The 69,114-nt window shown below is 57.9% G+C and overlaps 1 protein-coding gene across 1 annotated transcript; it reads left to right on the top strand.

Annotated features, from left to right (window-relative positions):
- The first annotated feature begins 11,281 nt into the window (after positions 1-11,281).
- On the top strand, positions 11,282-67,952 carry ANKRD33B (ankyrin repeat domain 33B). The gene is made up of 4 exons (XM_056109049.1): positions 11,282-11,701; positions 50,919-51,048; positions 62,398-62,538; positions 67,105-67,952. The coding sequence occupies exons 1-4, from the start codon at positions 11,345-11,347 to the stop codon at positions 67,920-67,922; spliced, it is 1,446 nt and encodes a 481-aa protein (XP_055965024.1). The 5' UTR covers positions 11,282-11,344; the 3' UTR covers positions 67,923-67,952.
- The last annotated feature ends 1,162 nt before the right edge of the window (positions 67,953-69,114 follow it).

Raw genomic sequence — 69,114 nt, 5'->3', positions numbered from 1 at the left:
GGGGACAGCAGGCAGGAGGGCGTGGCACCCACAGAAAATCCTGCGGGTTGAGTGTCGGAGGGATTCAGCCCAGGCAAGGGCGAGGGCAGCTGTGCTACAGCCCCGCTGTCCCGCGGGAGAGAGCCCCGGGACACGGTGTGAGCACATCCGGGCGAGCGCCCTCAGGGGGAGCCTCGCACAGTGCCCCCATAGGCCGGGACCTCGTCTCTGCCAGCACCTCCCACATGCCCCTCTTTAAAAGTTTTATTTTTTGACACTTTATGCCCACCCACCCACCTCCCAGCAGTCTGCTTCTAAGAGAGGCTCTTTTCTTTCTTTCTTTCTTTTTGGGTCACACTCGTGCCTCTGCACTCAGGAATTACTCCTGGTGGTGCTTGGGGGACCATATGGGATGCTGGGAATCGAACCCCGGTCAGCCGTGTGCAAGGCAAACGCCCTACACACTGTACTATAGCTCCAGCTCCCCTCCCCCATTTTGTTCTTTTTGGGTCACACAGCAATGCACGGGGGTTACTCAGGAATTACTCCTGGTGGTGCTCGGAGGACCATATGGGATGCTGGGGATCGAACCTGGGTTGGCTGCGTGCGAGGCCAACGCCCTGCCCGCTGTGCTATCGCCCCAGCCCCGAGAGGCTCTTTCTACTATAAACATGTACATGTAGCGTCTGCACTGTGGTTTCCGGTCCTGCTGCTGATATGGTTCATACATGACTTTTCTGCCTTTCAGCAACCCCCAACCCTTCTCCTGGTTGATCTTCCCCCCACCACAGACGGTGAGCCCCTCCTTGTTCTGTCCCTCAGCCCCGTCAGGGGGCTTGTTTCCTACTGAAGACCAGTTCTCCTGTTCTTTGTTTCCGTCGCCTTTGGTATTCTTTGATTTTCTACCATTATGCATCCCGCTATCCTGCATATGAGAGAAAACATTCTGTGTCCGTCTCTTCCTCCGACTGACCTCACTCAGCATGGACCTCACTCCAGGTCCTTTCGTGTAGCTGCAAATTGCATGATTTTATCTTTTATTATGACTGCGTAATATTCCACCGTGTAGATGTACTGTAGTTTCTTTATCCAGTCATCTATTCCTGGACACTTGGGTTGTTTCCAGATTTTGGCTATTGTGGATGGTGCTGCAAGGAACATAGGGGTATAATATCTTTTCTACATTTTGTGTTTTGGCTCTTGGGGTATATTCCAAGAAGTGGGGTTGCTGGGTCAAATGGAAGCTCAATTCCTAGATTTTATTTTATTTTTTTTTTTAGGACTGTGCATATTGTTCTCCAAAAGGGCCGAACCCATCGGCATTCCCACCAGCGGTGAATGAGAGTCGCTTTCTCTCATCCATGCCAGCACTGGTTGTTCTTTTTGATGTGTGCCAGGCTCTGTGGCATGTGATGATATCTCGTTATCATTTAGATATGCATCTCCTTGATGATTAGTGATGCAGAGCCTTCTTTCGTGTGCCTTTTGGCCATGTGTGTTTCTTCTTTGAGGAAGGTTCTGATCTCTCTTCTCCCCACTTTTGATGGGGCTGGACTTTTTTCCTGTGAGGTCCTTCCAGTGCCTTCCAAATCTTGGATATTAACCTCTTATCAAACGATTCCTTTGCCCTTAACCCCGCAGACCTTGGGGCTGTTAAGGAAGACACGTGGCTGCAGGGGGAAGTTGGGAAGGGGCAGCTGACGCCACAGCATGGTTCTGGGAGGGACCGGGAGCGTCTCGTCCAGACAGTCTAGGTTTTGGTGGAAAGGGTGGTACCATTCAGCTGCTGGGACTTGGGGCATTGGACGCTGAGTAGTGATGGGTGTGGAGAGAACGGCCCAAGCACGAGCCCCAAGATCATTGACGGGGCCGGAGAGGTAATACAGTGGGGAAGGTGCTGCCTGTCCAGCAACCAACCAGCTCCTCACACGGTTCCCGAGCACTGCCAGGAGTGATCCATGAGCATAGGGCTAGGAGTAAGTCCTGAGCTCTGCCAGGTGTGGTACCAAAGCAAACAAAAAACCAAAGAGGATTGATAAGGGGGGCAGTGTAACCAAGCAGAGTCTGAGATATCAAGGAGATCAAAGTCAATGTTTTCATAAACGGATATGGTTCCAGAATCTTCTAAGAGGGCACTGTCTGAGCCCAAAGGACCAAGTCTGGGTTCCATAATTCAGTTCCTCTCCAGAGAGCGATTGGGACCAGGAGTCAGGATTGAGGAGAGTGGAGACTGACGGATGACAGAACAGAGGGCAAGAGGTCACTGTGCTGAGTCCCAAGCAGGCGTGTATGAGTGTGAGAGTCCTTAGTGTGTGTGAGGGAGCTTCAGAGTTGGGTGTGTGTGTGTATGAGAGAGAGTCCTGAGTATGTGTGAGGAAGCTTCAGAGTTGGGTGTGCGTGTGTGTGAGAGAGAGTCCTGAGTGTGTGTGAAGGAGCTTCAGCATAGGCTGTGTATGTGAGAGTCCTGGGTGTGTGTGAGAGAACTTCAGAGTTGGGTGTATGTGTGTGAGAAGTATGTTTGGGTGTGAGTGCGTAAGAAAAATGATGAGTGTGAGTGTGCTCATGTGTGACTGAACCAATGTGTGTGTGAGTGTCAGTATATGTGAACTCATGTGTGGAGTGTTTGAGAAGCATGTGTTTGAGTGATTAGGTGTACGTGGGATCATGTGGGACTATGTGAGTGTGTAAATGTTAGTATGAATATGTGCGGGTGTGAATCTGTGTGACAAGAGTGTGAGTGTGTGACTGAGTGTGTCTGAGTGTGTATGAGTACAGGTGTGTGTGTCTGTGAGAGTGATGGTGTGTGAATATATAGATATGTAGGTGAGGAACATGTGTGAGTATGTATGTGTATCCGTGTGTGAATGTGTGTCTGTATATAAAGGTGCATGTGAGTGTATAGATGTATGAGTGAGGAATGTGAGAATGTGTGTGAGGAGTATGAGAGTCTGTTTGGGTATGAGTGTATCTGAGGAGAGTATGTATGTAAGCATGTATATGTGAGTGAAGAATGTGTGTGAGAATGTGTGAGTGTGTATGTGTGTGAGAAGTATGTTTGGGTGTGAGTGCGTAAGAAAAATGATGAGTGTGAGTGTGCTCATGTGTGACTGAACCAATGTGTGTGTGAGTGTCAGTATATGTGAACTCATGTGTGGAGTGTTTGAGAAACATGTGTTTGAGTGATTAGGTGACTCCCACCTCCTCTCTTCCCGGGGCCCTCGGGGCTAGTGCCCAGGGCCTCGTATACATGAATATACGTGAACATGTATATGTGTGAGTGAGGAGAGTGCGTGTGTGTCTGAGGAGAGTGGATGTGTGAGCGTGTGTGTGAGCGAGGAGAATGAGTGTATGAGGAGAATTAGTGTGCGAGCGTGTGTGTGTTTGAGGAGAATGAGTGTGTGAGGGTGTGTGAGGAGAGTGAGTGTGTGTCTGAGGAGATGAGTGTGTGAGCGTGTGTGTGAGGAGAGTGTGTCTGAGGAGAGTGAGTGTGTGAGGGTGTGTGTATAAGTGAGGAGAGTGAGTGTGTGAAGAGAATGAGTGTGTGAGCATGTGTGTGTGAGGACAGTGAGTGTGTGAAGAGAATGAGTGTGTGAGCATATGTGCGTGAGGAGAGTGAGTATGTGAGTGTGTGTGTGAGGAGAGTGTGTCTGAGGAGATGAGTGTGTGAGCGTGTGTGTGAGGAGAGTGTGTCTGAGGAGAGTGAGTGTGTGAGGGTGTGTGTATAAGTGAGGAGAGTGAGTGTGTGAAGAGAATGAGTGTGTGAGCATGTGTGCATGAGGAGAGTGAGTGAGCGTGTGTGTATGAAGAAAGTATGTGAGGAGAGCGACTGTGTGAGTGTGTATATGTGTGAGGAGTGTGTATGTGTATGTGTATGTGAGTGTGTGGTTGTCCTGCAGCTTAGTTTGAAGCACCTTCAGGCGAGGCTGGTGAGTTCCAGCGGGGAGAGTGGGGACCCCCAGACCGGTCAGCCATCCCGATCAGACAGCACCTGGGGGTTCCCTCTCCAGCCCCCAGGAACCTGAACACCTCACCCCAGGGAGCTCCCAGGAGAGTCAAGGCACCGACTCCTGCTCTCCAGGGTCTGTGACCAACACACCCAGAGGGCAGAGGGGTCCCGTGTCCTTTGCCTCCATACGGGGCTACTCAGAGGGGACCCCCAGCGCTGCTCAAGGGCCAATCAACGCACAGGGCATCGTGTGGGGAGAGGAAGGGACTGGGGGACGCGGGTGGACTCTCGCTCTCCCGGCACCAGCTTGTCTGTGGCGTCCCAGCGATGGGCTTTATAGGGACAGAGCGGGGAAGAGGGGTGGATGGAAGGAAGACCAGGGGGGCCCCCAAATGCACCCTGGAGCCCCTCCCAGGCTGCCCCGAGCATGTGACCTACAAACCCAAAGGCAGCAGGTCTGGCCTGGGGAGGGACAAGAGACCCTCTTATCTCCGGGCCTCGGGGAAGGACACGGTGGGGACAAACTCTCCTCAGGCTCCTTCCTGCTGATGAGATGGGAGAAGTCACTGTGGGCCGGCTCTGTGTGTGTGTGTGTGTGTGTGTGTGTGTGCGCGCGCGTGTGTGTGTTGGTGGCTCACAGGCTCTGTGCTCAGAGATCACTCCTGGCAGTGCCAGGGATGGAACCCGGGCCGGCCACGTGCCAGGCGGTGCTGTAATATTTTGCTGGCCCATATGATATCATCCAACGCTTCCTCCTCCCGGAGTCTTGTCCCTGGTGACCGCTGTTGGGGACATGGACCACATCTGTCATGGTCAGCACGGGGTCCTCTGATGACCTGGACCCAAAGGAGCCTATTGGCGCTGGGGAGCAGGTGACCTCAGTGCTCCTAAACAGCCAGAGACAAGCACCCAGAGGCAGCAGGTCCCTGCGAGAGAGAGACACGGCCTGGATGCTTCCTGGAACTCCAAGGCTTGGGACTGCAGAGCCTCTGGGGACGACTCCCACCTCCTCTCTTCCCGGGGCCCTCGGGGCTAGTGCCCAGGGCCTCGGCACCTAGTCGGGGACCCTCCTCCCGCCACCTCCCAGCCCTGCACAGCATTGATGCAGTCATGTGAGCCCAGGGAGGAGTCTGGCTCCTGGTGGTGGGGGGCACTGCAGGCAGAGAAGGGGAGTCCAGACCGCTGGTGGGGTGGGGGTGGAGGGAGAAGCAGGGAAGGAAGAGGAGGGACGCTGCCTGGGACCCTCGCTGGGGGGCCGGGCTGGGAGCTGAACCCCGGACGTCCCTGCACGAAGCCTGTTCTCCAACCCCCTCAGCTCACCCTCTGCTCCCAGCAACACGCGTCTTTATTATTATTACTTTTTAAGATCTCAGAAGTTTATTCTAATACACATCTTTCAAAAAGGCTGTTGGAGCCACCCCAACAAGCCTCTTCTCAAGGAGTGAGCGGAAGGCGGAGAAAGGGTTTTGTGGAGGAGAACTTGTTTCTTCGTCTTAGGTTTCTCTTGGGGGCTTCTCCCTGCTCTGTGCTGGGGTGGTTCCGTGGCGCTTGGGGGACGATGTGGTGCATTAAACCCTTTTGCAATTGGGCCCCTTTCCCACCCCCACCCCAACTTAGCCGGACTCCGGGGTTAGAGAAGGCTGAGCAGGTGCGCCTTGCAGCTGGGAGACCCTCTCTCTGGCCCCACTGCCTTCTTCCGGCTCTGACTGAGCCGGAGCAGAACCACAGGACACTTGCACGGAAGAGGACCCCACAGCCCTGGGCAGACAGCAGCGGCCAGTGGAGACGGGTCCAGCCTCTGATCTCCTCGCTCTTCGGCGCTGTACCAAAATCCACAGCCTGTCGCCATTCTTTGGTAGAATTCTCTGTGCATGCTACATACGTGCTCTTTGCATGCTCCTCAGGTATATGTTTGTCGGCTTGAAAAACAACTTCACTCTCCCTCTGCAGGCTCCCGACCGTGCTCTGAGCTGACGCCCAGCCCTGCTCCAGTCGTTCCCGTTCCCAGGTGCCTGTGCTCTTTCTAGAAGAACAGGTGAACTGGGCCTCCCGCATACTGAGCCAGCATGCGGCACCCAGCCCGCTGAGCCTGCAGCCCGATTCAGGGTCAAGGTTCCTCATCCAAATTGGTGACCCCAGAGTTACAGTGCTTTTTGGGTTGTCGTTATTTGGTTTTGTTTCTTGGCTTTGGTTTGGGGAGTACACCTGGTAACCCCCAAACCAAAGCGAGGGGTTACTCGTGGCTCAGCAATGGGGTCGGCCCTGGGTAGCGCCCCTTGGTGGTACTTCTTTGGCCCAGGCTTGCTTCTCTCCCTGTCCGTCTTCCCCGGGGCTGGCTGAAAGCCATGGGGAGGAAAAGACAGCAATGCGAAGAATATTTTTTCCTACAACAAATGCTTTTTTTTTTTAACCGGATTTTTGTTTGCTAAATATATATGGGCTGGAGCGATAGCACAGCGGTAGGGCGTTTGCCTTGCGTGCGGCAGACCCGACCAATCTGGGTTTGATTCCTCCATCCCTCTCAGAGAGCCTAGCAAGCTACTGAGAGTATCTCGCCCGCATGGCAGAGCCTGGCAAGCTACCCGTGACATATTCGATATGCCAAACACAGTAACAAGAAATCTCACAATGGAGACATTACTGGGCCCGCTCGAGCAAATCGATGAACAACAGGAGGACAGTGATAGTGACAGTGAAATATATATATGTATATATTCTGAATTAAGGTCCTTTCGGGACAAGTATGTGAACAGCTCTGGCAAGTTGGGTACCAGCATCAGCAGAGATGCTAAGAGGCTGCACATCTCACGGGATCCCCACGCCTTCCCACCCTGCTCCCAAAGCTCAGTGATGTGGACAGGGTGTTTCTAAGCCAGAGGACACAGGATCTTCCCAGCAAGTTTAAGGTCCACGCCCCCTGCCCCCTGCCCCGAGGACAGTGCTCCTCCTCCTCTTCAGTTTCACTCCCCAAAGTCTAGCTCTGGGTCACCACCTCGAATTCAGAGTCAGTGATGGGGGGGCTGGAGCGATAGCACAGTGGGTAGGGAGTTTGCCATGCATGCGGCCAAACCGGGTTCAATTCCCAGCAACCCATATGGTCCCCTGAGCACCGCCAGGAGTTATTTCTGAGTGCAGAGCCAGGAGTAACCGCTGAGCATCGACGAGTGTGACCCAAAAATCCAAAACAAAAACAAAAACAAAAACATATAATTGAAACCCAAGCACAAAAATTTGTAAGTCTACAACTGTACCTCATGGTGTCTCACTAATAAAAATTAAAACAAAACAAAACAAAAAAACAAAAAACACAGTCAGTGATGGGTACCAGGAAGAGGATCTTTTCCTTCTTTTTAATTTTTTTTTTAATTGAACCATCGTGAGATACACCCTTACAAAGCTGTTCATGATCAGGTTTCACTCATACAGTGTTCCAAGACCCATCCCTCCACCAGTGTGCATTTCCCCGCACGAGTGTCCCCAGCATCCCTCCCATCACCCCCCACCCCCAGCCTGCTTCTATGACAGGCACTTCCCCCCCGCCTCTGATCTTTATGTCTGAGATGGACCAAGTCACTTCACAGGGGAGGGCTTGGCAAGGAAGCTCTTGGACAAGGAGCAGTTCTGCGTAGAAGAAATGCTGATGGGTGGTACTGGAGCACTGTCTAACTGAGACCTGATCATGAGCAGCTTTGTAAGGGTCTGCCGCACAGTGATTCAACAATAAAGGCTTTTAGAAAAAAAAGAAATGCTGTGAATATCCACACACCCAGGGCAGGCGATTGCCGGCCCACGAGTCGGCCCTGCAATAACACCCAGAGAACCGAGAGCTGCTAAGGTCCCATCGCTGGGAATCTGGATGCTGCCACCACCCCGTCCTCTCGGAGGAGTGCGACCCGTCCTGCGCTACTGAGAAGAGTGGGGTGATTTGCCCTGCGGAAATTTGGGGTGCAGGGAGCCGCTGCAGGCGCATTCGGTTCTCTTCCTACCTCTTTTCAGTTAAATATACTTCTCAGGCTTTAAATACACTGTGATGTTGAAAGGGCGCCTCTCGCAGTGATGGGTCTGGGGAGAGGCCTGCCCCAGAAATGAAACCACACGTGCTTTTTCTTTTCTTTTCTTGTTTTGGGCCACACCCAGTGGTGCTCAGGAATCACTCCTGGCAGTGCTCAGGGGGACTCTAGGCGGTCCCAGAGATCAAGCTCAGGCCGGTTGACTGCAAGACAAGCATGTCCTTCCCCTGTACTATTGGCTTTGGCCTCATCTTCTCCTGCTCTGGGGTCATACCCGGTGATCCTTGGGGGCTGCTTCTGGCTCTGGGACCCCAGGGGAGCTGAGGGGTGATGCTGTACTGGGAAGCAAACCTGGATATGAATCACGTGCTCAGTCCCCCGAGCTCTCTCACCCCCAGAATTTCTTTCAGGGGTCCAACAACAAACGATTCAAGTGGGAAATGGCACAATTGCTCTATTTTAGGTTTTTACTTATTTATTTTTTTGGGGGGTCACACCCCATAATGCTCAGGAGTTACTCCTGGCTCTGCTCTCAGGAATCACTCCTGGCGGTGCTCAGGGGACCATATGGGATGCTGAGAATTGAACCCTGGTTGGTCGCGTGCAAGGCAAACGCCAACCCGCTGTGCTATCTCTCCAGCCCCCCAAATCATTGTTTCCAATGACACACAGAAATGGGACATTCCTGGAAAAATACAATTTCTCGCAATGTCACCATGTTTGAAGCCAGACTACTCAGCCAGGGAAGGGAATTTCCTGGCCGAGGCAAGGCTTCTGGAAGGGGGTTTCATAACTCACCCTAGCCCTTCAATTGTTTTCTTCTGGTTTTGAGTCACACCCATGGTGCTCAGGGATCATTCCTGGTGGGGCTCGGGGGGGGGGTCATATGGGGTGCTGGGGATCAAGCCTGGGTCTCACGCACGCAAAGCTAGTGCCCCACTCACGATACTATTCCTCCAGCGCTGCCCCCCCATTACCCCTAAAGGGTAAATGAATGCTGTGCTGAGTCCGCGGGTCATTTGCCTCGCTCCTTCCTATGTTGACTTGACATGCAGGATGTGTGGACTTTCCTACGTTGAGAGCATATGTCAGTATCATCTGTTGACACCAATTTGCCTGATTTTGAGTTTTTAAAAATCCATCGTTTAAATCCAGCTTTTCAGAAACGTGGTGAATGTATTAAATGTCTTACTGCCTTGGTGGCAAACAAAAGTGTGCGTGGAAAAGATGGAGAAACGGCGGGCTGGGGGCTGGACTGTCCCCCCCCTCCTCCACGGTTCTGGTTGGCAGCAGGCACCCGGACTCCTCTTCCCGGAGACCCTCCCGGGCTAGGGAAGGAGGAAGTGGCAAGATTAAAGGTGCTTGGGCAAAGCAGGGATGGCACCCACAGGGATCCTGATGCATCTCCCCCCCCCCCCCAGAGGCGGGCGGGGGGGGGGGGGGGGCAGGCAGCAAACTCACTCAGGCTTGTTGGGCCTCAGGGCGTTATGGATACCAGGGATGGAACCCAGATGGGCTGTGTGCAAGGTAGTGTCCTACTGGCTATTTGGTCCTCCCTTCCTCCCTTCCTTCCCTCCCTCCCTCCCTCCCTCCCTCCCTCCCTTCCTTCCTTCCTTCCTTCCTTCCTTCCTTCCTTCTTTCCTTCCTTCCTTCCTTCCCCCTTCCCTCCCTCTCTTTCTCCTTTCCCTCCTTCCCTTCCTCCCTCCCTCCCTCCTTTCCCACCCTCCTTCCTTTCTTCCTTCTTTCCTCTATTCCTTCCCTCCCTCCCTCCTTCCTTCCTCCCTCCCTCCCTCTCTTCCTCCCTCTCTTCCTTCTGGGGCCCAACACAGGGCTTCCCACCCAGAGCTGCCCCCTGGACCTTGAACAGGACACGCGCTGTTGGAGCTGCCTCCTGTCCCCTGTTGGAGCAAGGCCTCCGGTGTGCCGGGGTGGGGGTGGGGGGTGGGGGGCAGGCACTTGAAAAGCCCCCGCGGCGGGGCCGGGGACAGGTCTCTGCAGCCGCCTTCACCCTCGAGGGGGAAATTCCCGCTGGGAATTGATGTAAATATGTGACTGCAGAAAAAGGCGAAGAGCAAACCGCCGCCGCGTGGGTTATTTTGGGCTCCAGAAGAAAGTCCGGCGGGCGGGCGCAGCGGGCAGCCTGGGGTCCCAGCTGGGCCCGCGCCTCCCCGAACCTCCTCCTCCCCCACCCCGCCACCCCACCCTCACCCGGGACCCCAGAGCCGGCTAGGGCCGCCCGGAGCTCTGCGCCCACCCCTGCGCGTCCACCCCCAGCGCTGCCGGCTGGAACGCCAGCCCCGTCCCGGGTCCGGCTCCGGCCACGCGCTGAGGTTCGCCGGCCCCGGGGTCCTCGCAGCGGCCGGCGCCCAGAGCAGGGGGCCCCGGCCGGTCCCCGCGGCCAGGGGTGTGACCCCAGACCCCCCCCCCAAAGCGGGCAGGAGTGTGCGCGGTGGTGGTGGAGGGAGGGGTTCCCCAGTCTCCGATCGCCCCTCGGGCCGCGAGACTGGCCGGACACACGCGATTCCCGCGGCGGCCCGGAGCGGCCAGGCCGGGAGCGAGTGTGGCCGCCGCCGCGGGTCAGCGCCGGGTCCTCGCGCTCCCCGGGCAACCGCACGGACCCCGCGAGGCTCCTGGGGGGAAGCCCGGGCCGGGGCCAGGAACCGCCCCTCGCGCCCAAAGGGCCGTTCAGGAGACCCGGAGGGCCGTGGCCGCCTCGCAAGGAGCCAGGGGTCAGCGACCCCGGCCACCCAGAGCGCCGCGACCGGCCCCCCCACCCCCACCGTCTCCCCCGGGTCTCCGCCCGCGCCCAGCTCCCCGTGGAGGCGAGAACTCCGGGTCCAGACACCCCCAGCCCAGCAGCTGCCCCCCACGCTCACCCCCAGGGGCTGGCAGGTTCCCCCCACGGGGTAACGGGCTGAAGGCAGGAGTCCCTGGGGACTCACGAAGGGCGCACGAGAGTCGCGGGGTCCCGGGGTGCAGGGGAGGCGCGGGGGGGCAGGAGTACCGGGAGGCGCGGGGGGCGCAGGGGAGCCGCGGGGGGGCGCGCAGGGGAGTCGCGGGGGGCGCCGGAGCGGCGGGACAAGGGGGGGCGCACAAGAGTTGCGGGGGGCGCACGGGAGTCGCGGGGGGCGCGGGGAGGCGCGGGGGCGCCGGAGCGGCGGGGCGCGCGGGGGGTGGCGGGCGCGTGTCCCAGCGGAGCCGGGGCGGGGCGGGGACCCCGGGGCGCGCCTCCCGCCCGCCCCCCGGCGCCCCGCCCCGCCCGCGCCCGGAAAGCCCCCGCGGCTCCTCCCACCCGGGGGCTCGGCCACCCCCAGCGCCGTCACCGCCGAGCTCAGACGCCGGGGCCGTTCCCGCGCCCGCCGCGCGCCCAGCCGGGCCCTGGGGTGTCCCCGCGGCCGCGACCCCCCGCATGGTGCTGCTGGCCGGGCCCGGGCCCGAGGGCGGCGGGGCGCGCTGCGTGTCCCCGCCGCCGCCGTCGCCGCCCCGGGACGCGCAGGCCGGGGAGGACCCCGAGGACTCGGAGGAGTACGAGGACTTCTCGCGCCTGCCCGACACCCGCAGCCTCGCCTCCGACGACTCCTTCTACCCTCCCGGCGCCCACGAGGAGCTGGGCGCGCCAGGCGCGCCGGAGCCCGTCCCGGAGGGCGTCCCGGAGGCGGCGACCCTTCTGCGCGCGGCCGGCGCCAACGACGTGGGGCTGCTGCGGGCGCTGATCCGGCGGGGCCCGCGCGAGGAGGAGGTGCGGGAGACGGACCGCAACGGCCGGGTAAGCGCGCGCTCCGCGGCGCCCCGGACTCCCCGGCCGGTGCTCTCGGGCCCGCCCGCGGGGACGCTCCCGGGTCGGTGCCCCCGCAGGTCCCGCGCCGAGCCCCGGGTCGGGCTGGGACACCGCCCGCGGCTTCCCCGCGCCCCCGGGGCCCTGACCCGCTTTCCTGACGCGTCCCTCCCGCCGCCGCGCGCAGACTTGCCTCGGTCCACACCGCCCGCTCCGCGCTGCCGGTGCTGCGGGGGAGAGCCGGGTGCCGCCGCTGCTGTCACACACACACTCGCACACACACACACACACACACACACGCTCGCACACACACACACACACACTCGCACACACACACACGCACACACACACACACTCGCACACACACACACACACTCGCACACACACACACACTCGCACACACACACACACACTCGCACACACACGCGCGCGCACACGCACACACACGCGCCGGGCACGGAGAAAATGAAAGAAAAAGTTGGCTCGGGGCGGGCTGTGTGGGGCCAGCGGCGGCAGAGGGACGCGGACAGCGCCCCAGTGTCCGGGCGCGGGGCCCAGCTCCGGGCCCGCCGCTGTCCGACTTCGCGCCCACCCCGGGACCGGGGGCGGTGCGGGGTGCTGCTGTCATACTCGGTGGCCCCCAGCCCGGGCGTGTCCGGACACACCCCCCTCCCCACACCCCGCCTGGCTTTGAGGTGGCCGCCCTGCAGATGGCCCGCCGCTGGACTCGCGTCCCGGGCAGCTGCCGGCATCCAAGGCCGCTCCCCGAGGCGGTGCGTGCGCGCGCGTGGGCGCCCCGGCAAGGGTCTGGGGGAACCCGGAGTGCTGTCCCTCCTCCCGTGTCCTGGCCGCCCCGGGACCTCCCGCTTAGCTCAGCTTTGGTCTCCATGGAGGGGGGGGGACCAAATACCCAAGAAAGTTCGAAAGCGGCTGCAACTTGGCCAAATGAGGCTCTGAGCTGTGCGGGGAGGGGTCCTGGCTGCATGCGGGTGCCTCTGAAAAGCCCCCTGCTGGGATGGATACCTGCGGGGTGCTTCTGAGCAGCCCTGCTCCCCGGGCCTGCATAGGGTGCTTCAGAAAGGACCCCCTCTGCCGGGCTGCTGGAAGGGCACTGGAACCAGAGACCGACTCCGCGCCTCAGTTTCCTGGTTTCACCGCAGGATCTGGGCAGTGTGTCCTTCCAGGTGGTGGGCACCAGATGTCGACTGACCGGCCTGGTTTGCCATCCTGTCCTGCTCCCACAGGCTCGTCCCGGGTCTTAAGCCTCTTTCTCCCCCGGGATTACGCAGCCTCCCTGAGTTCTCTGCTGAGTCTCCTCGGAGCGCTCCCTGCCCCCGCGAAAGCCAGATGGAGAGGTGACACAGGCCCACCCCCAGGCGACTTGCTATTTTAGCTTCTGATGGGATGGAGCGAGTCTCCTGGGACGCGGGGAGCTTTCCTGCTTCCCAGCCTTCCAGTCCAGCGCCTCCGCATTCCCGAGAAAACCGAGAAAGGACCAGGTGTTGGGAGGCGTCCGTCCGCATTGACCTCTGAGGGGCCAGCTTTTCCTCCCAGGGTCAGCATTCCTTCCAGAGGGTGTCATGAGGCCCTCGGGGTCAGCATTCCTTCCAAGGGCAGGTCACGTGTACGTTTATTGCAGACCTACTGTGTGCACTGCCTGGACTGGGTGTGGAGATTTGAGGAGCCACCAGCCTCCTGGGACTCTGAGAGGGTCTCAATGGAGAGAACTCGGTGATATTCCCAGTGCTTGGAGAGGAGTGTTTAGGGAAGAGCAGTACCCATTGCTCAGGGAGGAGCAGTACCTGGTGCTCAGGGAGGCACGGTACCCGGGTCCCAGGGAGGAACAGTGCCCAGTGTTCAGGGAGGAACAGTACCAGGTGCTCAGGGAGGAACATTACCCGGTGCTCAGGGAGGAACATTACCCGGTGCTCAGGGAGGAACATTACCCGGTGCTCAGGGAGGAACATTACCCGGTGCTCAGGGAGGAACATTACCCGGTGCTCAGGGAGGAACATTACCCGGTGCTCAGGGAGGAACATTACCCGGTGCTCAGGGAGGAACATTACCCGGTGCTCAGGGAGGAACATTACCTGGTGCTCAGGGAGGAACAGTGAGGAGCAGTATCTGCTACTTTGGGAGGAACAGTACCCGGTGCGTAGGCATGAATCATGAATAGTACCTAGTACTTAGGAATGGAACCTGGTACTTAGAAACATTGCTGGGCGCTCGGAGAGGAGTGGTTCCCAGTGCTCCCGCCAGAGGCAGGAGACAGGGGTCTGAAGTCAGCTGCTCTCAGCTGAAGACTGTCAGTTCTCAGCTGCAGGCACTGAGGCCTGAGGCTTTGGAGGGGGAGGGGCGCATAGCCTTGGGGTGGGTGCTCTGGGTGAGTCATGCACAGGGAGAGAGACCCAGCCTGGCACTGAGGCATTAGCACCAGGTCCCTCTGGAGGCTTCTCTGCACCCCGTGTCCTCACTGGCCACCACACTGCCTTTGGGCTATTCGCTTGCCCGCTTTGAGTGGGACTTGGTAGCAAAGGTGTGGGGCCAGTTTCTGTGGCGTCCCTGCCTGTGCAAAGGCCCTGGGGCCAGAGCCTTGCTCTAGCCTGGACTCCAGGCTGATCCAGATCAGGAAGGATAAAACCTTTACCTAATGCTGCGCTCTGGGGGTAGTTACGGGCTGAGTAAGGAGCTGGGGGGTGGCGGGCAGGTGGGAGCTGCGGGCAGCCATGGGAAGGGCGCTTTGTGCGCACGGACGGATGTTTCCTCGGGTTTGGAGTGAGGGTCAGGGCGGCTGTGAGGAAGAGGCACTGTGGGCTGCCGGCGTTGGTTAGCAGAGGCTGCGTCTGCGCCGTTGCCTGCGGGGTCAGTGCCCAGGAGGGCCACGTGTGGCATGGGCAGAGACACCCCCGCCCCCCAGCGCCTGCCCGCACTCGAGGCCTCTCAGGTTGACGGCTGGGCTTCCTCCCTTGGCCGCGTGCTCTCCCTCGCCTCCCCCATCCTCCCGTTATCTCCCAGCGCGCACCCTTCCGGCCTGCCAGCTTGGGAGCCAGGAAGGAGCAACGGAAGTGCCATGTGTCCCCACTGTGGGCGGGCGGGTGGCAGGACGCTCTGGAGCACGGCCAGGCCAGGAGACTGGGCCGACCGCATCCAGCCCAAGCCCTGCGGCTCCCCGGCCTGCCCAGGTCCTAGGGTCTGGGGATGCCTGTTTCGGTAGGCTCCACGGGCCCCCCAGTGTTTGCCGGGTTTGCAGGGGGGACCTGCTCTTGCCTTTCGCACAGACCAGGCCGCGCTGCCGAGTGACCTTCTGTGGAAAGTGCTGCGTTTAGCTTTGCTTTGTCTCTTCAGAGAGTGTGTTTTGGGCCACATTCCGTGATGCTCGGAAGCTCCCCATGTTTGGGGGGATCATGCGGTGCTGGGGATGGACCCTGGGCTCTCACGGGCGGAGTCTGAGCCCAGCCCTGAGCTGCCTCTTGGGGCCTCATTGCATCCTCTACAGAATCAAGGCCAGATTTACGCTCTGGAGTGTGAATGCGCGTGAATTCTTCCTCCCTCCCTCTCTCCCTCCCTCCTTTCTTTTTCTTCCTCCCTCCCTCTCTCCTTCTCTCTCTCCCTCTCCTCCCCCTCTCTCTCTCTCTCTCTCTTTCTCCGGTGTTTATTCACTAGTTCTAAGCAGGGATGTAGTTGCTTTAAATATATTTATTAAACGTGTTAACTTGGGGCTGGAGCGATAGCACAGTGGGTAGGGTGTTTGCCTTGCACGCAGCCAACATGGCCGGCCCGAGTTCGATTCCTCCGCCCCTCTCGGAGAGCCCGGCAAGCTACCGAGAGTATCTCGCCCGCACAGCAAAACCTGGCAAGCTCCCCGTGACGTGTTCGATATGCCAAACACAGTAACAAGTCTCATAATGTTACTGTGCCCGCTGGAGCAAAATCGATGAACAATGGGAGGACAGTGACAGTGACAGTGAAATGTGTTAACATAGGGGCTGGAATGATGGTACAGTGGGGAGGGCACTTGCCTTGCACGTGGCTGACCCGGGCTTGATGCCCAGCATTCCAGATGGTCCCTTGAGCCCTGCAGGAGTGATTCCTGAGCACAGAGCACTGAGCATCGCTGGGTGTAACCCCAAAACCAAAATAATAAACAAGTATCAGCCTAACTTAGAGACTAGGGTCTATGCGATACTATATCCTGAACATTTATTTTATTTTATTTTTATTTGGGGCCGCAACAGGCCATATTCAGGGGTTACCCCTGGCTCTGCGCTCAGGAATTATGCCTGGTGGTCCCCAGGGGACCATGAAGGTTGCCAGGGATCAAACCCAGTTGGCTACATGCAAGGCAAGCACCCCACTCGCTGGGCTGTCGTTCCAGCCCAGAAATTTTTTGAGAATGACTTTGAAGGCGGGGTGGGGGGGTGGGGGGGAACGACGACAGAAATTCTCAATGACAGCCATTCCCAGATTTCTCAGAGTTAAGTCAAAACAGTTCCATATGCAGAACAATATATAAACCCTTTTAATGAAAGGAAATGAGAAGCATGTAGCAAAGTTGTTAAAATATGTGAAGAGAGAAAACGTGAGTAATTAGAGCAGTTGGGAAGCCTTCCTGGAGGGGGTGGGGTGGGGCGTGGGCGGCTGACCGTGGGGCTGTCGCGCGTGTCCCCTTAGCTAAAGGCAGACCTTTTCTCCCTTTGTGGGTTTTAGGGCCATTCCTGGTCATGTTTGGGGGCCACTCTGAGCTCTGAACGTGGGGGTCACTCCTAGCAGGGCTCAGACTGACCAGGGTCCTGCACGTGGATCTTGTTCTTTGTGTTTGTTTGTTTGGAGTCTCACACAATGGTGCTCAGGGGCTACTCCTGGCTCTGAGCTCAGGGAATCCCTCCTGGCAGTGCTCTGGGGACCATATGGGGTTCTGGGGATTCTCCCTGGGCAGCCATATGCGAGGCAGATGCCCACTCCACTGTCCCGTGGCTCTGGGCACTGGGCCTCACTCCTTTGAACCTTCTCCCCAACCCTATAAAGTCTGGTGTTAAGAAGCATCCACAGGATGTTCCCTTGCCCTTGATGCCATCCAGATCATGGGCACATGGAAAAATGTGAAAGACTATTTTGATCTGATTTTGATGGGTTTTGTCTGGGGGCCACATGTGGCAGTACTCCGGGATACTCCTGGCTCTGTGCTCAGAGATCACTTCTGGCGGTGCTCTGGGGACCACATGGGATGCCGGGGATCAGGCTGGGTCGGCCGCATGCAAGGTGAATGCACTCCCCGCTGGACTATCCTCTGGCCTGGAGACTATTTTTATTTATTTTTTGATAATTTTTTTGGTAAATTTATTTATTGAATCACCGTGAGAACAGTTACAAAGCTTTCGGGTTTAAGTCTCGGTCGTACAATGATGAAACGCCCGTCCCTTCACCAGTGCACATTTTCTACCACCAAAACCCCCAGCATCCCCCCATCCCACCCTCTCCCCCTACCTGTGTGGCAGATGGTTTCCACACACACTCTCTCTCTCTCTCTCTACTTTGATTACATTCAATATTTTGACACCAGACCCACCATTATTGTTTGGAATTTCCCCCCAACACTCAGACCTGCCGAAAAGGCAACATTAGACCGTTTGTTTTCTCTTGCTGATCATGACTAGCATCTGATGCTAGTCAGAATTTTGGAATTCTGAAATCTTAATCATTAAATCTGGAGGGATTTCTGCCCAAAGCTGCTGGGTTCCGAGTTTTGCTTGTGTGTCTCTGGGATCATGGCCGTTAAGCGGCTTGATCAATAGCCGGCAGTGGGCGGTGGGCGGTGGGGGTCTCACTGGGGTGTGGGAGGTCCAAAGCCGGCACCACCCCTATCCCATGAGGTTCCATGTGTCTCGTCACTGCATGGCCCTGAGACTATTTTTAAACCGTGGTGCTGAATTGAAGACAGTTGAAGGTGGAGTTTAACTGATGGACGCCGAGGCGTGTGCTCCCGTGAGAGCTGGCTCGGGGGTGAAGTCGGGGTGGAGTGCTGGGACTTTGGGATGCTTTTAATTCGATTTATTTTTGGTTTGGAGGCCACACCTGCCAGTGCTCAGGACTCACCCTGGCTTGGAGTTCAGGGATCACTCCTGGTAGGGTTTGGGAAAGGATAGGGTGCCAAGGATCGAACCGGCTTGGCTGCATTTGAGGAAAGCGCCTTACCTGTGGGATTCGCCCTCGGCCCCTGAATGGGTTTTATTCCATTTTATTGAATTTTTTGTTTGTTTTTTGGGGGCTGCATCCATCAGTGCTGGTGTGTGTGTGTGTGTGTGTGTGTGTGTTGGGGGGGTGGCGCTGATCAAATCCACATGCAAAACCACACTTCAGCCCTTTGGGCTGTCTTGGAAGGGAATTTTAAGGAGCAGAAGGACAAATGTGATTCCCGCCTTCACATTCCTCTGACTCCCCACTAAGCATACAGCCAGCGTCTCTCTCCCTCTCCCTCTCTATGTCTCTCTTCCTCCCTCCCTCTCTCCCTCTCTCTCTCTCTCCCCTGTCCTCTCTCTCTGTGCTATGATGGGAGCCAGGCCCGGAAGACACACAGGCAGTGCCCATGGGAGGTTCCAGATTAGTGGCACATTTTCTGAGACAAGGGCAGGCACCTGCTGTTCAGTTAAGAATGATGCAGAGGGTCGAAGAGTAACACCTACTTCTATGTGGCCAACCTGGGCTAGATCCAGACCTCTGCCAGGAGTGAGCCCCGAGCACAGAGCCGGGAGTGAGCCCTGAGCACAGAGCCAGGAGTGAGCCCTGAGCACAGCTGGGAGTGCCCCTGAGCACAAAGCCGGGAGCACAGAGCCAGGAGCACAGAGCCAGGAGTGAGCCCTGAGCACAGAACTGGGAGTGAGATCTGAGCACAGAGCCAGGAGCGAGCCCTGAGCACAGAGCTGGGAGTGAGCCCTGAGCACTGAGCCAGGAGTGAGCCCTGAGCACTGAACTGGGAGTGAGCCCTGAGCACAGAACCAGGAGTGAGATCTGAGCACAGAGTCAGGAGTGAGCCCTGAGCACAGAGCCAGGAGCGAACCCTGAGCACAGAGCCGGAAGTGAGCCCTGAGCATCGAGCCGGGAGGGAGCCCTCACCACAGAGCTGGGAGTGAGCCCCAAGCACTGAGCCGGGAGTGAGCCCTAAGCACAGAGCTGGGGGTCAGCCCCTGAGCACAGAGCCAGGAGCACAGAGCTGGGAGTGAGCCCTGAGCACTGAGCCAGGAGTGAGCCCTGAGCACTGAACTGGGAGTGAGCCCTGAGCACAGAACCAGGAGTGAGATCTGAGCACAGAGCCAGGAGTGAGCCCCGAGCACAGAGCCAGGAGTGAGCCCTGAGCACAGAGCCGGAAGTGAGCCCTGAGCATCAAGCCGGGAAGGAGCCCTCAGCACAAAGCTGGGAGTGAGCCCCAAGCACTGAGCCAGGAGTGAGCCCTGAGCACAGAGCTGGGAGCACAGAGCTGGGAGCAAGCCCTGAGCACAGAGCTGGGAGTGAGCCCTGAGCACAGAGCCGGGAATGAGCCCTGAGCACAGAACCGGGAGTGAGTCCTGAGCACAGAACCGGCAGCGAGCCCTAAGCACAGAGCTGGGAGTCAGCCCTGAGCACAGAGCCAGGAGTGAGTCCTGAGCACAGAGCCAGAAGTTCCCCTGAGCACTGCCGGAAGTGTCCCCACCCCACTCTCCCCGTGCCCCTTGTAATGAAGGCAGTGAGGGCATGACCTTCAGAAGGACCCGGTGGGCCTGCAAGGGGAGGGTCGCAGGTGTGGGGTCCAGGGAGCCAGTGTCCCTTTCCCAGGAGGGCCCTGAGGCCCTGTGCGTGGCTTTCGCCTGCCTGATGGTCAGCCCTGGGGACACGTGGGTCAGAGCGCACATGCCCTGCGAGTGGGCTGAGGGTGTCTGGGTGATGCAAGATGTTGGCTGGCGGGCATCAGGCGTCAGGCGCAGTTTCCTGGGGCTGCAGTGTTTCGAAACAGTTTCCAGAGCTGTGGGGAAGGCCTGGCCGCACCCCCCCCCCCCCCCCCCCGGGGCCACCTGAGCCAGCGTCCAGAAGGTGCGGGAGCCCGGCCCACTCAGCTCCAGAACCTTCCAGGGGGCGTGCGTGGGCTGGGGATAGGGAGGTGGGGGGGGCCGGCCTGTGGGGCTGGGGAGAGTTGGGGGAGTCGGAGGTGAGGTACAGGGGGAGCCTGGGATGGGGGATGCCCCAAATCCCCGGGGAGCCTGGGGGAAGCCCGGGGGAGCCCGGGGCTGGGGGTGCCTCAAGCTTTTGCACAGGTGGGATTCCCCTTCCCCCCCCCCCCCGCAGACATGGGGTGCCGGTGCCTGGGGGCATCCGGAAGCTCCCCTCGCCCAGGGAGGCCACTGGGGGCTTCGGCTACTCCCGGACGGCCCCGTCTCACCCCCAGGCTCTGCTCCCACGCTGAGGAAGACTTGCCGAGAGGAAGGCAGCCCGCTCGGGCTCTGGGTGACGTGTGTCTGCAGCCCTCATGTTCTGGGTCAGTTCCCGCCAGGGGGAGGTGGAGACAGCAGGTGGCACGCCCACGCGGGAGGCCCCGCTGGGCCCCGTAATGGGGGGTCAGGGGTGTGGCTCAGGGGTAAAGTAGAACACGTGCGATGGCGCACACACACGCACATACATACACATAGATGTACACAGAGACACACAGACACGCACACAGATGCGCACTCAGATGCACAGAGAGAGAGAGACAGAGAGAGACAGAGACAGAGACAGAGACAGAGAGACAGAGAGAGACAGGGAGAGAGACAGAGAGACAGGGAGAGAGACAGAGAGAGAAGCGCCTGCCATAGACAGGCTGGGGTCAGGGTGTGGGGAGGGAACCCGGGGACACTGTGGGGGTGGGGGGCGCGGGGGTTGGAACCCTGTATGAGTGAGGGCCATGAGCAGCTTTGTAACTGTGTATCTCAGGGACTCAATAAAAAAAGAAATAAAAGAAATAAGTTCATTAACAGCAAAATAAAGCACTTGCCTGGTGTGCAGAGGCCTGGGTTCGCAGCATCCCCGGCCCCCTCCCGGGAAGTCGAGGACTAAGAATGGGCAAGTTGGGTGGAACCCGAGGGCGGCAGGCTCTTCCCTCTCCTCCTCCGCACTCTGAGCTGTGTCACCTGGGGAGGGGGTGGGGGAGGGAGAGAGAGAGAGAGAGAGAGAGAGAGAGAGAGAGAGAGAGAGAGAGAGAGAGAGAGAGAGTGTACAGGCTTCGGGCTACGGGCTGCAGCTGCTTCCTGGGAGCCTGGTCTGAGGCCCTGGCACTATCAGGGCCCCCTGGGCAGTCAGGGGCCTCGCCCAGCATCCCCAGATGTGCCCCGCCCCGCCCAGTTCCCTCAGCCCCTTTTTTTCCAGTTCTCTTCAGGTGATGTCACTTCTTATCAATGGCACGGGTTTGTGGGTTTGTTTCTATTTCATTGTCTGCCCATCAGTCGATTTCCTTTATGCCGCGTACAGGTGACATCATCGGTACACACAGTGACCCAGGCGCCCCCTCCCTCCCCTCCCTTCCTTCCTGGAGTTGCTACTAAGCAAACGCCCCCAGCCCTGTTTCATCTTCTTTTTATTTTCTTTTTTGGGTCACACCCGGCGCGATGCACAGGGGTGACTCCTGGGTTCATGCACTCAGGTATTACTCCTGGCGGTGCTCAGGGGACCATACGGGATGCTGGGAACCGAACCCGGGTTGGCCGCGTGCAAGGCAAACGCCCTACCCGCTGTGCTATCACTCCAGCCCCTCATCCTCTTTGCTTGGATGGGTGAGGACTCCTAGCTAGCAGTGCTCAGGGCCTAACTGTCTCTGTTCTCAGGGGCCACTCCTGGCGGGGTCAGGGGACCGTGTAGGCTGCTAGGTCAGCCACACGCCAGGCAGACACCTTCCCTGCTGTGCTGTCACTCCGTCCTGCCCCGGGACACTCGGGAAAACATTATCTTCTGGTGGTGCTCAGGGGTCTTCCCCAGCAGTGCTCAGGGGGGCTCTGTGGTGCAGTGAACAGCTCAGCATGGGCCAGCCCCTGTTTTGTCCTGCCTTCCAGCTGCCCTGTCCTTCCTGTGGCTGTATCCGCCGTCCGGGCCCGGCGTTCTCACTGCGCCTCCCTGGCTACAGTGGCCACTGGGGCCTCTCAGTCGGGCAGCAGGGCCGCCAAGTCCACACTGGCGCGTCCAGCCTGGGATTTTCAGGGACTGATGATGCTGCCGTTCCACCATGCCCGGGCGCGGCTTCTGGGGCTTCTCCCCACCCCCCAGCCCCTGGACGCCCCCGTGGCATGCCCGAGCGCCGAGCCTGCTGACTCTGCCGGAGGGTCAGTCCAGCCAAGCCCCAAAGGGTCTGGAGCCGGAACAGCTGTGGCAGCGAAGAGAGCTGTGTGCTGGGTCCACGGAGAAGGGTCTCGCATTGGTACCGGGGCAAAGGGCTGTACAGGGAGCAGTGTGCTGGGGCCTTGCACCAGGGAAGTGTTCAGGGGCCGTGTGCAAAGGGTCATGTTCTGGGGCAGTGTTCTGGAGCTGTGTGCAAAGGGCCCTGTACCAGGGCAGTGTTTGGGGGCCGTGTGCAAAGGGCCATGTGCTGGGGCAGTGATCTGGGAACCGCTTACTGTCCAGAGCTGCAGAGACAGGACGGGCGGCCCCGAAGGGGTCCTACAGAGGCCGGTTGGACACACTGGGCTCCTCCCTGAGGTGTGGCTGCTGGTCCTGGGCCTCTTCTGTCCCCAGGCTGTGCGCGTGACCCAGCCCTTCTCAGGGTGAGGTGCTCCTGGAACCGAAGCTCATTCCAGAGAGCCGGAAGCTTCTGCCATCTGCAAGGGGCACCAGAGAGCAGGGCCGGGAGCCGCCTAGAGAGCTTGTCATCACGTGTCCTGGTGAGGGGGGGCTGGGCCGGCCCATCTGGGGGTGTCAGTGCCCCCCTCCCCTTTCGCACGCTGATCCTGTGGGGGATGGGAGGGCCGTCAGAGGTCACCGTGGCACCCTAGAGGGTGACGGACCCTCTGGTTTGGACAGGCTTTGCCCATTCTACAAACTGGGGTTGGGGGGATGGGGGTCCTCAAGTCTGTGGATACGGCTCCCAACTGCGTGGATTGACTTTAGGTTTCAAAGCATGCTGCCGGCAGTGGGGGTGGGCCGCGTCTGATCAGCAGGGGGGTGGGCCACGTCCGAGCAGTCGAAGGCTTTGGGCGCAGGAAGCTGCTTCCTGGAGGAGTCCTGCGGCCTCCGGTGCTGCCTAAGTTTCCTATGGGATGCTGGGAAGTCGAACCTGGGTCGGCCACGTGCAAGACAAGCACCCTCCCTGCTGTGCTATTGCTCCGGCCCCCAGGATGAATTTTTGTTTTTGTTCTCTGGGCCACCCCCAACAGCAGTGCTCAGGGCTGACTCCTGACTCTGTGCTCAGGAATCACTCCTGGCAGGGCCCAGGGGACCATCTGGGGGGGTGGGGATTGGACCACAGTTTGTGGCCGCGGGCCAGGCCAGCACCCCACCTCTCCCCAACTCTCAGAATGATCCTCTCAACACTCTCTTCACTTTTACGGAGTTGCTGCTGTTGCCGGTTCGGCCTGGAGGCCACACCCTGCGGTACTCGGGGACCGTTCCCAGTGCAGTGCTCGGGGTCTGCCCGGTCGTGCTGGGGACCAAGCACGTTTTCCCCATGAAAGCACATGTCAGCTCGTGACCTCTCGCTGTTGCCTGGCCCCAAGCTCCTGTGACTGTGCCCCGGCCCCGTCCGGCTCCCTGACTCTGCTGATCGGAGGCCAGTGTATTCACGAGGCTGTTCCTGGTAGCCCGCGGAAGTGGTCAGCTTGGAAGAAAGGACATGAGCAGCCAGCACAAGGAAGCAGCGTAATGCGTTGTTCTTCGTGACCCTGGTCTCGTTCCTCAGCCGAGCCTTCCCGGCGCCCTTCTGGACCCTGCTTTTTTAAATTTTTTTTTTAAACTGTGAGGATTTATTTTGAATGAAGTAGAATAGTTTTAAGGAAAATTTTTTTAGAGAAAAGGGAGAGGAGAGAAAGAGAGAGAGATGCATATTCGAGAGACAACCACGGGCCTCTCCAGAGGGAAAAGGGCAAGCGAACACGTCTCACATTGGGATGTGGCCTTACTCCAGGTGGAGAGTGGACCCCAGACAGTTGACTGTGCAGTCGGGCTGCTTCCAGATCTGGAGATCTCTGAGTACAAGAAGGCAATCTGGGTGTTGTCGTGGGGAAAGGCCTAGGACTCTGCATGGCTCTTTCCTCTTCTTACCTTGACAGACTTCTTTTGAGGTTCTCCTCTTCGAGGGGCTCCATCTTTCTCTGGGATGTTGCCTCAGTTTTTGCGTCTGGCTGACGCCACAATCTTAACTTCTAAGAGCTCAGTATTTGTATCTCAAACAATGTGGTCCTCATGCCTTGGGCCACTTCAGCAATAAGCAATTTGTTTTGTTTGATTTGTTTATTTTTTGTATGGGGGCACATCCAACTGTGCTCAGGGCTTACTCCTGGCTCTATGCTCAAGGCTCACTCCTGGTAGGCTTGGGGACCTTATGAGGTGCCAGGAGTCCAACCTCGGTCAACCATATGCAAGGCAAGTACCCTTGGTTTGTTTTTAAGGCTACACCCGCTGGTGCTCGGGGCTTACTCCCGGCTCTGCATGCAGAGATCACTCCTGGTAGTGCTCGGGGGACCATCTGGGATGCCGGGGATCGCACCTGGTCGTCTGCCCTACCTGCTGCACTAACTCTGCAGCCCAATAACTGCTATTTCCCCCCCAGTTATGAACATGCTCTGAGCTCACTTCAATGTTAGAAATATTTCAGAACCTTTTTACTTTTTTGGGTGGTGGTGGTGGGGGTCGTACCTGGCGGTGCTCAGGACTTACTCCTGGCTATGAGCTCAGGGATCACTTGGTGGTACTTGGGGACTCCTGGGGACTGAACTTGGGTCAGCCGTGTGCAAGGCAGGCACCCGACCCGTTGTGCTCTCTCTCCAACCCCTCTCATTTTTATTAAAAATTACAAATTAAAAATTTAAAAGCTGGGTGTATATAGTGTGAGCTGTTTAGCACAGTAGCACAGTCCTCCCGTTGTTCATCAGCTTGCTCGAGCGGGCACCAGTAACGTCTCCATTGTGAGACTTGTTGTTACTGTGTTTGATATAGAATAGGCCCCCACGGGGAGCTTGCCAGGCTCTGCCGGGCGGGCGGGATCTCTTGGTAGCTTGCCGGGCTCTCCGAGAGGGGCGGAGGAATCGAACCCGGGTCGGCTGCATGCAAGGCAAACGCCCTACCTGCTGTGTTATGGCTTGGTATGAAAATAAAATGCCGAAGATGAAAGCCATGGGTCTGGAGATAATTTCACTGCAGTTACCGGCCTGGTTTCCTTGTGGTAAAGTGCAGCCTTGTGTGACCTGTCTTCCATCGCTGGCCCCGGGTACGTCCACTTCAGAAATAGGGCCAGAGAGACTGGTACACAGGGGACGGTGCTTGCTTCGAAAGCGGCTGACTCTGGTTTGACCCCTAGTGCCACATAGGGTCCCCTAAGACCAGGCGTGATCCCTGAGCACAGAGCCAGGAGTAAGCCCTGAGCACTGCTGGGTATGGTCCAACCACCCCCACCCCCCAAAAAAGAGGAAAGCATCTTTTCTAATAACAGTCACATTATGCAGGTAGACTTAGGGATTGTTTACTAAAAAACTCAGCCGCTGGTAGTTTTCTCACCACGTACCGCAGAGCCTTTTCCCCTCAGCACCGCACACGGCGTTTCAGTTGCGTCCGAAGGATGGGTGGCTGGATCGTGATCTGGGGCAGAAGCCCGGGGCCGTATCGCCAGCCCCTTGTCATTCTGTTCAGGATCGCAGCGACCTGTTTGTATTCTTCGTTGTCAGGGAGGAGTTCCCTGTGGACACGGCGTGACCCCTCGCCGTCACTTGGGAGCCACGTGGCTATGAGCTCAGGGATCACTTGGTGGTACTTGGGGACTCGCGTCACTCTGCACGAGTCTGTTTTCTTTGGGAGCAGTTGGTCTGGCATCTGGCTGTTGGTCAGTTCTGAGATGTTCACAGGAACACTCCCCCGTGGCCTTCCCCGTGGCCTTTCCTGTGGCCTCTCCTCATGGCATTCCCTGTGGCCTTTCCTGTGGCCTTCCCCGCGGCCTCTCCCCTCGGCCTCTCCCTGTGACTGGGAACAGCCTTCCACCAAGAACGTCACACTTGGCTGCTCACTTTGGCAAACTCCGCGCAAGAAGTGATTTGTGCATCTTTGGCTGCAAATTCTCCATTTGTCATGATTTTCTTATGACACATTTATCAGTTTTCTTGTTCTTATTTTTGGTGTTTGGGTCAGCACCAGGGGTGCTCCGGGAGCACCCTCAGCCCCGTGCTCCAGAGTCTGTCCTGGCGATGCACCGGGGCCCCGTTGGCCAAACAGCAGATAGATGCCCAACATTTGCGTGTCTCTCCGACCCTCATCGGCTACTTCTCAGTCGGTCCTGAGCTCCTGGTGGTTTCCTGCTGTGCTTTCTCCGGCTCTGTCTCCTGGTTAGTCCGTGCGAATGCTCAACGTTGCGTGCGGGAGACGGGAACGGGCTCTCTCGAATCTGCTGGCCTCTGCCCAGGGAGGGTCGAACCTGCCCCAGTGCTAGGTCGGGAGCCTGCAAAGATCCATCCATCTCTGGGCAGCCCTTTGCTCTTCCTGCGGCAAAACTTCACTCTTCATCCTTCCTGCGGCTTCGTCTCTGTGTGCTTTGTCTCGACTCTGACTTTGGTCTCCTTGTCCCTGATGGTGCTCACTGACCCTCTGCTCAGTGTTTGTTCCCTGGAAGAACTGCCCTTGTCGACAGGCGAAGGGCCGAGGGGAAACTCCTCTGGGTGTCCCCTTCTTCCCGGGAGGCTGCGCCCATGTGTCCTGCACTGGGGAGTGCCAAGTCTGAGCTTGGATGAGAAATGGGCTCGGGGCCGGGGAGGTTGGTCCCAGAGGTACTAACGCCCGGCACCACCAGAGCACAGGGCAGGGACTGAGCCCCGAGCACAGGGCAGGGGTGGCCCAAGCGGACAAAAGGATTCCGTCTTCTCCGGCTGTTCCCGTGGATGTGTGATGCATTGAGGCGCGTCTTTTCTCGTGACTGGAAACTTGCCCGTGTTTGTTCTGTGGTTTTGCTGAGAAAGCAGCGGCTGCTCCAGTCAGATCCATCGAAGCTGTTTCTGGAGTGTTTCTGGCCTGGCTGACCTGCTTCCAAATGCTCTCTGGAAGCCAAGTTTATAGAAGTTGCCGTTGGAATTTGCTGCTATATTTTCATGCTTGTCTATTTAACGATTCCTTTTGGCGTAAGACACGAGGTAGGAGATCCAACCTCACTTTCCCCGCACGGTGAGGGTGTTTGTGCAAGCCCGTTAATTGAGTAATCCCAACTTTCAGGAATGATCTGAAATAGAACCTTTTTTTGGTTGTTGTTGTCAAGTACATTCTGTACCACTAATATTTTAATTTCTGCAGCTTTGCTTACTTGCGAGGTTGTATATATTTCGCATGGTTTGACTTTTGCTCTTCTTTAACTTTTTTATTGTTCTTGAACCGTTTGAAAATTGTATTGTTGGTACAGTAACATTGGTGTTCAAACTATCCTGCGTAAATCATTAGTTGTGACTACTATTTCTCAGTCCTCCTCCTCCCTCTCCTCCTCGTCCTCCATCTCTTCCTCCTTCCTCTCCTCCTCCTCCCTCCTCCTCCTTCTCAATTTTCTCCTCCTCCTTCATCTCCCCTTCCTCTACTTCCTCCTCCTCCCTCTCCTCCTCCTTCCTCTCCTCCTCCTTCACCATCTCCCTGTCCTCCCCTTCCTCCCCCTCCCCCGCTTCCTCCTCCTCACCCTCCTCCTCCTCCCCTCCTCCACCCCGCCCCCGTGATGTTGCTGGCACTCAGATCCTGGTCCACCCACAGGTGGGCACCTGTCAGCTGTCGCTCTGACTCCTGCCACGCTTCTGTCCCTGCGGCCTTCCACCGCTTCTGCTCTAGCCAGGGGTTTCCCGGCTTCTCTTAGGGAAGGAATGCTCCAGGCTGGGACGCAGGTGTGCTGTGGGATCCCAGGTGAGTCTTGGTGTGTCGTGGTCCCCAAGGCACAGCCAGGAATGCCCCACAAAGGGGAAGGACACTTTAGCTGACCCCCCCCCCCCCACATGTCTACCCTCAGCCTGCCCTTGTTCTCTCTCTGCGGACCTGATGAACAGCATGGACTCTAATCTGGAATTATCCCTGCGGCCACTTCTCCTGCCCAGCCCTGACCCTGTCGAATCCGGTGCCATGATTCTGTTCGGACATTCCAGCTCTGGGTGAGCAGCCAGTCAGCTAATGAGGCCACAAATGTGTTGTTTTTTTATTTTTCTATGCAAAAAAAGAAAAACAAGACAAACCGTTTGAACAGGGCCGGCGGCATCACGTGCTCTTTCCTGTGCGTGTGTTCCTGTTGGTTGAAGCTTTAGATGGGTCCTTTGTGTGCTGGGACTGGGGGCTGGGGGGAGGGCTGGGCTTAGCCTCACCCCTTTCCTGCTGGAATTTCAATTTGGAGGAGAACTGTGCTTGGCTCCCGACCTGTTTTCGGGTAGCAAAGCTCAGCAGGGAGGGAAACCCTGGCCCTGTCCTGAGCCGTGCTGAGCACCGGCCGCTGCTCTCTCTCCAGAGTGGAAGTCTGTGAGGTTGATCCCACAGGACACTGGGGTGCCAGAGGCTGTGGGCGCGGCTCTGATGGCAGGAGACACCAGGAGGGGGTGAGCGCGAACAGGGCCTTGAGGCTCTGGGACTGGGGTCTGGGTTCCCAGACCCAGGCTCTGGGGTGCTAGGCAGCCTTGTGGAGCGATAGTTGTCCCTCCAGGGGCCTCTCTGCAGTCCACTGATCCCTACCATGGCTCTCGCTTTCCTGCAGGCTATTTCCTCTGCATTCAGCCACGTGGTCAGTTTTTTGTTTGTTTTTGGGCCACCCTTGGGATCCCTCCCAGGAGGCTCAGGGGACTCAGTGTGGTGACAGGGACCCAACTTGTGTCTACTTTGTTCAAGCGTCTAAGGCAAGTGCGCTGCCCCTTGTGCTATCTGGCCTCAAGAATACACCTCTGTTGGGTTAGTGTTTGGCTTTTTCTTTTTCTTAATTAGTGATACACCATGAGGTACAGTTGTGGACTTACAAACTTTCTTGTTTGGGTTTAAGTTGTACAATGATCAAGTACCCATCCCTCCACCAGTGCCCATGAACCCAGTAGCCCTCCCACCCCCCAGCCCACCCCACCTCTACGGCAGGGCATTCCCTTTCGCTCTCTCTTTCCTTTAGGGTATTGTGGTTTGCAATAGAGGCATTGAGTGGCCGTCGTGTTCGGTCTATAGTCTACTTTTAGCGTGCATCTTGCATCCTGAGGGAGTCCTCCCAACACCCTTTACTTGGTGTTCCCTTCTCTGTCTGAGCTGCTTTCCCCCCCCAGCATGTGCTGCCAGCTTCCAAGCCATGGAGCAGACCTCCTGGCGCTTATCTCAACTATTCTTGGGTGTTCGTCTCCCATCCTGTTGGCATTTTAGGCCAACTCAGCCATGCTCAGGGCTCTGAACTGTGACCGGCCACATGCAAAGCAGACTCCTTCATTTCAGCTCTATCTCCGAGGCCCCGCCAGCCACCTTGCAGGACTCCTGTGGGGAGTTGTCTTTTGATTTTGGGGGGCCACAGCCGGGGATGCTCGGGGATTCCTCCAGGCTCCTGGGTCACCCCTCGTGGCTGAGGGGAGGGGAGGTGTGTTCATATGAGCTGCCGTACCAGCCCGGGTGGGCTGTGTGCAAACCAGCACCCTGCCTACTGCACTATCGCCATGGCCCTTATGGTGACTGTTTTTTTTTTTTTTCTGTCCAGCTCCCAAATTGTTCTTGTTTGGGCGCTGAACGTGCTCAGGGTTTGGTGCTGGTTTGGTGCTCGCGGGGATCAAACCCGGGCCTCCTGGATGCAGACGCGGCCCCTCCAGTCTGCTCATGGGCTCCCATTTCCCAAATTTTTCCATTTATGCAAAGTCGAGGTCACCAGTGGCTGGAGCGGTAGAAGCAAAGCAGAAACCTGGGCGTTGGGGTGTCAGGCTGGGCCGTGCAGCTGGATTTATTTTCTGCAGATGCAAAAACAGCCTGTCACGTCTGCACCAGGTGCCGTGGACTGATGTCCCTGAGGTGGGGGCAGAGGTGACCCTGGCAAGGATGTTTAGGAGGACACAAGCTGCCCGGGGACGCTGCGTGCATACACAGCAGACTTCTCCTTATTCACTCACCCCCTTTGCTTCCTTCTGGTGCATTTTCCACACCTGTAGTAGATATCTTTTAATCATTTTCAGTGGGCCAGTTGATTGATTGATTGATTGCCTTTTTTCATTAACTCTGTATATATTTTTTTCTTTTTGGGTCACACCCAGCGATGCACAGGGGTCACTCCTGGCTCTGCACTCAGGAATTACTCCTGGCGGTGCTTGGGGGACCATATGGGATGCTGGGAATCGAACCTGGGTCGGCCGTGTGCAAGGCAAACGCCCTACCCGCTGTGCTATCTCTCCAGCCCTAACTCTGTGTATATTTTAAAATTTATTTAAATTTATTTATTTATTTATTTATTTTGCTTTTTTTTGGGTCACACCCGGCGATGCACAGGGGTTACTCCTGGCTCTGCACTCGGGAGTTACTCCTGGCAATGCTCAGGGGACCATATGGGATGCTGGGAATCGAACCCGGGTCGGCCGCGTGCAAGGCAAACACCCTACCCGCTGTGCTATCTCTCCAGCCCCCTATTTTTTATTTTAATAGCTGGAGCGATAGCACAGCTGTAGGGCATTTGCCTTGTGCACAGCCAGCCCGGCCGAGCCAGGTTTGATTCCTCCACCTCTCTCGGAGAGCCTGGCAAGCTACCGAGAGTATCCTGCCCACACGGCAAAGCCTGGCAAGCTACCCGTGATGTATTCAGTATGCCAAACACAGTAACAACAAGTCTCAAAATGGAGACGTTACTGGGCCCGCTCGAGCAAATCGATGAACAGAGGGAGGACAGTGGACACAGAGAGAGTGTTTTATTTTAATGAATCACGGTGAGATGCAGTTACAGACTTACAAATTTTCGTGATTATGTTTCAATCCACCAATGATCGAGTACCCATCCTTCCACTAGTGCCCATCGTTTATCACCAGTGTTCCCAGTATCCATCCTGCCACCACCCATCCCTTCCCCCTCCCCCTGCCTCTGTGGCAGACACATTCCCTCTTACTCTCTCTCTCCTTTTGTGTGTTATGGTTTGCAGTACACAGCCATCATGTTCGTTCTGTAGTCTACTTTCAGCATGCATCTCCCGTCCCGAGCGAGTCCTCCAAGCATCCTTTACTTGGCGTTCCCTTCTCTATCCGAGTCGCCTTTTCCCCAGCACGTGAGATTGGCTTTCAAGCCGAGGGGCCATCCTCCTGGCCCGTATCTCTACTGTCCTTAGGTGTTATTCTCTTATTACGTTACTTTATAGTCCACGATATGGAGTAGGTCCATTTATAACTTTTGTTTTGCCTTGGGGACACATCCAGGGATGCTCAGGGCTTGCTTCTGGCTCTGCGCTCAGGGGTCGCTCCCGATGGGGCTCAAGGGTCTCTTCCGGTGGGGCTCAGGGCCCCTCTGCAGTGCCAGGGATCGAAGCTGGGTGGGCTGCGTGCAAGGCAGGAGACCTGCCCGCCACCCGATTGCTCCGCTCTCAGGTCAGGGCCTGACTCCTGAGTTCTCACCTCACTGATCCATCCCACGCCCCTTCCCGCATTGACGGTGCTGCCGTGTCTGAGGTGGTGCCACACCTGGCTGGGTGCTGGGCATCTTCAGCTGCCCGCCCAAGCCTGGTGTCCACTCCCTTGGCCACATGCTCCTACGGTTTTGCTCACAGTGGGGGCCACCCGTCCTGGACTTGGCTCTTGCAGCACTGGGGTGGTTAGTTCTCATGGGGGGGGGCAGGTGAGGTCTCATGTCTTCTTCCAATGCTAACATCACCTGGCGTCTCGGGCTGGAAGAGCTGTGACGCAGAGGCCACCAAGAGTCATGCTGCCAGAGCAGTGCCCTGCACACGTGGGTCACTGGGGATTCCGACCCACGACCACATGCTTGCCAGGCAGGCTAGCCGGATGACCCACTTAGCACTCGGGGAAGAAGGAGGGTCGCTGGTGATGGACCTTATGGAAGCCTTGGCATGGCTGCCTTGAGCCCACGGCTCTTCATGGAGCTGCTTGAGCGTAGATTGAGGGCGTCTCTGTGGCCGGGTTAGAGTTGGCCTGCAGCCCGCTAGCCTGCACTGATGGCTTTCTGGAGTCCTTCCCTCCCTCCCTCCCACCTCCCTCCGTCCCTCCCTCTCTCCTTCCTTCCTTCCTTCCTTCCTTCCTTCCTTCCTTCCTTCCTTCCTCCCTCCTTCCCTCCCTCCCTTGCTCCCTCCCTCCTGCACCCAGCAGTGCTCCTGTCTCAGTGCTCAGGCATAGCCCCCAGAGTACCTGGCAGACCATGTGGGTGCAGGAATGGTACCCAGGACTCCCGTATGCAGAGCCTGTGCTCAGCCCTTTGAAGCATCTCCCCGACGTGCTGGTTTTCTGTCCCATTGTCCTGTGGCTGCCCACTGCAGGCCATCCCCGCTGACCCTTTGTGCCTGGGCCGCTGTGCCGCCCCTCCAACTCCTCCTGCCCGTGCTCGGGGTCTGCTGGCCACAGTCAGCCCCATGTCGGGGCAGCCGCCCGCGGGTCCTGGGCCTGGTTCCATTCCCGGGACTCACTGCCTGTGCCCCCGCCCGCCTGCGTGTCCCTGAGCCGGGGCTGGTGTTTCCCACGCCTGACAGCCTTATCGAGACCCAGTTCCTCCACGGGACAGTGCACTCCTCTGGAGAACAAAGCCTGTCTCTAGGACATTCCATTGTTCCCGCGTTAGTCCTCATAAAAGTCCTCTCCGCTCCGGAAACTCTCGTTCAGGCGTCTGTGTCCAGCGCCCCGCGCCTGCCAGATGCTGGGCAGGCGTCACTGACCGTTGCCCAGCCCACGCAGCGTGAGAGCAGCCCCTGCCCCCCGCCCCGGCCCCCATCCCGTGCTCTGTCCAACCCCGCACATTCCCTGCTCTCCTCACCTCGCCGCAGTGGCGGGATGGCACCTCATGTGACTGGCCTCTTCCCCCTGAGTCATGTCTGCCGGACCCAGGCCGGGGGCAGCTTGTCGGAAGGTCACGGGACGGGCGGGGGGTCCGGCTTCGCCTGGCAGTGCTGGGCTGTTCCTGTCTTTGAGGTCCAGCTGCTGCCCTCTGTTCTCTCGGAAGGCCAAGTGGGGGTGCCCGGTGTTGGCCGGCCGCCCGTGTCCACCCAATGTTGGCCGAGGGGTCCTGGACTTGTTTCTCCCTCCAGGCTGGTGTGAACAATGTGCTATCGACATGCAGGTGCGCATGCCCGACGCCTGTTTTCACTTCCTTTATGGGCCCCGGAGAAAGCGCTGCGTACAGAAGGTCCAGGCCAAGGGCAGAGAGATTAAGGGAGGTACAGGGATACGCAGGACGGCCTCGCAGGGCCTCTCCATGGCAAACTACAATGCCTGAGAGCAAGAGAGGGAGATGGGCTGGGGGAGAGAGCGAGAGGGAGAGAGAGACAGAGAGAACGAGAGGGAGAGAAAGACAGGCAGGGAGAGAGGGAGAGAGAGCGAGAGAGAGCAAGAGAGAGAGAGTGAGCGAGAGTGAGCGAGTGAGCGAGAGAGAGAGAGAGAGAAGTGCCATAAGAGGAAGAGAGAGGTGGGGGGGGTCTTTGGGTCGGGGATGGGCAGGAGGGAAACTGGGGACAGTGATGGTGGGAGATTTGCACTGGTGAAGGGACTAGTGTTGGAACATTGGATTGGAACATTATATGACTGAAACCCAACCATGAACAGCTTTGTAACTGTGTATCTCAAGGTGTCGCTGTCACTGTCACTGTCCTCCCATTGTTCATTGATTTGCTCGAGCGGGCCCAGTAACGTCTCCATTGTGACAATTGTTACTGTGTCTGGCATATCGAATACGTAACGGGGAGCTTGCCAGGCTCTGCCGTGCGGGCGAGATACTCTCGGTAGCTTGCCGGGCTCTCCGAGAGGGGCAGAGGAATCGAACTCGGGTCGCCCATGTTGGCCGCTTGCAAGGCGAACGCTCTACCTGCTGTGCTATCGCTCCAGCCCATCTCAAGGTGACTCCAAAAATAAATAAATAAATAAATAAAAAGGAGAAAAGGAAAATTGAAAGGTGCAGGTTGGACTCCTGGCAGCACTGCATCAGAGCAACAGTTCCGGAACCCGGCAGGCATGGCCCAAACACCAGAATAGAGAGAAAGTCCTCCGGGCCGTGTGCTCTCTGAGACGGCTCGTAGCTTGATGAGGAGCTGCCACTGTTTCCCTGGGGACTCCCCCCCCGACATTCCCGCAGCACCCAAGGGCCACACTTTCTCCGCATTCTTCTGTCTTATGGGTTTTGGGCAGCCACACGCAGCGCTGCTCAGAGGTGACGCCCGGTGGTACTCGGGGGACCATCTGCTATACCAGGGATCAAACCCAGGCTGGCAGGTGCCAGGCAAACGCCCTCCCCACCCTCCTTGACTCTGACCCCTCTGTTTTTTTTTTTTTTTGGAATTACCCCTGGCAGTGCTCAGGGGACCATATGGGATGCTGGGAATCGAACCCGGGTCGGCCGTGTGCAAGGCAAACACCCTAGCCGCCCTAGCCCCCTGGCCCCTCTTCTAATGAGAGCATCTTCGGGTGTGGGAGGTGCTGTCTCAGGTGGTCGGCTCACGCTCCCTCTGACTCAGCACCCAACATTTCCATGGGCTTCTGGGCAGGCTTTCTGCACTGTGGCTGAGTTTTTGAGGCAACTTCATTGAGGTATATTTTATTTTATTTTTGGAGGGTTTTATTTTGGGGAGTGGGGGGGGCTGTATTCGGAGGTGCTCGGGGCTTACTCCGGGCTCTGCACTCAGGATTACTCCTGGTGGTGCTCGGGGGCTCGTATGCAGTGCCGGGATGGACCCTGGCTGTCTGCATGCAAGGCAAGCACCTTCTCAACATGTTCGCTTTCTTGCTGCTTCTCAGTTGGTTGCAGTTTCCCGCAGATAACAGATTCCAGAAACCCCACGTTCATTTCCTTGAACACAGCTGTGCTGGGGAAAAGCCCAGAAATAACTGGATGACCAGAGTCCTTGGAGTCCACCAAGCTTTCAAGGTTTCTTGGAGTCAGGTGGCAAACAGACCTTTTCCCTTTTTCCTGGGGGGGGGGGGGGCGGAGGGGGCGTCTTCTCCGTGTCTTTTAATTGAAGTATATTTTTGGTAAAAGAAACCCAGCATGCGTGCTCTCTTCCCTCTCCTCCTGCTCCCTTTGCCGGGGTATGAGTGGCCGCTCCCAGGGCCAGGCTCTGTGCCTTTACACGGGCAGAGACAGTTCCCTGGATTCAGCGATATCAGCGCTCCATCTTTCTAGAAGGATCTCGCCGGCCCCTTTGCACTGACCCCTTCGTGGTCCGTCCTGCAGTGACTAACGTGGCCGTTGTCCCCCTGGCCGTTCTCTACGTGCCCTTTTTGGTGCCGACCAGGGTCGGTCCTGGAGCCGTGGGGATCATGCATCGAGCTGGCGTGCGTCCCAGAAGGTTCCTCCTGCTTCTCCATGGCGACCCCTGGGCTGCTTGGCGGTCTGGGTTTGTGCTGATGAGACTGCTGGTTCCCGTGGGCCCCGTTCCATGGCTTATGATTCTCGGGGAACCCCTCTGGGTGCCGTGGCCGGGTCAGCATGGGGCGGGGGGGGGGGGTGGTGGTTGGGGAAGTGCTGACATGCGTGAGAAACTGCCCGTTTTCCCCAGTCCTGCCCCACTTTTCACTCCCGCCCGCGGGAACGCGAGACTTCCGCAGCCTCACCGGCATTTGGGATTGTCAGTCTTTTTAATTTTAGCCCCGCCGGTGGGCGTGTGGTGCCAAGTGCGTGTGGGCTGCATTTGCATTTCCCTGATGACTAAGGATATCAGGAACCTTCGCTTGGGAAAAGGTTATAATTTAAATTTTTTACATTAAAAAAAAACCATCAGAAGACTTTAATGAACACCTGGGGAACAGTCGCTAGGGCCCAGAACGTTCTCCGGGATGACTCAGACAGACAGATGTCAGTGGCAGCCCCGGCCCCACCAGAGGGGGCTGCCAAGTCAATTTAGGAGGGGGCCAGGGAGGAGGGCACAGATGTAAAGAATGTTCTAGAAGAGAATGGCAAGAGTGCCCCAGCCCCTGCCCCTGTCACAGCCGGCGTTTGGAGGAAATGGGGAATCTGAGTGCTGGGGCCCCCAGCCCCCCACGGCCCAGACCCCACCCCCTGCCTCTCCACGTCCCTCTGCCTTGTCACTGGGTGCGTCCCCTCCGCTCCCAGGTGCTTTCCACTGACCGTGACCCAGCCGCGTCCCTGCGGTCCCAACGCTGCGTGTGACAGGACACGCTGGGCCTGCCCGAGCCTGGACGCCGCCTCCCACCTGCTCCCCGATGTGCGTCTCCCAGCCTGGACACCGCCCCTGCCCTGGGCCTCCCCCAAGCCTGAGCCCCCTGCCTGCTAGCCAGCACCCCGCTCCCCCCAGGCTGCTCTGCCCTCCCCCAGGTCTGTACCACCCACCAGACTGGAGCTTCCACACCCCCAGAGTCCCCAGATCCGAGCTCATCCCTGGCACCCCGCCGCCTTGCCCTGAGGAATCCCCTCCATCGAGGACGGTTGCGTTTCTGTGTCCGTCTTTCTCGGCTCCATCCGGCAGTGCTCAGGGCTGACTCCTGGCTCTGTGCTCAGGGCTGGCTCCAGGCAGGCTCAGGGGACCGTATATGATGCTGGGGATGGAACCCAGGTCAGCCGTGTGCAGGGCAGGCGCCTCCCTGCTGGGCTCGCTCCCACCCGCTCGGGGTCCCCTTTCTTAAAGCAGTGCGGGGCGTTTCACCACTCATCACCAGAGCAGCCCCTCACAGGGTCTCTTCCCGGATCTTTACACCTGCTCTCCCGTCTCCTGGCAGGGACACCCCCTTTCGGGGTCTCTCCTGTCCTGTCTGCCATTTCCAACAGGAGTCTGGGGGCACTGTTCCGAGTTTTCTTTGATCCCCCCCGGTCACAAGTCATTGATTGAGAATTTCTGTACTTGGGCCCTACCCAGCGATGCTCAGGGCTTCCTCCTACCTCTGAACCCAGGGATCCCTTTTGACAGGAGTCCAGAGGATTGCAGGAATCGAACCCAGGTCAGCCGCGTGCAAGGCAAGTGCCATTCTCCCTGGGCCATTGCTCTGACCCTAGAGAACTTTGTGTCCTCATTTAAAGCTGCTTCTCAGGACTCAGATCCTCAGGTCTCCTTTTGACTAATGCTCGATAAAGTCCGATTAGGCCGTAGCAAGAGTGGCTGGCCGGAGAGCTAGTTACAGCAGGCAGGGCTCTTCCTTGCCTTCACGTGGCTGAGCCAGGTTCGATCCCTGGCATCCCATAGGGTCCCCCGAGCATGCTAGTAGCAGTTCCTGCGTACAGAGCCAGGAGTAACCCCTGAGCATTGCTGGGCGTGGCCCCCAAACTAAAACAAGCTGTAGGAAGCTTGTTGTTCGGGGTTTCTAACTTTGCGTGTGGAAGGCTCAGCTCCACCCAGGCTTGAGGGCCAGTCAGAGGAGACGCGACGCTGAAACAGCTTCACCGGCGGCAGGCAGGCAGGCGGGAACACGGTGTGCTCGCAGAACCTCCTCGCCTGCGTGGTTCTAGGAAGCAGGTTATGGAGAAAGAGACGAGGAGAACGGGGAGGGGTTGCAGAATGCCAGTTGTGCCTCAGCGAGTGGCTTCCTGCCCCCCCAAGCCGGCCTTGTCCTCCCTGCAGACTTGAACAAAGCGGGGACTGAATGAGGAACTCTCCCGCTTTGGGGCAGAGAGAGGAAGAGGAAGGCAAGGACAAGAGTGCCTGTCCAGAAGTCTTCTGTCCCGGCTTCAAGTTCAGATGGAGAACATCTTTAAAAAATAAACAAAAAAGTCACTGTGAGATAGATAGACCCTCGCAAAGCTGTTCCTGATTCGGTTTCAGTCGTACAGTGTTCCACCCCCCGTCCCTCCGCCAGTGTGCATTTCCAGCACCAATGTCTCCCGTTTCCCTCCCATCAGCCCCCCACCCCAACCCCAGCCTGCCTCTATGGCAGGTGTTTTTCTTCTCTGTCTCCATCTCTGTCTCTCTCTCTGAGGAAAGAACATCGCATCGTTCTCAGAGCTTCTGAGAATAGTATGAATCCTGACTGGAAGCTGGAGGGAAGGTTCGCAGCTGTTTGCAACCTCACAGCAAGTAGGTCTCAGGGCTGGTTCTTGGCAGAATTTTGGTGCAGCCCCGAGCACCTCCAGGAGTGGCCAATCATCACAATAAAATTCTGTATACTTACACACGTGTGTCTCTGATTCAGCCTGCAGCCTGGACTCAGTTCTCAAGGCAGGAATAAAATGTCCTGTTCTTTTCTTTTCTTTTTTCTTTTCTCTTCTCTTCTTTTTTTTTTTTTTTTTGGCCACACCTGGCGGTGCTCAGGCATTACTCCTGGCAGTGCCCGGGCTATCCACAGTGCAAGGTAGAAGAACTCCCCTCTTCTGGGGTTAGTTTGTTGCTAAATTGTTAACCTGTGTTTCAGAAATGGAAGAGGTGAGGGTCTGCTGAAGTCTGCAAAAGTGGAGGTCTTTAGGGCTTTGCAAAAGTGGGGATGTTGGTCTGCAGAAATGGGGTGTTTGCTGGTATGCAGAGGGGGCGTCTGGGTCTGCTAAGGGGGGTGCTGGTGTGCAGAAAGGGGGGTCTTTTGGGGTCTGTGTGGGGGCCCCTCTGGGTGTGTGCCCTGAGCCTTTGCCAGAATTCAGAGCCTGAAAGAGCCGTGGGTGTTTCTTCTGGCTTAGCTCCTGGTCATGTGATGGGCTGTCCCATGAGGGTTTCCCAACTGGACCCCCTCTGAGATGGATGGGGCTGGGGTTCCTGTTCCTCCCTCACTTCCCTGGTTTCACCCTCTCTAGTCGCTCTGCCTCGGTAGAGTTCTCTGTTGAACTTTGTACACCTTCGGAAAAATTCTGAGCCTAACTTCCACCAGATGCAGGGGTGAAGCGATGTGGGCTGCCCGGCCTGTGGCATGTGGTGGCCTTCGTCCCTCTGCTTGCCAGCAAGCGGGGGCTCCCCCAGCTGCTGCCCGGGTGCCCCTGTGAGGCGGGTCGCTGAGAGAGCTGCTTCCCGGCGTCGGAGACCCAGGCCCCAGGGAGGACCGCGCTAGCTTTTGCCTCGGTGACACAGATTAGAACACTGCGGTCATTACGTGTGTGGCCACAGACATGGGCGTAGCCCTGGGCTCGGGCGGGGGAGGGAGGTCTTAGGAATTGGGGGAAAGATTTGCAGACAGGGCGTGGGTGCTTTGGAAGTTAGAGTTCAGTGGACAGAGCAAGTTGATGATCCAGGGTCCTCCCCGTGTCCAGCCTCAACTCTCACCCGGGCAGGATGTCACTCGCCCTGTCCCTTGAGGCTGGGGCCTGATGATGATGTCAGGGTCCGATCCTGCCCGCCTCCATCGTGTGACGGCCACCCCACTCTCTGCCCAGTGCTCACGCTCCGAGGCTGGCCTCTACAGTGGGGACCCTGACAACGTGTGTTCTCACTGACGGTCACTAGTTCTCTGTAGGTCTGTCCCCTGCCCCCTCGGCTTTCCTTACTCTCTGGCCACAGCCCCATGTGTGTGGGTGAGACCCCCTGCTGACCTGCCATCCAAGGGCCCAAGAGGACTTGCCTGGCCGGGGCAAGTCCCCTTATCTGCCACCATCTCCCACTCCAGCTGTCCCACCCCTTTTTTGGCCTGGATCCCTCTTCAGTGGGATTTCAAGTGACCGATGTAATGAACTCGTTCACCCAGTGTCCTGCCCCCTGTGATTTTCATGTCTGCGGATGATGGGAAGCTGTGGAGCGACACAGTTTGATTTTCCTGAGGATTTTCTCTGTGATTTTTCTTTTGAGAGCTAGGTGCGCTGTAACATTGTGAGTTTTGGGGTGTGTGTGTCTGGGAATCACTGCATCTACACTGCATGTCTACACTGCATGAAGCTCCCGTGGAGAGTCCTCTTCCATCTTGCATGGACGTGTGTCCCCTCTGCCCCGACATGTGTCCAGCTAACCCCAAGAGCGCAGAGTCTGACCTCATGCGGGCGACACCTTGGCTGTCCTCGGGATGGACCTTTGTCACTCTCGGGGGGGTCGCTTTCCTCGGGGACTTGGACCTCACAGAGGTTGGTGTCCAGCCTTGTGTCTTTCGAGGGTCAGTGAATTTAGACCATGAGATCTGAAGAGGGGCTGTTTGGCCCAGCGCAGCTCCCTACAGCCCCCAGCAGTCTGTAGCTGTTGCCCAGCTCTGCATGGCACCGACCCCTCACTAAGTGCCCGAGGGAAGTTGGTTTCGGTCACGTCCATCCGGAATCGCCTTCTCTCCACCCAGATCCCGTAGAAGAGAATAATGAAACATTTCTCATTTTGGGTTTGCTTTGCCGTCACTCCTGCTGGTCTTCAGGGCTGACTCCTGGCTCTGTGCTCAGGGCTCACTCCTGGCAGGGACCCAGGGGACCCTCTGGGGTGCCAGGGATTGAACTGCATCGCTGTTTGCTACGGCTGGGCAAATGCCCTGACCCCCTGGACTATTTTCTCTGGTCCTGTAATTTGTGTATTTTGTCTGTGATGCTGTTGGCTTTATTTCTGCGGAGACCGTGGGGCGCCTGTTTGAAGCAGGAGAGCATGAATCGAGTCAGAAGCATCCTCTGGTTGTCCCGCAGTGGGACTCTGTGTAAAGCCGCGTGTGCTTGGAGGAGGAACCGCTGGAGTCCGTGGCTGACGGCACCATGTTTGCCAGGTGCTGATGCATGTCAAGGTGCAGAGCCTGCGCCCCTTCATCCCCTGCTCCTTCCTGCTGGGGGCGACACCGGTCGTCGGCCACACTCACTTCCTGGAGCTGGTGGGCTCTGGCGGGAAGTGAACGGCCACACCTCTGATGCTGGGCTGTGTCACATCCTCTGCTCTCGACCTGCGTGTGCGGGCGAGGGTCTGACCACACGAAAGGCAACGGTCTCTTCTGAGGGCTCCTGAGTGCACGTCGCTTCCTTCCTAGAGCATGTGAGGAGGGGTAGGAGGTTGACACCATGCCCCAAGGGTCAAGCTGGGGTTAGAGTGAGGTGATGAGTGCATGTGCGCGCGTGCGCGTGTGTGTGTGTGTGTGTGTGCGCGCGCGCGCGCGTGTGTGTGTGTGTGTGTGTGTGAGAAAAGAAAGAGAGAGAGAAACAGACAGACAGACAGATAGACAGATAGACAGAGACAGAGAGAGAGGGAGAGATAGAGGGAGAGGGAGAGAGAGAGGAGGATAGAGAAGGGAGAGAGGGAGGGAGGGGGAGAGAGAGAGAGGGAGACACAGAAAGAAAGAGAGAGAGGGAGAGAGAAAGGGAGAGAGACAGAGAGGGAGAGGGAGAGGAAGAGTGAGAGAGGGAGAGACAGGGAGAGAGGGAGGGAGGGGGAGAGAGAGAAAGAGGGAGAGTGAGAGAGGGAGAGACGGAGAGAGAGAGCGAGAAAGAGATTTCAGGGCCATTTATCTTCATTCCTTCCAGTGCTCTCAAGGGGAACCGTTCCAAGAAGAAGGGTCGTGTCCGTGTGTGGCGGCTTCTGGCACTGCTGTCCCCCGTGTGGCATGTCACCCCGCACTGCCCCGTGTGGTCCCAGAGGGGTGGCCCAAGTTCCCCCTCACATGGCCGTCTTGTGTGTGTGGCCCCAGGAGGGATTTGTGGTAGCTGTGGTGGTTGTGGAGGCAGGGGGGTTGGGGTCACCCCCGACAGTGCTTGGGGGTCACTCCTGGTGGTGCTCAGGATGCCAGGAATCGAACCCAGGAGGGGCACGTGCCAGGCCAACGCCCTCCCTCTGTGCTATCTCCTGGTCCTGGTGTTTTCTTCTGGAGGGGTGGGAGGGAGGCAGACGCTGGCGATGCTTTTGCCCTACTCCTGACTCCGTGAGCAGACGTGACCCTGGCAGTGCTCTGGGGGACCCTGAGTGGGGTCAAGGATTTGGATCTGCGTTGGCAGCGTGCCAGGCGAGCAGATGCACCCAGCCCCCACCCCACCCCACCCTCCCAAGGCCACGGGTCCTGCTCCCCAGCGTCTGTGGTGGTCTCAGTAGAGTGAGCTTAGCGCGGGCTGCAACCCACCTGCCCCTGTGGAGAGAGGAGGACGGACCAGCCACCCCTCCTCTGCCTTCTCCTGCCCCAGGACACACCTGTCCTCTGTCCCTTTGGCGCCAGAGACCTTAACCCCCGCTGAGACCCTCCCAGCCTAGCTCCTCGGAGGAGGAGGTCACCTCAGCGGGCCTGACCTGCCTCTTTGCTTAACTGGTCTCCGCCCTTCAGCGCTGCACGTCAGCGATCTCTCATAGAGAACAGCATTTCATACAACAAAAGTTCCCTTTCTTTCTTTTTGTATGTTGTTTTTGTTTTGGGACCACCCTGGGCGGTGATCCAAGCTTACTCCTAGCCCAGTACTCGCAGATTACTCCTGGCAGTGCTGGGGTTCGAGCCGGGGATGGCCGTGTGTGAGGCAGCTCCTCAATCCCTCTCTGGTGTCAAACTTCACCATATCACAACGGCCTGCAGAGTCGGGAGCTGGCTCCAGGGGTGGCGGTCGTGCCTGACACCTGTGCGAGCCCACGAGTTCCATCCCCAGCGCTGCATGAACCCCGAGCACTGCCAGGGAAGCCCTGTTGACCCCCCTTCCCACCCACAAGCATGGCTGGGCTTGAACCCAGAACCCTCAGGCCTGGGCTATCGGGCCCAGCTCTGCTGAGGACAAGGAGAGGCGCCTGTGATCAAGACAGCAAGCCACCGGGGTCATGTCCACTACTTCTGGGTTGTCAGGGTCTTGACCGGCTGTCCCTAGTGTCCAGCCTCCTCTGTCGCTGGCGGTCAGCTGCCCCGCTTGGCCCCGGCGGCGTTGCTTGAGTGTGTAAAGTGTTCGCGAGCACTGCACAGGGGAGTCTCCTACCCCAGGCCCTCAGAAGGGTGGCTCTGTTGGAAGGCTCTATCGTGGACACTTGGGAAAGGGGAACTGGGCCTCTAGGGAGGCCCCTCCCTGCTTAGCCCGGCGCCCTGCCCTGAGAGCAGAGGTCTTTGTTCAACCCCCCCCGCCCCCCCCCCCCCCCCGCTCCTCCTCCTCCCCTCCCCCTCCCCCTCCCGCTCCCTGCATGGGTGTGGGGCACACAGCTCTGTCTGTGTGTCTGAGCATGTCTCTGCCTCTCTGCGGGCACATGGGGTGGCTGGGGGAGATGCTGGCTTCAAGGATTGCCCCATGGCTGGCCAGTTGACATTTGTGTTCTAGGGCTGGATGCCCGAGGCAGAGCTGGGGCTCGAGTCCCCTCCGCGAGGGGTCCTCTGCCCTGATACTACGGCTCTCAAGGGTCACGGGGTGACTTAGCAGCTTAGCGCTGAGTCCAAAGACTTAAGGGCCATTTCAGTCAGAGGATACTGTTTGCTATTTTGGTGTAATCCTTCTAGATGTATTCTCTGATGTCCGTGTTGGGGGAGGGGGGCGGGGGGGGGGCCGGGCTGGCCGCATCAGCTGTGCTGGAGTTCACCCCTTGCTTTTTGTCTTTTTTTCTTCTTTTTTTCTTTTTGGGTCACACCCAGTGATGCTCAGGGCTCACTCCTGGTTCATGCACTCAGGAATTACTCCTGGCGGTGCTCAGGGGACCCTACCAGATGCTGGAAATCGAACCCGGTTGGCTGGCTGTGTGCAAGACAAAGGCCCTCCCCTGCTGTGCTATCAGCCCCCCTCACTGTTTTTTGTTTTGTTTTGTTTTGTTTTTTGAACGTGCCCAATCTCTTCTGATCTCGGAAGCTGAGCAGGGTCAGCCTGGTTAGTACTTGAATGGGAGACCCCTTGCTTTGTGCTCAGGGATCACACCTGGAGGTGCTGAGGGGACCTTATGTGGTACAAGGGGGGACTTGGGGCGGCTGAGTGCAGGACAGCGCCTTGCCCATGGTGCTCTCTTTCTGGTCTCTGTTGGGAACTTTTTGGCTTTGGGGGCCATGCCGGGCAGTACTCGGGGCTTACTCCTGGCTCTGGGGACCCTGTGGGATGCCTGGGGTGGAACCCGGGTCAGCCATGTGTAAGGTAAGAGACATACGATCACTCTGTACTATCACTCGGGCCCTACGTTGGGGACTTTGATTTTTAATTTTTATTTTCTTTGTAGCTTTATTTGTTTCTTGTTGTTCACTTTATTTCAACACTGTGGTTTGCAGAGTTGTTCATGAGGCATCTGTTACAGGCATTCAGCATTCCAAACACCAATCCCACCACCGCTGTCACCTTCTCTCCATCCTTGTTCACATTTTGTTGGGAACTTTTAAACCATTTGATTGATGATCTGCTCCTGTCCCTGTCCCTTTGATCTGTTTATATACTCTGTGACGTGATGAAATGCTGGTTCTCGGGCCTGCAGCATAGTCCGGATGTAGGACACTTTCACATTGGACACTGCAGCATAGTCCGGATGTAGGACACTTTCACATAGGACACTGCAGCAGAGTCCAGATGTAGGACACGGGCCTTGGGCACAGCCAATCTGGGCTCCATCCCCAGTATCCCCTCTGGTCCCCGAGTGTGCCAGGAGGGACCCCTGACTTCAGAGTCAGGAGTAAGCCCTGAGCACCCCCGGGTGCAACCCCCGAAACAAACAAAAAAAAGATGGAAATACTGATGCTGCATCTTACTCCTCAAGGAACCTGCACGGAAGGGAGTTTATTCTTGAGGGTTTGCTGAAGACAGAAAGATCTCAACTTGTTTCTTCCTGCCTCCAAGTTTTCTGGTTCGTAGGGCAGCTGGGGCTTTGTCTTGAGCCTCTAGAGTTTCTCGCTGACCTCCAAAGGGGAGGCCCACTGACAGGAAGCTTACTTGCTTTCCTTAATAATATTATGTTAATGCCTTGCTTCTAAGCCAGTGGCTCAGGGAACCAGGTGCAAGGAGGCTTATGGCCCAGCGGGTGGCCGGGCGCTGGCCTTGCGCTCAGCCTGATTACAAAGCATCTTGAGGATGTGGCTGGGTTTGCAGGGTCATAGCTCTTCAGCCTTCCGGGCAGTTGCGACACTCCAGCTAGAACCGAATTCTCCAGCTCAGTCGATCGTTGAGGAACTGGGCGGGGGGAGTAGCGATATCCACCCCATCCTGGCTCCCCGACAACGAGTCACATCCCCGATAACTCCCCCAAACTGAACCGCGGAGTGACTGACACGCTGTGTGCATTTGGTGCCGCGTTACAGGAGAGGCAGCGAGAAGGAACGTGTGAGGAATCCGGAGGCAGAGAAAATGCGTTTGCAGGACTGGGCTATATTTGTGGCGATGTGTTTATAAGAAACCCCCGGGCGGATGCAGGCAATCTGAACTGTGTTATTCAGCTGTATGGTGCCAAACGAATTGGCAACATAAAAATGCCAGACTCAAAGAACGAAGCTCAGAAGGCGGGGGTGGAGGGGGGAGGGGCGGCACGAATGTGCCTTTGTGTGGGTAGCCTCTGTTTTTGTCCAGCACTGTCCACTTGGTTTGTTTTGGGGTCACATCCTTGGTGCTCAAGGGGTCACTCCTGATAATACTTAGTGGACCATATTCACCGCCAGGGATCGAACCAGGGCCTGCTGTGCAGGAAGCAAATGGCCAATGCCCTGGGATGGCTCTCCACCCCCCAATCACAGCTTTGAATTTTTATTTCTTTGCTTTTTTGGTTACACCCGGCGGTGTACAGGGGTTCCTCCTGGCTCTGCACTCAGGAATCACTCCTGGCGGTGCCCAGGGGACCCTGTGGGATGCTGGGGATTGAACCTGGGTCGGCCACGTGCAAGGCAAATGCCCTACCCGCTGTGCTGTTGCTCCAGCCCCCCAGTCACATCTTGGAAACTAATGCTTTTGTTTTGGGGACTGGAGATATAGTATGGCAGGCAGACTCCCCTGCATGTGGCCAGCCCAGGTTTGATCCCTGGCACTATCTGTGGCCCCTGAGCCCTGCCAGGAGTGATCCCTGAGTGCAGAATGTGGAGTATGGCCCGAGCACAGCTGGGTGAGGCCCAAACGCCAAAATGAAACAGAAATACTTTTATCTTGGTGGGATCCATACCGGGCAGAGCTGAGGCTCATCCTTCCATGCTTGCTGCTCAGGGCTTGCTCCCGGCTATGCTCGGGAGACCATGCGCCACTGGGGATCGAACTCGGGGCTCCTGGGTGCAGAGCCCATCCTCTGTCTGTCTAGACCATCTCCACAGCCCTCAGGACCATGCGCCCTCCCCTTTAACTCTTCTGCTCTCACCGGCATGTGTGACCTCAGTTACGTCTAGGGCCCCAGCGGTGCCGTGCCGCAGGGGTCTGACCTGAGGTGGCCATGGGGGGGGGGGGGGGCTCTGTTTCCAGAAGAGTTCCCTTTAGTGGTGGCAGAGGAGGGAGGGAGGCTGGCGGACAGCAGCCAGGCGCCCTCTTGAGAACACCAGCCATTAGCTGTCCTTTGGAACGGTTTCCCTGAGCGCGGGGTCCTCTGGGGAAATGGGACAATCCAGAGAACAAGTTTGCAGCCTGTGTTCAAGCTGTCGGGGCTGCCCAGACATCGCTTGCCTTTCATCCAGAAGTGCCACATCTCAGGGAGGAACACACACACACATACACACACACACACACACACACACACACACACACACACACAGAGGTGGTCATAACTCATAGGCATGAACAGAGTCTTCCTTGGCTTGCAGATTTTACTCACGACAGGAGAAACAGGAGTGGTTGTCAGTCCCCAGCAGAAGGACTTTCCAGGGCTGCAGCCATTGCACAGCAGGGAGGGTGTTTGCCTCGAATGCAGCCGACCCGAGTTCGATTTCCAGCATCTGGTAGGGTCCCCTGAGCACCGCCAGGAGTAATTCCTGAGTGCATGAGCCAGGAGTAGCCCCTGTGTATCGCTGGCTGTGACCCAAAAAGCAAAAATAGGTAGATAAACAAAACAAACATATAAATAAAAACAAACAGAAGTACTCTGCAGAGAAAAGGATTCTGCCCTTCTGTGGACTAGGATACCCCACAGTACTGGAAATTTTGGCAGAGACGTATGTTCATTGATGTAAAAAGCTATAATATATTTCTGACCCAAATAGATAGCAGATAATTCTATTTTTGGTGTAGAGAGAATTGTTCGTGTGTTGGGCACTTGTTTTTGGGGGTGGGCACACCCAGCAATGCTTAGGAGTCCCTCCTGGCTCTGAGCTAAGGAATTATTCCTGGAGGTGCTTGGGGACCGTCTGGGATGACAGGGATTGAACCCGGGACTGCCGTGTGCAAGGCCAGTGCCCTCCCCACTGGGCTCTCGCTCCCGTCACACAGTTGGTGAGGATGAGTGCCCCACACCCATCACTTTACTCTGCTGATATAACCCAGGACATTTTTAGAATTCTGATGTTACATCTCATTTCTGCAAGGAATGAGGTCTTTGTTTAAGGCTTTCTTAAAAAACCACGGTTCTGTCTGGGCTGGAAATTTTTCCCTCTCTAGTCATGGCTTTCTTCCCCCCCCCCCCCCCCCCGTATTAAAAATGAACTCTGGCAGTTACATAAAAAAGGAAGTGTCTCCGTGGTGTTTAACTGGCCTTCCTTGCAAGTCAGGAAGTTGCAGATCATTTGAAAACTGTTTCCATGCAGAGATGCTGCAGGTGCCTTTGGAGCTTAGCAGGTGGAATCACACATTTTCCGGACCATTGGTGTTGACGAGTGAGCTGGAACCCCGTCCCAGAGAGCCCGCAGGCCTGGCTGCAGTCTGAGCTCTTTCTCTTCAGAGGGAAGCGATTAGAGACGGCTCCTTCGGCACACCCAGCAGCCTGTTTCAAAGCTGGCCCAAGCTGGAAGACGCTGATGGTAGCTTTGACTTGCATTCAGGAGATGAGAGAGCTGAGCGGTAGCACAGCGGTAGGGCGTTTGCCTTGCACGCAGCCAACATGGCCGACCCGAGTTCGATTCCTCCGCCCCTCTCGGAGAGCCCGGCAAGCTACCGAGAGTATTCGATATGCCAGACACAGTAACAACAAAGTCTCCAATGGAGACGTTACTGAGCCCGCTCGAGCAAATCGACGATCAACGGGAGGGCCTTTACTTTTTTACTAACAATGACAAATAATTATTTTTTTAAACTTTTTATTAGTGAAACACCATGAGTTACAGTTGTAGACTTACAAATTTTTGTGCTTGGATTTCAATTATACAGTGATCAAATACCCATCCCTCCACCAGTGCCCATCTTCCACCGCCACGGGTCCCAGTATCCCTCCCACCCCCCATCCCCCCATCCCACCCTGCCTCTGTGGCAGGGCATTCCATTTTGTTCTCTGAGAGAGCTGATTTTGCTGTAGGAAGGACGCCAACCAGTCTGGGTTGTTCTCTAGAGTTTCCACAATTTGAATATTTGTGAGTTACTCTTTTTCAGGTAGGGTGTTTGTCTTGTACACGTTTGACCCCGGTTCGATTCCTCCATTCCTCTCGGAGAGCCTGGCAAGCTCCCCGTGGTATATTCAATATGCCAAAAACAGTAACAACAAGCTCATGATGGAGATGTTACTGGTGCCCACTCGAGCAAATTGATGAACAACAGGAGGACAGCGCTACAGTGGTACTCTTTTGCCAGGCCTGCTGGGAGCCTGTGTGTCACTGACGGGCTCCTCACTCCCTCCCCGGTCCCGGGGAAACTGCTGAGGACGCACTCACTCCCCACAAGCCCAGAGGAGGTTTCCAAGCCCCAGCGTTGCCCCCCTCCACCAAGTGGGGGTTGTCTGGGCAAGCGAGTGTCGTCAGCATTTATTCTGCTTCTCCAGCTCCTATTCGAGTTGGAACCTTCATGTATCCGCTCAGTGTTTGCAAAAGAGATGGATTTTTTCCCCGGTGTGACACAGTGTTTTCACTGAGGCCGTGTGAAGGACATGCTGACGAGAAGGAGGCTGACCGGCTGTAGCAACATCTGGCTCTGGGGCACGGGGTGCCAACATGGGTTCTCGCTGTGCTCTCACTGGGAGAAGGAGGGGACTCTTGGGGTTTCTTTATGGGGTCGTGTGGGGTCTCACTGCCTGTGTCCAGGGATTATTCCTTCCTGCACAGGAGCGACAGTTTGTAGTGCCAGGTTCAAGCTGGGCTCAGCCCCTGCGAGTCTGTCATCCTGGGCTCATTCGTGGGCACCAATCCCGTTCCTGAGGACCCCACACTCCTGACCGCGTCCCTTTCCAAACGCGCTTCCTCCGCGCACCTTCAGGTGGGAGGTGCAGTCCCCCCAGTGAGTGTGGGACGGGCACAGGGGCATGAGTGTCCCCCCTGCACAGCTGGGGGTGCCCGGGGATGGCAGCTCAGAGCTCCTGCCACTCAGGGACAGAAGGCAATACAGCCTGTTCAGTGTGTGTGAGTGTGTGAGTGTGTGTGTGTGAGTGTGTTGAGTGAGTGTGTGTGTTTGTGAATGTGTGGCTGTGAGTGTGTGTGTGAGAGAGTACAAGTGTGAGAGTATGAGTGTATATATGAGTGAGTGTGCTTAACTGTCAGCGTGAGTGTGTGTGAATGTGAGTGTGTGAATGTGTGAATGGGTGTGTGAGTCTGTGTGTAAGTTGTGAGCATTAGTGTGTGTGTGAGTGGCTTCTTCAGTTGCCTCTGTGACATGGCCTGTTCAGTGCGACTCAATGTATATGAGTGTGTGTGAATGATGTGTGTGAGTGTGAGTTGGTGAGTGTGTGTGTAAGTATGAGTGTGTGAGAGTACAAGTGTTTGTGTTTGACTCTGTTGATGTGAGAGTGTGTCTTGTTCATTTGCTCTCTGAAACACTTTCTTTCCTCTTAAAAAAATTCTGTGTGTTTGTGGGCGGAAGATGGGCCACACATGGCAGTGCTCAGGGCTTGCTCTGTGCTCTGTGCTCAGGGGTCGCTCCCAGCTCTGTGCTCAGAGCTCACTCCCAGCTCTGTGCTCAGGGCTCGATCCTGGCAAAGCTGGGGGATTAAACTCAGGTCTGTTGTGTACACGGCAAGTGCCTCGAGCCCTGCAAACCTTCCCAGGCCTGCCCTGTGTGTGTGTGGATGAGGCTCTGCTTAATGCATGTGAGGGGCAGGATGTTGCAGCCTTCCGCCTTTGTTCGTGAGGAGATTGAGGGTGAGGGAAACACAGCCAGTGGAGGGTGGGGGGGGGAGGTTTGTTCCTCAGGCCCAGCTGAGTGTCACACCCTTGGGGTTGACCTCAGGTTCCAAAGGGACAGGTCTTGGGGGTGGAGGTGCAGGACCCTGGGCCTCTCAGGGCTTGATTTCAAGGCATCTGTTTGTGATGACTTTGGAGTAAGCCGGAGTCACTAATGCAGGTGGCGCAAAGCCCAGGTTTGCTGGAGAGATCATTCAGGGGCACAGACGCTAAGCCGGCACCACGGATGGACCCCTGGCATCTCCAGGAGTGGCCCTGAGCACAGAGCCAGGAGTGACCCCGAGCACAGAGCCAGGAGTGGCCCTGAGCACAGAGCCAGGAGTGACCCTGAGCACAGAGCCAGGAGTGGCCCTGAGCACAGAGCCAGGAGTGACCCTGAGCACAGAGCCAGGAGTGACCCTGAGCACAGAGCCAGGAGTGGCCCTGAGCACAGAGCCAGGAGTGACCCTGAGCACAGAGCCAGGAGTGACCCTGAGCACAGAGCCAGGAGTGACCCTGAGCACAGAGCTGGGAGTGAGCCCCGAGCACAGAGCTGGGAATCAGCCCTGAGCACAGAGCCGGGAGTGAGCCCCGAGCAGAGCCGGGAGCGAGCCCTGAGCACAGAGCCAGGAGTGGCCCTGAGCACAGAGCCAGGAGTGACCCCGAGCACAGAGCCAGGAGTGACCCTGAGCACAGAGCTGGGAGCGAGTCCCGAGCACAGAGCCGGGAACGAGCCCTGAGCATGAGCCGGGAGTGAGCCCCGAGCACAGAGCTGGGAATCAGCCCTGAGCACAGAGCCGGGAGTGAGCCCCGAGCAGAGCCGGGAGCGAGCCCTGAGCACAGAGCCAGGAGCAAACTCTGAGCACAGAGCAGGGAGTGAGCCCTGGGCACCACCAACTTACGGCTCCAGCCCCAGAAACGAATGTCTCTAAACCGTCGCTGAGAGCCGGGACGCAGGGCCGCCCGTCTCTCATCAGCCCCCCTTCCTTTGCAGACCGGCCTCATCGTCGCCTGCTCACACGGCTTCGTGGACGCGGTGGTGGCCCTGGCAGAGTGCCCCCACGTCGATGTGAACTGGCAGGACAGCGAGGGCAACACGGCGCTCATCACGGCGGCGCAGGCTGGTAAGACCCAGCCCCGGGGAGCGAGTGCCGAGAGGCACGTGGGCGTACGTCCTCCTCGTGCCTGTGGGAGCCCCGAGTGCTCCCCCAGCGCGGATTGGGGATTGGGACCCGCTAGCTCTGAATCGGGCACTTCTGGAAGAGTCACCCCCTGCAGAGCTCATAGCTGGTGGGGGTGGAGTGGTGGGGGAAGGGCGCTGGTTTGCCCTGACGTGGAGGTGATGCAGCCTGGGCAGCGATGATCAGCGGGCCCTGCAGTCCAGGAAGGTCGGGGCCGGCCAGGGAGCTGGTCCCGAGGGCTGGAGCGCGGGTTTCCTCTGCACGAGGTGCCGACTGGTCCCCGAGCACTGCCTGGGAGCTGCGCCTCTAGACTGGAAAAAATAAATAGAAAGAAAGCTGGGGAGGCTGCAGATGGGGTCAGGGTTGGCTGCTTCCCCGTGGGCTTGGTTACTTTGTTAAAACGTTCCTATGACAGCGACAGTGCTTGGGCGGCTGGCGTTGATGGAGAGAGTTGCTGGGAGCCCATCCTCCTCCGGCCCTGGCCCTGGCCCTGGCCCCTCCGGCCCGCCTTCCCCCCAACCGCCACTTGTGGATGGTGCCTGTCTTACCTCCCTGAGCACTGCCGTGGGATTCAGACCCGCCACGCAAGTTCCCGCGTTACTCCCAGTCTAGCTCTCTGCTCCCCTCTCCCCTCCCCTCCCGAGCCCCCTCCTCTCCAGCCCCCCACCCCCATCCCGCCTCCCCAGTCTGGCGCCACCGGGTCTGTGTTCCAGTATCTGAGGCTTGTGACCAGTTGGTCTCTGTCCAGCGGACGAGTGCGGTCATCCTGCTGTGTTGACCTCCCCCCTCTGGCTCCTTTTCCTTAGCACGATGCCTCGTGATTCCGGGTTTCTGCAGACTGCCTCATCTTGTCGTCCCCCCCGCCCCCCTGCGTGCCTGGGGTTCAGTCTCCGCATCCAGGATGGTCTTTGGACCCTGGGAGACGTGCGGGAAAGCACTGTCTGTTCTTGCACAACTGCACCCCCGGGAAGCCTGCGGGGAGCTAGGCTTGGAACTGACCCTTTTCAGAATTCCAGGAGCGCGTCCATGTGGTCACTCAGCCAAGAGGAGGCCCTGGCCCAGTTAGGGACAGATGCTGTTTGTTCATTCAGGGGCCCTCAGGCACACCCGCTGCTCTGGGGAGGTTGTTGATACATAGCCTTGGGATGGGGGCTGGAGAGGACGCCCCAAGCCTCGCTGGGCAGGGCTATACTGCATGGGATTAGGAAGCATTGTGGGCAGGGCTACACTGCATGGGGATTGGACAGCAGTGTGGGTGGGGCTACACTGCATGGGGATTGGACAGCAGTGTGGGCGGGGCTACACTGCATGGAGATTGGACAGCAGTGTGGGTGGGGCTACACTGCATGGGGATTGGACAGCAGTGTGGGTGGGGCTACACTGCATGGGGATTGGACAGCAGTGTGGGCAGGGCTATACTGCATGGGGATTAGGCAGCAGTGTGGGCGGGGCTACACTGCATGGGGATTGGACAGCAGTGTGGGAGGGGCTACACTGCACAGGGATTGGACAGCAGTGTGGGTGAGGCTACACTACATGGGATTGGACAGCAGTGTGGGCGGGGCTACACTGCATGGGGATTGGACAGCAGTGTGGGTGGGACTACACTACATGGGATTGGACAGCAGTGTGGGCGGGGCTACACTGCACGGGGATTGGACAGCAGTGTGGGTGGGGCTACACTGCATGGGGATTGGACAGCAGTGTGGGCAGGGCTATACTGCATGGGGATTGGACAGCAGTGTGGGCGGGGCTACACTGCACAGGGATTGGACAGCAGTGTGGGCGGGGCTGCACTGCATGGGGATTGGACAGCAGTGTGGGCAGGGCTATACTGCATGGGGATTGGACAGCAGTGTGGGTGGGGCTACACTGCATGGGATTGGACAGCAGTGGGGGCGGGGCTGCACTGCATGGGGATTAGACGACATGCAAGGCAAGTGCCCTAACCCACTGTCCTGTCGCTTGGGCCCAGGCCAGAGCCTTTGGAAACAATTCACCCGTTGGTGATTTCTGTTCCCGGGCTGGGATGATGTCTGCACCCTGTGAATAGAACGCTCATGCTCACGGACTCCCTCAGCCCTGACTTCGGGCACCCTGACTCCTGGCAGAACTGGGTGCAGACCCTGGGGTAGCAAACAGCTGCTGTCTGGGTGTCTGCCAGGGCTGAGCTGGTGTGCTCAGAAAGGGAAACTGAGGACTGGATGGCGTGATTGTTGGCAGAGGCTGAGTCAGGGTGGAGCAGCTCCTGGATAGGAGTTAGGGTGGCTGGGGCTGGCACCCTCACGCCTCTGCCCTGCTCCAAGCTGACCCACCCAAGACGTTGGGACCCCCACGTGGGTGTGAAGCAGGGCTGAGGAGGGACGGTGGGCCGGCAGGGACGGGTCTGGGATGGTGGGATGGGACAGGGAGTGCCTAGGCTCGGCCCCCTCAGGAGCCTCAGCTCGGAGTCCCCCCCGAGTGACCGCTTGTTCCCGCCAACTCCCGGGGGACTTCTCCTCCTTCCCTGATCCCCACCGTGATCTGGGCTGACCTTGAGACTTCAGGAACAGGGGACACTCTCACTTCTGGTCATGGAAATCTCATGGGGAGCTGCCGATGCAGGTCTGGTCCTGTGCAGCATCTCCCTGCGTGACAGGGAAGCTTCTGGAAGGAGGAGCTGGGGGGAGGGCAGTCTGTCCAGAGCCATGTTCTGCTTCATCGTGTCCCTGCCATGGCTCGGCCAGTGGTGACCCCGGGTGACTGGTGTCACCAATGCTGTCCCCTGCGGAGTCTGTGTGATCAGAAGCCTTTGGAAGCCGTCATGGGTTTGGGTTCTTGCTTGTCCGAGGCGCTGGGCCTGTGGGGACATGGGGTGGGCTGGGGTGGCAGTCCTGAAGGTCAGATTCTGAGTCTGCCAGCAGTCCAGGAGCTAAAGGAAGCCTCGTGTTCTCAAACAGGTGTCACCTGCTCACCCACTGAGTGTTCTCAAACAGGGTGTCACCTGTAGGATATTATCGGTTTGTCCTTTCTGCCTTGCCACAGGGAGCTTAAGTTTATTGGGTTACTCCTATCACAGTGCTCCCATTCCTCTGTGTTTAACTGTAGCTTCTGTCTTCATGCTCTGCTTCTTCAATCGCCTTTATCTCCTAATCAGACTCTATTAACTTGTAAATACTGCTTTTCTCTTCTCCTTAAGTCCTTTGCATAGTTAATTCAGAGCATTGTCCTTTTTGTAAGACACAGTAAGAGTTACATTAAGCTTATAGGATGGCTCTCCTGGGGGCATCTCACTGTAGATCTCCGACTATAGTGCTCAGGCCAGATTAATCTTTCCTAACCCCAGCAGGGTCCTAATCCAGCTGTTACTTTTTGGATCATGATAGCGTTTGCCCATGACCACGCTCTTAATTTATAGTTAAGTATTATGGCACTTTGGTCAGGCCCATGTCAATGCCAGGGTAGCTCACAGCTTGCCCTGGGTCATCCAGTCCCTCGTTGGGACCCTGCTTTTGGGGTGCTAGGAACTAAGGGCAACTGAGGCTTAAGTTGAGAAAATCGATGCCCAGGAGTGAATATCATTCGGAGTCAGTTAACTCCCAAGTTACAAAAGCATCGCATTAACTGTCTTCCTGTGTCTATATAAAAAGTACATTACTGTGAATTACCATGCAAAGGACATAAGGAGAAGAGAAAAGCAATATTTACAAGTTAACAGAGTCTGATTAGGAGATAAAGGTGATTAGCCGGTTGGGGAAGCAGAGCACAAAGAGATTACAGATAAACACAAAGAAATGGGAGCACTGTGATGGGAGTAACCCATTAAACCTAAGTTCCCTGTGGCAAGGCAGGAAGGACAAACCAATGTTATCCTACAGTCACCTGCTCTCCTGCTGGGGGCAGGCTGGGACTCCCTGTGAGGCTCGTCCATGGAGAGCGGGCAGCGCTGACCCTAGGTAGTCCCCAAGACCCTGGATGCTGTCAACTGGCGCCGCTCCTCCACCTCCACTAATGAAATGGGTTTGACATGAGCTTGCGGAACGCTGCTGTGCCCGGGCTGGACCGTGTGTTCCTGTCCTCGGCGAAGCTGCTTTGGGTCCAGTAGCCCCTGCAGCCTGAAAACTTTCTTCCTTGAGTTCATGCACATCATGGGTTGGGGATGGCTGCGTTGGCACCGGCCTGGCAGTGATTCAAGTCGGGGGTGCGGGGGAGGGCAGGGGGGCCCTGGGCACATGGGGGACAGGGGCCGCCCCTTCCGTCTTTGTGGACGGGGTTTGCTTGGTTTTCTTCGCCTCCTTGGGTTCTCTCTGCCCGGCAGCATGATTAATACCTGCCTGCACTGTGGTTTGGGGGTTTTCTAAAGTGTTTCTCCTTTACTTGGTTTTGCCGCTTTCATTATTGAGAACTTGGGAGTCTCTAGCCCTTGCCATTTTGTCGTTGTTGTGATTGTTTTGTAAGCTCATTTTTCACAACTTTGCTGCGTGGCCCAAGCCAAACCACCCGCTGTGCAAATAACTCAGACCTGCCCTCAACCTCCTCCATCAAACACCTGCCCCCAGCCTCCTTCATCAGATACCTGCTCCAGCCTCTTCCATCAGACACCTGACCCCCCCAGCCTCCTTCATTAGACACCTGCCCTCAGCCTTCTCCATCAAGACACCTGCCCCTGCCTCCTCCGTCAGACACCTGTCCCCAGCCTCCTCCATCAGACACCTGCCCCCAGCCTCCTCCATCAGACACTTGCTTCCAGCCTCCTTCGTCAGACACCTGTCCCCAGCCTCCTCCAATCAGATACCTTCCTTCACACTCCTCCATCAGACACCTGCCCCCAACCTCCTCCACACCCCATCTTCCTCTTGCTCACTTCTCTGCATTTCTTTCTCCTGGATGAGCCGGGTTCTCTCCTGCAGCCTTGGTGGGATCAGTCTTTCCAAAGCCAACAGTTCCCTCTACTGGGTTTGTTTGGAAAATGACGTTTTGAAGACCTGGTGTCAGACCAGCCAAGTCTTTAGACTTAAAGACTGTATGGTTTACATTTCTTTTATTTTTAAAAAAAGTTTGTATGGTTTTGGGGGCTGGAGCGGTAGCACAGCAGGTAGTGCGCTTGCCTTGCACACGGCCGACCCGGGTTCGATTCCCAGAATCCCATATGGTCCCCTGAGCACCTCCGGGGGTAATTCCTGAGTGCAGAGCCAGGAAGAACCCCTGTGCATTCCGGGTGTGACCTAAAAAGAAAAAAAACTCTTGCCGCTGTGAAGTTCCCCAAATTTGTTTCTGAAAACAAAGGTGGTCGGATGTGCCCGGGCAGAGGTATGTTTTTTAGAGCAGAGCTTGTTACCTTTCCATAGCAAGAGGCATACATGAGAATTAGAACACACAATTGGCACTCAGTCAAATGTTCAATCAGTGTTTTCTTTTCTTCAAAAAAAATAAATAATTTAAAAAAGTTTTATTTAAAAATTTTTTTATTGTCACTCAGTGATTTACCAAGTTGTTTTAGGCACTCAGTGTCCCAACACCAATCCCATCCCCAGTGTACCCTTCCCTCCACCAATGTCTTGTGTTACCCACCCACTAGCTTGCCCCCTCGAAGGCACACTAAATCTACTTCCCATTGTTACGACACAAAGGCAAATGGAATTCCCACGGCTGAGCCCCACGGTAGCTGATTTGTGAGCACCGTTCTGTCGTTGTCTAAGCATCTGCTGTGTCGGTCAGTTGGTCGGCCGGCACTACCTGGGTCTTCTCTTGTGTCGCTCAGGCACCCGGGACGGGTCTCGCCTGCAGCTTTCCTCTCCTACTGCTGGCGGACCACGCTAGGAAGCCTTGAGCTGTTGTGGCTGTGTGGCCCGGGGCCTATGGATCTGGGACACTGTGGTGCTTGGCAGCTTGATGAGGTTCAGTGGTGGAGCTGGGCCGTTCCCGGGCGGGGGGTGTCAGCGTGGCTGCGTGCCGGGGGACCTTCAGGCAGAAAGGGGAACCTGCCTGCCCGCCCCCATCCCAAGAAGGCTGCAGGGTTCTCAGCCTGGACCAGCCTACTGGGAAGATTCTGTGGTGTCCCTGACTTGGAGACTCGGCACTGGGCCATTTTTCTGCCGGCAAATGGCGGGTGTGGACTAGGGCTGCTGGGTCTCCGGGGGTAGGGGCGGTTGGCCCATCCCAGACTGCTCAGCCTTTAGGCTGGTTCCCACCTGGGCAGTTGAGCTGCTGGTCATTGTGTTGGGATTAGATGGGTCTCTGGGCTGACCCTCTGTTGGAGGCTGTTGGCTTTGGGTCTCTACCAGTAATCAACTGTGACGAGTGAATGAGGTTTTGGAGCTGGAGAGGCAGTACAGCAGGGAGGGTGTCTTTGCCTTGCATGTGACCAACCCAAGTTCGATTCCTAGTTCCCCAGATGGTCCCCCAGGCAGCGGGAAGTGACCAGGGCGAGCACAGCCAAGTGTGGCCCCCAAACCAACCCACCTCCCCTCTCCCCCCCCCCCAAAAAAGAAGAAAAAATGTTTTAATGAATAAATTGATTTTTTTCTTTGGGTGCCGGCAGGCTACTCCCCTTGCATGCAGCCGATCCAGGTTTGATTCCCGCCACCCCATATGGCCCCCTGAGCCCTGCCAGGAGTGACCCCTGAGTGCAGAGCCAGGAGTGAGCACTGAGCATAGCCAGGTGTGGCCCCACAGAAAGTCAAAGTCGTTTTTCTTTCTGGTCTGAGATCTTGAGGATTGCCTGGCAGCTGAGAGGGTTGTTTCAGAGGGAGGAGGGAGGATTCCTCATCCCTCCCACCCACCAGGCTGCACGCTGGAAGCCCTGCATGTAGGAGCAGGTTCCTGAGGGTGCTGGGGGCCATGTGTGTCCCTCCACACATGGACCTTGCACAACATGGCATAGGTGCCCGTTGGGTGCCACAGCCAGGGAACAGCTTGCACTGAACAGTCTGACCCTTCAAGCAACTGGGTGCAGAGGAGAAGCAGAAGGTGCTAGAATGAGCATGTGCAAAGGCCCCTGGGCAGGAAAGCAGGGCCCAGGGCGCGTTCCCCGGGGTGTTGAAGGGTGTTTGCACTCCTGGCTCACTGCAGCATTAACTCAAGAGCCTACATGTGGTCTCTCCTCGGGGGCTCCTGCCCTGCTATGGGAAACAGTGAACTCGCCTGTGGGGACAACACGTATCAGACCCAAGGTGGTGACTGTGCTCAGTGGAGCCAGTCAGGAAGTGAAACAGTTACTAGCGTGTGGAATATGAACAACAATGTGAGCCAGTGGCCCAAGACAACACCCACCTCCCATCCCCCCTCCAGAGTTGAAAACCATAGGGGTCTTGTCAGAGCCCTGGAAATTGGTGGTGAGTGTGTCACCCAGAAGGGTTACTTGATGGGTCATCATGACGGACGGAGATGCGGTTCCTTGAGAGGCTGCTGAGACATGCTGACAAAGCTTCCGGGGCCCCAGGCAGCAGCTGGGGTGCCCCCGACCTGCACGGTCACCAGGAGGAGCTTCAAGGAGGAGGGACAGCCAGGTGTGCTTCTGGAAGGAGGTGCCTGCTTTCTTCCTCTTTCTTTTCTTCTTCTTCTTTTTTTTAATATTTGGCTTTTTGGGTCACACCCGGCGATGCTCAGGGGTTACTCCTGGCTCTGCACTCAGGAATTACTCCTGGTGGTGCTCGGGGGACCACATGGGATGCTGGGGATCGAACCCTGGTCGGCCGTGTGCAAGGCAAACGCCCTCCCTGCTGTGCTATTGCTCCAGCCCTGTTAGCTCATTTTCCCGGACAGTTTGTTAATTTTGTTTGTTTTGTTTTGGCTTGGTTTGGGGGTCATACTCAACGGTGCTCAGGACTTACTCCAGTCCCAAGAGGCTACTTTCTTAAGCGCGGGCAGGCACTGGAGCAAGCCCTCGGTCTCTGTGTGGCCTGGCCCCATCTCTGCAGACCCAGTGTCTGAGGAAGCTTTGGCCTGTCCTCTTCCTCCCCTGCAGGCTGGACACGGTAAGGACCAGCCCAGCGCGGATGGTTTTTAATTTTGCCTTCCCTGGGCTGACTCAGGTGCTCACACTCGTCCCCTGTGATGCTTTTCTGCAGAGGCACTGCCTGGGGCGTCCCAGACCAGGGCTCGATGGGGCAAGCTAACGGCAGGAAATGGGAGGAACTCCGTGTGCAGGGAACTGAGGGCTAGAGCCCTGGGGAGGGAAGCAGCGAAGACAGTCTCTGAGCAAACAGGCCTCCGAGAGCCCGGCCGGCCCCTGGAGCAGGAGGCGGGAGCCTGTGACAGCCACGGCCCTGGGGAGCCCAGCTGGTGGCTCTGGGCTGGCTGGGCTACCAGGCGGGAGGCCCAGAGCTCATCTTAGGTGCCGGCGACCTTCCACTTTCCCGGGTCCCAGGGAAGGAAGAGGGCTGGGGGCAACTCAGACTCCGCATCGGGCCAAGGGAGCTGCTTGTTCTCAGCTGCCTTTGGCTCCAACAGCCCTTTGCAAGGGTCACCGAGTGGGTGGCTCTCTACTCTCCTGGGGAACCTGGGCAGGGTGGCCAAGTGGGTGGCGCTCTGCTCTCCTGGGGGAGCTGGGCAGGGTTGCTGAGGGGGTGCTTCTCAGCTCTCCCCAGGGGAGGTAGGCAGGGTGTCTAAGAGGATGGCGCTGTGCTCTCCTGGGGAAGCGGGGCAGGGTGGCCAAGTGGGTGGCGCCCTGCTCTCCTGGGGGGAGCTGGGAAGGGTGGTTGAGTGGGTGGAACTCTGCTCTCCTGGGGGACCTGGGCAGGGTGGCTGAGTGGGTGGTGCTCTGCTCACCTGGGGCAGCTGGGCAGGTGGCCAGTGAGCAGGCCTGGAGGGACCTGACACTCCTCTAAAGCCTGACACCCTCACAGGGGCTCGTAGCAGGTGGCTGTGTCACCCCAGAGGTGCCCGGGGCTTGCTCCTTCTCTGCATGCAGGGATCACCCGGGCACGCCTGGCCCAGAGAGGCTGTTTGACCAGGAGAACCTGGGCTCATCTGGTGCCTGTCCGTGCCAGGCGCGTGTGTCAGGGCCTGCGGACACGCCCAGACTGGGGACGGGCCTGGCCTGAGGGTCCCTGTGGGTCTCCTTGCCCTGTGGCCTCCCTCTGCTGATGCAGTCGCGGCCACGATCAGCGCAGAATCTCCCCGAGCACTGGGCCACGGCACTGCTCTTCCTGACGCAAACTCGCATCGACAAGCCTCCACTGGCGTCCGTAAACAGCAAAGGGTCTAAGAAAATTTCATTTTTACCGGACATTCCTTCTTGTCCTGTTTGTTTTTTAGGTCACCCTGGCATGCCTTAGGGGATACTTCTAGTTCTGTGCTCGGGGGTCACTCCCAGAGGTGATCTCAGGGAAGCTTGGGCTGCCGGGGCTCGAACCCGGGATTCCACATGTAGAGCATGGCCATCCCTGTGGGCCATCTCTCTGCGTCCAGAGCTCTTGAGCTGGCGGGGGGGGGGGATTCCAGCATCTGAGGAAGGGGGGACTAGAGAGAGAAACTGGGGGGTGGGCAGGGAGCTGGGAGGGGGAGAGCTTAGGATCTTCGTGGAAGGAGAATGTTTTGGTGACTGGAGAGAGAGAATAGCCTCGACTCCGCTGAGCCATGTTTAATGTGACCTGAGCCCACCGAGTGTGTGTGTGTGCGGGGGGGGGAGAGAGAGAGAGAGAGAGAGAGAGAGAACACAGAGAGAGATTGGCCACTTGCCTCACACCATTAACTCCAGTTCAAATCCCTGTGCTACACCTGCCAGGCGTCTCTCTTGAGCATCGCTGGGAACAGGGAGAGAGAGAAAAGGACCAGGAGAAAGTTCCATGGGCTGTAGCTCATGCCTTGCACGCCGCAACCCCAGGTTGGATCCCCAGCACTGCCTCATCCCGGAGCACTGCCAGGAGTGATCCCCGAGCACCACCACCAGCACACCCCAAAACCAAACAAAAAAAGCCCCAAGCCCTTAGACCAGTGAAGATAAGTCGCTCGCTGTGCCGGCTGAGAGCCGCCTTTTCCTCCTGCCTGCGGGCGAGCTGGGGCCCATCAGAACCAGAAGGTGCTTCTGCCGGAACAGCCGCGGGCCACCCGTCTCATCTTCGGGGCCTTGGTGCGAGTCGAGCCTGGCCGTGCTCTTCTCGGGGATGTAGGAGCTGAGCCTCACATGAGAGGGGGGCTGCCCCGGAGGGCCTTCCCTTGCCCCTGGCAGATGACCTCAAGTGTCCCACTGACTACCCTTCCACCTGGCAGATGGAGGTCATGTGGCGCAGGGCACGGTGGGCAGTTGGGGGTAGGGTGCCATCCGATGGGCATGCGTTTGCAAAGGAGGGTGGGTGAGGGAAGGGGAGTAGCCCAGGGCGGAAGAAGTGGGGTGGGCTGAGGTGGGTGAGAGGAGGCAGGGCAGCCCTTTGAGGCCAGGATGGGCACTTGGCACACATGATGCCCAGGGGTCAACCCCCAGCACCAGACCAGCCTCTCCTAGACAGTAGCAGGATAAATGGCAACGGTGGAGGGGAGAAAAGCTGGTGTTTTCCACGACTCTCCCCCTGCGCCCTTGAGGGGAAGCACTGCAGAGAGGGGGCGAGGCGGGAGAATCGGGGAGTTTCCCTGGGGGTTTCTGTCCCCTCTGTGCCAAGAATGACTTCAGCGCAGGAAAGTCCAGGGCGGTGAAAGCCCCGGTGAGCTGGGAGGCCTGGAGCATCGTCCAGCCCAGCTGAGAGCACTCCTAGGCCCCTCTGCATCTCTGCCCCTGCATCCCAAAAGCCCACCAGGGAGACCGTGCGGACCACCCACAGCAGGGCTGGAAACGGGGCCCGGCGGGACTCGGGGGCTCAGCCTCAGCATTGCTCTGGCCACCGCCTGGTCAGCCAGTCCCCTGCACATTCGCTTCTCTGCGCGGGGCCTTGGGCTTGACTCTGCCCCGGGGTTCTGTGTCCCAGGACGCAGCCACACGCCCATGGGATGGTGCTCAGGTGTTGCTTCCGCGTTGTGCCACCCCCACCGGGTCGGGGCTCAGTCCAGCTTTGTGCCCGGGAATGGATCCTTCCTGGCCGACTCCGGGACGATGTGGGGTGCTGGGATGGAACGGGGAGGCAAGCCCCCCGCCCGCTGTGCTCTCTCGGGCCCTCAGGCCCACTCCTAAGGCAGGTGGCCTGAAGCCTGTCCGGGACCCCCTGGGGCCCCTCACTGCTTGGGTTCCACCTGCTGGGACCCTGGGTGTGTGTGTGTGTGTGTGAGTGTGTGCTGGGACTGAACCTGGACACGGGCTCAGGTTGGGGCAGGCTCCGGGGCGCCTATCTGTGCCCCCTGTGGCCCCCACGTTCGTATCTGAGGGCGCGACTCTCTCCGCAGGGCATGCCACCGTCACCAGCTACCTGCTCAACTACTTCCCTGGCCTCGACCTGGAGCGCAGGAATGTGTTGGGTTTCTCGGCCCTGATGAAGGCCGCCATGCACGGGCGCACCGAGTGTGTGCGCGCACTCATGCTGGCAGGTAGGCTGGGCTGGGCTGGGCCGGGACCAGCCGGAGCAAGGGACCTCTCGCCGGCCTGCCCCCATCCCTGCCCGCCCCTCCCCCGCCCACCTGCCTGCCTCCCACCCTCCTGCCCCTCCCGGACCCCTGCCAGCCTGGCCCCACCCCCCGGGCCCCTCCCCCACCCGCCTCCTTGGGGACCGGGTGTGGTGCCCTGCACAGTCACATGCAAGGCAAGTGCCTTAATCCCTGTCCTGTCCACTTTGTTTTGGTTTTCACGCCTGGCTGTGCTCAGGGTTTACTCTTGGTTCCGTGCTGTGGCGCTACTCTCTACTCCGTGCTTGGAGATTACTCTCCACTCAGTGCTTTTGGGCTACTCTCCATTCAGTGCTCAGAGGGTGATCCTGCTGGTGCTCAGGGGTCATGTGGTGCTGGGAACTGAACCCAGACTTTACATGGGCGAGGCCAAGGGGTCACCTTCTGTCCCCCGCGAGTTTCTCTCAGAGGACCCTTCCCCACAGAGCAGCTGAAGAAAAACCACCGATGACAACGATGACCATCCCTGGCGCATTTTCCATGCAGAAGGAACCCACGCTAGTGCGTGCTTAGGAATGGGCCCCTGGCCGCCTCAGACCACAGCGCCCGCTGTCGGAGAGGAGTTTCTGAGTCGCCGTGTCCTCCTGTTCCATAGGACCAGTGAATGCTTGAGCTAGACACCCTCGAAGTGGGCTCCATCCTGTTAACTCTCCTCAGTCTTGTCAGACGCAGAATGAAAGAACAGGAGGACTATCAGAACTCTCGATTTTTATTAAAAAGAAAAATACATGGACTTTTTTGGATTGCTTCTCTAGGAAGGACACGGGCTCTGCTGGACACGGGGGCCGTGGAACCTGGTACTTCAGAGGGGTGTGAGTGAGCGGAAGTGGGAAGAGATCTCTGCTGCTTGAACACGGGTCCCATGGCCTGCTGGACGGGGCCCCAGGAGGGAGCTCAGCCGAGGCCTGGGGCGCTGTGGCCGCTGCTCCCTCTCACCCTGGGAATCCCAGCACGAGTTGCCGCCGATCCTTCTCTCTGTTCCCGGGAAGAAACACGTTCCCCTTAACTGAGCAAGTGCAAGTTGCAATTGTTTCAAGTTCTTTGGCAGAGAAAGAGCTTTTAAACCGGGCACCGCAGATCACTGAGGACAGGGCGTGAGCGTGAGCGTGGGTGCCACAGAGGCGAGGTCTTGGGATAAGGCCTGGGCGTGTGTTCGGTTTTCTAGAAGTGACCCTGGGGAAATGGGGTGAGCAGGTAGAGAGAGGGGAGGGAAGATGGGAGCACTGGTAGCCACCCGCTGAACTGGGCTCCCTGCTGGGCAGCTGACGTTAGCCCTGCCCAGACCCTCTGAAAAATACTCAGGTGATCCCAGGATCAGGGAATGGACAGAAAGGACTACGCGTCCGTGTTTACTGGGAGCCAGAGCTCAGATGGAAGTTTCTGGTACACAGACCAGGGGGGAAACCCAGCAATGCCCCAGCCGGAACCCAGCGAGGGCTGTTTAATGGGCAGGAAGGAGGAAGTGGGTCGAAGAGAAGAGCTGATCCGTGCGAGTGAGCTGAAACGGTTCTCAGGTCGCTGACTGAGTCTCTGGGTCCATCAAGGGCACTGCCCACGCCCGCCGCTGGCCGAAACCTGTCACTCGCAGGCGTCTCCAGCAACCGTTGGCTTGGCACAGAGGGTGACCCTGTCTCTTCACTGTGTCCTATGTGACTTCACAGATGCCCGCTTGCACAGACTGCTTCTGGGAAATCAGTCACCTGCCAAGACCTGTTTGGGGCCGCTGGAAGTCAGGGCCCCCTTTCAGACCAACTTTCCACCCTGAATGGAAGAGGGGATTTTGGTTTGGTTTGGGGGCCACCCCTCAGTAACCCCGCTGTGTTTGGGGTTCACTCATTCGGGGCTCTGGACACAGGCCTGCTGCCAGTTGTGGCCGTTGTGGTACTTGCATCTGCACACAGAGCATGTGCTCAGACCCTGGAATAATGAAGCAGTGGCTTTATTTTTATTTATTTGGCTTTTGGAGAGCCATGCCCGGTGATGCTCAAGGCTCACTCCTGGCTCTTCAGTCAGGAATCACTCCTGGCAGTGCTCTGGGGACCCTATGGGATGCTGGGGATTGAACCTGGGTCGGCCGCATGCAAGGCAAACACCCTTCCCACTGTGCTATCGCTCCGGCCCCAGGTCCTGGAATAGAGGATGTTTTCGTAGCAAAGTGTCGGCCTCAAGGAGGCGGGATGGACCCCTGGGCAGGTGCTCAACTCTTCTGTGCTTGAGGGGTGCTGAGCTGGCAGCCTGGAGGGGGAGCTGGGGCTGCCCAGAGCTGCCCTGCAGAGCTTCTGCGTGTCCCCTGCAAGGCGCAGATGTCATGCGTCGGTCCTCAGGACTTGCCTTCCGTGACCCCGAGTGAGCTTCTCAGCACCCGTGGTGGCCTCGGCGGCCCTGGTGTTTGTGTTTTCCCTGGGACGCCAGAACCCCAGACGCCGGCGGGCCGCCACGCTCGGCAGCCGGCTCTCGCCCTCCCATTAGCATTTGAAGAATGTCTCTTTCGGGCCACGTTCATTAAGATTTTCATTTTGCAGTTTGTTCCCTTTTAAGTGACATGCAATTAATTAAGGTTTAATGTGTCATCTATTTTTCGCCGCGACACTTTTACTGCCTCCTTTTCATTTTCGTCAGTTTATAAATCGTCCTCGAGCTAATGAGTTTCATCCCGATTTCCAGGTCCAAATAATTACCACGCCTCCTTGTGCGACTTTTCTTTAGTGTGCCACAGGATTCAGAGCATGAGTGGGTGAGCTCAGGTGTTGCGGGGGGCGGGGGCAGGTCTTCCTGGCATTGGGGCACAGTGAATTTGTCGACCTTCTGTTCACCCGGGTTGGGTTCCTGGGGCTGTCTGGGGACACTGCTGCTGACCCAGGCCCCGGGGGACCCCCACACCAGGTAATTGCCCTAGTTCTCCACTTGCTTTGCCAGTGCAGATATGACAAATGGGACTTGAACCCCTGAATAATTTCCAACTATCCGTGTGGTTGAAACCGGGCCAGGACGAGCTGAACAGCAGGTGCTGGTCACTCCCTATACTCTGGAGCCCACTTTGACCCACGCGTCACCAAGCTGAGCCGAGCTTCGCAATGATCGGAGGAGGGGGTGTGGGGTGGTTTAGTGAGGAAACGCCTCGTGTTCAGGAGCCCCCGAGGATGGAAGATCGGGGTCCCTCTAGAGTTGCAGCCCATCAGAGAGCTGGACAAGAGGTTGTTGGAAGCTACCTGAGTGGGTACTGCAGGAGATGCCAGCCTGTGACCTGGTAGGTGGTACCAGTGTTCCAGGGCCTCCGGGCCCCCAAGGCCAACTGCCTTCTCCAGGAAGCCACAGGAAGCTCAGGATTTCCACTGAGCGCTGGAGAGATGGTACAGCGGGGAGGGCTCTACACTACTGCATTGGCTGACCTGGGTTCGATCCCCGGTGTCCCATATGGTCCCCGGAGCACCACTAGATGTGATCCCTGAGCGCAGAACCGGGAATAATCTTTGAGCATTGCTGAGTGTCACCTCAAAACCCAAAGGGTGTTTAGCCGAATTGGGTTCAGCCCAGTTCCCACGAGTCCTTCCTGCCCGCAGGCCATCTGCACTGTCACAGACCTCGTGGGACGCTGAGACCGAGGTTTGTCTGAGTGCTTGGGATCGGGCCAGGCAGGGCAGTGGTTAGGTTCGACCCTCACTACTGTGTAAGGACCAATCGGGATCAGTCCCCAGTGAGCGCTGAGCACTGCCGGGTGTGGACTCAGAAGCACCAAGAAGCCCCTGCTGGTTTGGGATCATGGGACAGGAATGGGAAACCTTACATGGGATGCATAAAGGTCGGGCTGGGGTGTTACTGCTGAGTTCAGTCCCCTGCACTGCATCACCCTCTGCGCTGACAAGGACTGCCCTGGGGTCCCCAGAAGCAGCAGCAGTTTGACCAGTTGAATCCTGGAGAGACCCCTGAGCACTGCTTGAGCGACATCTCCCCTTCCCCCAATAACAAGGATCCAAGGAGTGAGAAAGTCCCACAGGGAAAGCTCTCGTCCTACACACAGCCTGCCTGGCCTGATTCCTGCCACCCCACATGGGTCCCTGAGCGCATCCCCAGCGGGGCACCCCGGGCACGACTCGGGGTGAGCAGACCCTTCCCATCCTCCTAAATAATAAACTTGGAATTGTAAGTCAAGGTAGCAGAGGGGCTGTTTCTCGGGTGTCCCCTTCATGTCATCTCTTTGGTTCTGGTATTTGGGGGGGGGCTTTTGCCTCAGTCACTGCCTTCAGCTTTCATTTGGGGTGGGGGGTGCTCACCCGGTGGTGCTCAGGGCTTACTCCTAGCTCTGCGTCTGAGATCACCCCTGTCAGAGTTCGGAGGGCCATATGGGATGCAGGGGGTTGAACCAGGGTGCCCCACGCGCAAGGCACGCGCCCTCCCCACCCACTGTACCACCTACGTTGGTTATTCTGCCCCTCTGCTGGAAAGTTCCTGGCGCGTCCATCCGCCCACGGCCGTTTGCCTTGTCTTTTCCAGGGGCAGATGTGCATGCGAGGGACCCCCGGCGCGGGATGTCGCCCCCGGAGTGGGCTGCCTACACGGGGCGCCTGGAGGCGGTGCGGCTCATCCAGAGGCTGCTGGAGCGGCCGTGCCCGGAGCAGTTTGGGGACAAGTACCGGCCGGAGCTGCCCCAGGCCCTGCCCGGGTCCGCCAAGCCCGCCGCCAGCTCCAAGAACTGCTTGCAGAAGTTCACGCGCTTCCTGCAAAGCGCGCTCGGCCCCCGCGTCCGCGACCCGCAGGATGGCGGGGTCCTGGACCACATGGTCAGGATGACCACCGGCCACTCCAGCCCCGCGGTGGCCGTGGCCTGCCAGACCGTGTGTCCCGAGAGCCCGCCGTGCGTGGGGAAGAGACGCCTGGCGGTGCAGGAGATCCTACAGGCGCGGGCGCGCAGGGATGCGCAGGAGGAACCGGGCCAGGGGCGGGGCGCGGAGCCGCCGCCGCCGCCGCGGCCGGCACAGACTTTGGAGGTCTGCAGGGAGGGGAGCCCCCCGCGGCCGCCCGGCGCCCCACGGAAGGCCAGCCTGCTGGCTCTGCACCGGCTGCGGAGGGGCAGCGTGCGGCCCGGTGTGGTCATTCCCCGCGTGCGCGTGAGCAAGGCGCCCGCGCCCACCTTCCAGCCCGAGCGGCCGCCCTCCAAGGGCAGCACCAAGGACAGCGCCCACCTGCAGCTGCCCAAGTGGCGCTACAAGGAGGCCAAGGAGGAGAAGAGGAAGGCCGAGGAGGCCGAGAGGCAGCGGGCTGCCCAGGCGCAGAAGGAGAGGCGGGCGACGCCCTGGAGGAAAAGGACGTGAGGGGCGGGGGCGAGGGCCCCGCGGACGAGCCCGCCTCGGCCCCTTCCTGCTGCACATTCCCAGCTTTCCCGCGGGGAACCCCTGGGGGAATCCCTGGAAACGGGGCCCTGCGGGTTCAGGTGACGTCCAAAGGGGGTGGAATTGGGCGCCAATCCTTCGGGCAGGGAAGACGCCTGGCCCGTGACCTGCCTAAAAGTCGACCTTTGAAACCTCATGGAGAAAGTTCGAAGACCAATTCATCCAAGGGCATTTTCTGTGTCATTTTGTATGCTGAATTTTCAGCCCCCAATTTTCAGGATTTTACCGAGGACGGGACTGTTTGTATTTAAGACGGTTTCATACCGTTGCCCCGAGACCCCTTTGCTGAAAAGACGTTTCTAGCAGTCCCTCCTTGTGTTTCCTCTCCAGGGCGAGGGCGTGTTGGGACGCCCCTTCCTCTTTGCTGTGCACAGGTCTTCGCCTCCCCGCGCCCCGCGGGCGCTGCATGCTGTCCTGGAAGCCGGGCTGGGAGGCCTTTCTGGGTAGGGGTGAGCAGCCCCCAGAGGTCAGGCAGAGCCCCCCGGGCCCTGCCTACCCCAGCCTGACGCTGCAGGCTCCTCGTCCTCACGGGCCAGAACCACCACGGCGAGCCTGTCGTCAGCGTATAAATCAGCAAATAGATAGGCATGCATCCTTTGCTAGAAGCCAACTCAAAGCAAGGGTGTTCACAGAACACAATCTTAACCCGTTCGCCAAGATCAGCGGACGGAAGCCATCATAACACGAGGAAAGTGTGAATAAATTATTATCAGAAATACAGAATGGTCACGTGTGTGTCGATCAGTTGCGCCCCGATATCCTTCAAAAGGAAGATGCAAAGAAGAAGAATGAGATCGGGCTGGAGGGACGCCACAGTGAGGAGGGCGTTTGCCTTGCACCTGGCTGATCCGGGTTTGATCCCTGACATCCCATATGGCATTGCTAGGTATGACTCCTGCTGGGCACAGAGCTGGGAGTAACCCCTGAGCATTGCTGGGTATGGCCGAAACAAAAACCCAACGACAACCTGATCAGAACTCAGAATCGTGTATGCTGCCCAGGGGCCAAGTTGTTTCTAGCGGAAAGGAGTGGAATCTGAGGTTGTTGGGGGTTACTCCTGGCTCTGCGCTCAGGAATCATGTCTGGCGGTGCTCAGGGGACCATATGGGATGCT

Source organism: Sorex fumeus, unplaced genomic scaffold, assembly GCF_029834395.1.
Source record: "Sorex fumeus unplaced genomic scaffold, SorFum_2.1 ptg000264l, whole genome shotgun sequence".
Lineage (NCBI taxonomy): Eukaryota > Metazoa > Chordata > Mammalia > Eulipotyphla > Soricidae > Sorex > Sorex fumeus.
The sequence above is the reverse complement of the archived record's forward strand: the minus strand, read 5'-3'. Positions and strand labels throughout refer to the sequence as shown.

Coding starts and splice junctions, on each gene's coding strand:
- ANKRD33B (XM_056109049.1), top strand. CDS start 11,345: ATGGTGCTGCTGGCCGGGCCCGGGCCCGAGGGCGGCGGGGCGCGCTGC. Junction 51,049..62,397: donor CATCACGGCGGCGCAGGCTG/GTAAGACCCAGC, acceptor CTCTCTCCGCAG/GGCATGCCACCGTCACCAGC. Junction 62,539..67,104: donor GCGCGCACTCATGCTGGCAG/GTAGGCTGGGCT, acceptor TGTCTTTTCCAG/GGGCAGATGTGCATGCGAGG.